This window comes from Setaria viridis, chromosome 8, assembly GCF_005286985.2.
Source record: "Setaria viridis chromosome 8, Setaria_viridis_v4.0, whole genome shotgun sequence".
NCBI classification, from domain to species: Eukaryota; Viridiplantae; Streptophyta; class Magnoliopsida; order Poales; family Poaceae; genus Setaria; species Setaria viridis.
The window spans coordinates 22,521,698-22,593,786 of NC_048270.2; the positions used below are offsets into that span (position 1 = coordinate 22,521,698).

Consider the following 72,089-nt stretch of genomic DNA (forward strand, 5'->3'; position numbering starts at 1 on the left):
CGGCAAACTTTAATTTTTTGCCGAGTGTCTGCCGTCTGACACTCGGGAAATTTGCCGTTAACCTGGACGCCGTCGCCGCCATTGTCGCCGAGTGTTTATCTTCGCCGAGTGTCTTTTTGGCCTTCGGCAAACCTTTTGCCGAGTGCGCAATGTTTGACACTCGGCAAATACCTGTTTGCCGACGCAAAATTTGCCGTGTGCTGAATGCCGAGTGTTACACTCGGCTAATACTTTGCCGAGTTTGACACTCGGCAAATACATGTTTGCCGACGCAAAATTTGCCGTGTGCTGAATGCCGAGTGTTACACTCGGCTAATACTTTGCCGAGTTTGACACTCGGCAAATACATGTTTGCCGACGCAAAATTTGCCGTGTGCTGAATGCCGAGTGTTACACTCGGCAAACACTTTGCCGAGTATTTTTGGGTCTTCGCCGAGTGCCACAGGCACTCGGCAACTTTACTGTTTCCTGTGGTGGTTATTCTCAAAACCTGGCGCAAGTTGTCAAGCTGAGACTTTGGGTTGCCATGCATACAACACCTCTGTACAGCTTGCTCTGCAGTTTTGTAGTACCACGCGGACTGCGGGACAACGACGGGGAGATTAAGACCGAGGCTGCTACAACTCCAAGCGGGCTAGTGATTGGCAATTCTACCACGGTTAGGTACTAGAGTAGCCCCGTCGCAGTGTCCCTGCAGATGCAATTGTACCGTGAATGTGGGCATCATTGAGGCAATATTGTCATGGGTGTTTTTCTACACCACATTATTGACAAATGAATGCAAAATTACTTTGGTGGTAGACTCCACTCCACCAATGGTTAGAGCCCTTTCACCTTGCACATTTTATTCAACACACACAGGCCCGTATACACCCTCATACACTATTATGAACGCAAATATACAAACACACCAAACTTCTATGAAGATGCTTACCAAAGATTGTGCTAGCAGATCTTAATTAATATTGATGAGGTCACTGCAGTCGCCTGATTATCAATAGGCATGTCACCTTTCATTGAAATAGCAACTAACCTAACTAGTTTACAAGCCCCTGTTGTTCGGCTGATATACTGCACCTTGCACTATACCACAGCACCAAAACAGCGACTTCGTTATGGTCCAGTATGAGTCATTTGCGCAACAAACTATCAATCGGTATTGAGTTGTGCCAACTCCAACTATAAGTAGGTTAAAGTGGCATCGGGATAAATTTAACGCATCAATCGTCATGTTTTTACATATCTAAAACTATTGAACAACTATTCTACTGCAACATTGTTGTTACATTTTTTTGGTTTTGACAAACTTTGTTTACTTAACTATAACATTTTTATGTTTCCACGAAACAATTTTTCATTGGCTAATGAAACAATACCACTATATTCGTTGAACTTTTTGCCATCTTGGTTTGCAACAATTATTTTATTCAACTACAATTTTATATTTCTATCAAATAAATTTTGTAACTCCTTGCATCTATATATTTTGGTTGTTGCTCACTCCGTATGTCCTACAAAAGGTGACAAAAATAATCAGAGACGTGATAATAATTACATGCGTAGTTAATGATTTAAATGAGATCATGCTTGAAAGCGAAATGAAAAGTGAAAGAGTATCTAGGCCCCTAGTGGGTTTTGGAGTGTTGAATGACAACGTGATTAAAGGTCCAATGAACTTGTTAAGTCTATGAGCAGGTGTAATTCTATCGATATATATTCTTTGTAGAAAAGATCGTTCTAAATAGCTCAGACAATGAAAACAACAAGTATGGCATATGGCGTTATTCATTCGAGCAAGCAATGATGTAAAAGAAAGATTGATTCTTGGTTGATAGCCTCACATTGCAAGATTGCTTGAGTTAAAAATGAATGTCATAAAAGGAAATATTATGTGAATCCCATGATGGTTATATGCGATATGTGACAAGCAAATTGAAGAAAAGATAGAGGCATGATGGCATTGGGATATTAGTTGATCTCTAAATAGAATGAGAAGTTTGTTATAAATAAATGGGATATGATCTCAAGTGGATTTCATTCATGATGTCAAAACATAGCTAGACTCAAATGCGGCAGCGATTGGATGAAAAAATCAAGCAAGTGATTAGCAACGAGGCACTAGGCAAAGTTTGGTCAACTAGTGACTTGGGCCATGAGCTTTGATAGGGTGAAGGAGCTAGTACTTGGATAATTTTGAGGTATCAAGTCAAGCCTTACCAAGTATAGCAATGGGATGCATCAAACGTTTATTGAGTCATATGACGAAGTGACTTGTGATCTAAAATTAGGTTTTCATTCATATGTGATTGAATATTGATCCAAGATACTAGCTCAAGGTTGAAGTGCTCAAAACAAAGAGATAAAAGTGGATGCAGCTCTTAAAAGGATATGCTTATCAAGTATGGCATGGTTGATGAGAATGAAGCTCAAGAAGATGAACATGGTTTATTTATTTTTGATCTTGAGTATAGGTGTGCCGTACTATCAAGAGTGATGCATCACATGGTCATTTGACATAGTCTCAGTGCTCAAGTATCCTATGTGAGGAAAGAGACACAAAAGCCACATGTATACACTAATGGTCTAAAAGTTTCGGAAGTTTCCGAAGAAATTTCTAGAAAATTCCGGAAGTTCCAGAGTTTTTGAAGAAAGTTCCGGAACTCAACTCCTAACGGCTAATTGGTTTGAAAACCAGAGGTTCCGATTTTAGGAAACCAGAAGTTCTGGTTTTGGTCTGACATGTCTAACAGCTAGTTTTTGGGGAGTGGAGTATTTATACCCCACGACCCCCTCAGTGGCTGGGTGCTGTTTTTGTAATTGCTGCTGTGCTTCTTGCCTGTTCTAACCTGAGCCAAAGCCAAATAGCTCTCACCAACCCCTCTTTGTGAGGTAGTGTGATCTTAGCTAAGATCTTGTGAGTTGGGTAGTAGAGAGGAGTTATTTGAGAGCACTAGAAGAGCACTCATACGCTTGAGCACTGGTTTGCCTTCTCAAGTTACAAGTGAAGTATTTGTTACTCTTGGAGGTGTTCCCCTAGACGGCTAGGCGTTGCCCAAGAGCTCCCAAGATGTGGTGAGCCACGGGACAGTTTGTGCAGGTCAAGCTTCACCTCCGAAAGGGAAGAAGCTAACTAGTGAAGTGGGAAAGGTTTGAGTGCAACCAGGCTTCCTTGGAAGCACCCAACGGATATGTAGGATTCGCCTGGTGGTGAATCTGAACTTCGGTGAAATAAATGATTGTGTCTCCTAACTGTTTTGCATACACTTGCATTGTACTTCTACTTCGTTGTGGATCTCACTATATTAGTTGATCTACTCGGCTGTTAGTGTTTATGGAGTGCAGGAACTTTATATTTCTACTAAGATACTCTATCTGAGCACATTCTCTAAATCTAGTTTGATCTTTACCTCTCTTGCATTGCATAAGGTTTAATGGGTTCTCTCTGCTCGTAGCAAAACCGGAGGTTCCAGTTTCAAAACCGGAAGTTTCGGTTTCTAGGTAGACAGATCTTCTTCCGTTGTTTAAGGCGTGTGTTTTGTGTGTTTCCTATCTTCGGAGATTTCTTCAGAGATTCCGTAAGTTCCAGAAATCTCCGGAGGTATTTTCGGAATATTCCGAAAGTTGCTGATAAATTTATTTTAAGTGGCGATGTTTTTAGGATATGCCTATTCACCCCCATGTAGGCGACATCAACATCCTTTCAAAAAGAGCAACAGATTTTTAGGTTGGTGGATTGTTATGTTCCATCTAGTAATACTATTATTCCCTAGTAATAAGATGCATATTATATTTCTTTTGGATCATTGTGACAGCCCACAATGACAGCCACATAACTAATTTAGATAAGAAATAAACTAAAATTGCAATACGGTGTGAATTAGTCTGACCTAGAATCATGGTCATGTACCCACTTACATCCCCATTACTATCCTACGACTACAAATCTACATATCGTTTTAAGTTTATCAGTGTTACACTACTAGGGAATGGACCTTTCGTCCACAGCCTTAGTACCGGTTGAAATTGGACCAGGTACTAATGTGAGCATTAGTATCGAGCCTAACGGATAATCCCTGAGGGGGCCCTTTAGTACCGGTTGGTGCCCCCAACCGGTACTACTGCGCCACCCCCTTTAGTACCAGGTGGGAGCACCAACCGGTACTAATGTGGACCCTTTAGTATTGGTTGGTGCCCCCAACCGGTACTAAATTCCCTCCTATAAATTCCCCTCCTTCTTCCTCCTGCCCGAGCCATTCACCACAGCTCGAGCTTCACCCTATCCATGACGTCATAGGGGAGGTGCTGCAAGATTTTTGACCATTTCTTGGGGATTTCATTCATTCAAGTGTTCTAAATGTTAGAAACTTCATCCTCCCATGATACATGGTTAGTATAGTAAGTTTTATGCTGTAGAGCTATAGTAATTTGTGATTTTTAGAATAAGATACAATGAAGAAAAATTTCATTTATATGAATGTATGCACCATTTTGTACAGGAAATTGTAGGAAATCATGTTAACTTAGAAAAAAATTCTTGAAGTAGCTGAATTTATATAAAATCATGTTAATTCTTAGAAATGTATAAAAATAAGTAGCTCAAGGGCAATATCACCTATGCCATCTGCCAGGGCACCCTCACCACTACTAGATAGGGATCCTAGCATGAGTCCACTACCAGACAGGGATCCAAGCATGAGTCCACCTCCACCTCCTATAAGGATGGCTACACAGTGAAAGACGCCTTTAGTTTTGCCTACTGTGGCCACGAAGAAGCAGAAAAAGCAAAAGCAGAAACAACCACCACCCAAGAACCCATGTGATATGACAGATGAGGAACTTCGCGCAGCAGTGGATGCTGCGAAAAAAGCTTTCTTCGCAAGTTGTGTGGAGCGAAGGAAACAGCCAGAGGATCCACTAGTTGATAAGGGTAAAATTCAGGCTTTCATCAAGTGTATGGAGGTGGAGCGAAGGAAACAACCAGAGAAACCAGCTCTTTCTGATTACGACAGACAAATAACAAAGGCTTCTAAGAAGAGGAACAAAAGTGGGTCAACTATTCCTCAACTCGGAGTCTAATCCAACCAATCGGTTGCCCCACTCCAGGTGCTTTCTGAGTTTTATAAGAACTTGTTGCAGTTCGCTAAACATACAAATCTGACCGCAGCGCAACTTCGAGGGGAGGATCACATCCCAAAGCACCCTGGGGCTACTAAATGCAAATATGAGTATGGGAAACCGTTTATGTGGCCGCAGTTGGTGGACCATCTCCCAACAAAGATGTACAAGTTGCACCAATGGTACCTGGAGGCTTCAGCTGAGGGTTTTGCCGTGCTCAAAGTTCGGATTGGTGATCAACATTTTTTCCGTGGGGAAGACATCATAAATGTGCTGCTTGAGGAACTGTATTTCCTGTTCAATCAAGACGCACTTGACAAGTCACTCATCAGTTGTTGGGTTCTGGAAGTCTTTAATATCCTCTAACTTCAAAATTCCCGCTCTAGTCATTATGCGATGTCTTAACTCCTATTCAATTTTGTATCATGCAGGATGAAGATTCAAACTTGTTGAGGAAATGAAACTATCATGTAGGCTTCATGAACCCCGATGTTGTAAATGAGTCAACTCTAAGAGATAAATAAAATTGGACCTTGAAGAATATATATAAGTTCCTCGACAAGCAACATTGCCAGAAGTACATACTACTACCGTACAACTTGAAGTGAACGTGTTTCCCGTCTCTTTCTTTTTTGAACTAGTAGTTAAACATAAGACTAACTAGCTTTAATTTGGCTGTACAGATTCCATTGGATACTCATTGTTGTTGTGCCTGATATGAGCTTCATACATGTCTTCAACTCTTTGAGAAAATCAAAACAAGAATACAATGACATCATAGACGCTATGAACAAAGTATGGGTTCGATTCCGTTTAAATCACGTGAGTGAATTTAAGAAGGAAATTCATTGGAAGACTGATTTCCTGGTATGTGTTGAATTTTCACATCTCGTTACACTTCCTTTAACACAACAAATATTTCATAACTTTTTTTTTCCATATATATAGTGTTGGAGACAGGAGCCGGGTAACAATTTATGCGGATACTACATATGTGAGTTCATCCACGACTTTGTAGGTCCGCAGCGTATGACCGACCACGATTTAACCGTATGTATACAAAATTCTTAACAATAAATTAGTTTTAATTGTGCAAACCTATTAATCAACTATATATATAATAACCTTTGTCAATGACACAGATGATGTACACGAAGGAAAGAGTCCTCTACACGGATTGCATCAGGGCAGTTCAAGAACAACTCTGTGGATTTCTTTTGGACGAGGTCATAATCTAGCGGGGGAGTTTCATAATGATGGATCAAATCTACATCACCGTCCGGATTCGGGTTTAGAATATTAGATATGAAATGTTGAACTTGGGAAGCTGAGGCAATGTAATATTATTTATATATGTGTATCCACAGTATGTCTATATATATAATATTATCTCAAATGTAATATTAAAGATAAATAGAACTTTATATATATTAGCGTATTAGAACTAGTATACGTAACGGAAACAAATATGAAATACGAATATAGAATAAAGAAATAGAAAAGAAAAACGAGAAAAGAAAAGAAAAAAAATTAGTACCCGTTGGAAAGACTAACAGTACTACCGGTTATTTCAACCGGTATTAAAAGACCTCCCTTTAGTGCTGAATTACCATGGGTACTAAAGGTTCCCAACCGCCTGTACTAAACGTGGATTCCCGGCAGTGTTATCATCATTCATGATTTGACGAGCGACGCGAACGCCGGATGGAAAACTTGCAGGGCGCAATGCTTTGTTTCATTCTAGCCGTCGTGGGCTCTTGGCGGATGCGGATGGGAGATGGACATCAGATGAACGACGACAGGAACATGAAAAGCTGCAGTGCTGGGCTGTCTTTTGCGGATGCAGGACCTGCTGGGCCTCGAAGTAACATATGATGGGCCCCTCCGGTACGGCCTGCGGCGTTCGCCTCTCCTGCCTAGGTCCTAAGCCGGCCCTACATGTTTGTGCGCTTGGGCTGGTTCGATGATGCATTTTCCTTCATCAAAAGTAATTCTGAACCAAATGGGGCCATCTGGTCCAGTTCGAAGATCCTATCTAACTTATGGAATTTTTTTCTTATTAAATTTCCGGTGTTTGAGTCGTGCAGATAGCATCGTCCGTCAGATGTGTCCATCTTGCTCAAACCTAGCTACAGCCTACTCAAGCTGTCGCCGCCGCCGGAGTGTCCCGTGCGACACACGCCTGCCGCTGCCCCTGCATGCACACTACTGCGATGCTGCTGCTCGTCGCCCCAACGCGACTTCCCGCGACCCCGTACACTGCTCCGCCACCGCCGCCTACGGCAGGCATGCCCCATGCGCCGCGAGGCCGCGCGTTTCCCTACAGCCGCTGCTTGCGCCCGACGTGGTGGCCTGCCCCGTGTGCTGCTGCGTCGCAGCTGCCTGCGATCGACATGTAGCCACGCTCGCGCATTGCCCTACCATTGCTCCCCGCGCCGCTGGGGCTGGTGTTTCCAAAAGCTAATAGAAATGTTGATCTCTGTTCATATAAATGTTGAATATGTTATTTTCAAATGTTGAACAAGCTATGAAAAATGTTGAATGTAGTATATTTTTATAAAATGTTGATGCATGTTTGAGAGAATGTTGAATTTACTACTTTTAGATGTTGACATAACTTTTATAAAATGTTGAATCTACTATGCTAAAATGTTGATCTAGACTTCTATTATGGGCTTTCAAGCCATAAAGCAGCTTGAGCTGGTTACTGAATGTCGGAGTCATGGAAATACGGAGCTTGCCTTCTATGCTGCTGATAGACTGCCAAAAGTTGTCGAAACTTGTGTATTACCGTTGAACATGTACATTTTGAAAGGATCAAGATTTCTAGGGTGAATTAGGCTCCTATGAATTTTTGCGGAAATTAAAACCTATCATCAAGCCTATTCACCCCATATGCCTAAAACTTTAGTGTGTCTATTCTACTCACACAAAAGGTTTGCACCCTAGTTCCAACCCTACACTAGCATGGCAAATTTAGAAAATGAAATGCGGAAAATAAATGTGGAATTTAAGTGCGGAAAGTATAGAGAGGGTTACAACGCTGATTTTTTTCCGAGGTATCAAAGAGTCGGCACTCTCCCCTAGTCCTCGTTGGAGCACCCGCGCAAGGCTATAGCTCCCCCTTGATCCACGCAAGGACCAAGTGCTCACTAGTAGTAATCCATTCTCCACTCCGAATCGGCGGGTTCCAAACCGAGCACAACACTTCTTGGAGCTTCTCAAGACACCTGAGAAGACACCTCCTTGAGAGCTCATCAAGAACATCACCATGAAGCCGTCTAGGTGATGCCGATCACCAAGAGTAACAAGCAAAGACTCTCACTTGACCTACACAAGCCAAAGAGATGGATGGATGCACACTTGCTACTCTCCAAGCACTAATAATGTCCTTAATCTTCAATTAAGAACTTCTCAAATCACTTCCAGTGCTCAACTTGCTCTGGACCTCAAATTTATCCTATCAGCTTTACTAAGTGCCAAGGGAAGTGGAATGAACCACCACAAGAGGTATTTATAGGCCAAGGAAAGAAACTAGCCATTGTTGTTCACGTGCACAGAAAACATCAGCACCAACTGATTTGGTGACAACCCAAAGGGGTCACCGTATGAATCGGTGCAAGCAGCAAGTACACTTAGCAACAGTCACTGATACACCCACCGACTCATTCGGTGCTTCACCACTGTTTTCATCGCAACAAATCGGTGCGGCCTTATTCATCATCCAAAACTATGCCAATTTTGAGCCAATCGCAAGCCAAGCCGATAACACTGACTCATTCGGTGGGGCACATTGGCACCCACTGAATCAGTCGGTGGACACAGTCGCACATAGTCAGCTTCTACGCAGGTGCTAGCCATCGACTCATTCACTAGTTGGCCACTCTTACCACCGTAACATCCTGTGCAGCCATGCAACCTCATTATACACCCAGTGGTCACTGGCTGATTCGGTGACACACCATAGAGGTCCCTGAAATCAGTCTGTGACACCCTACTTTGCATTTTAAGATGTTTAACTCATCCAATTTATCTTCTTTGAGATCCACCACTTCATCATCTTCATGGGCTTCAACTGAGCTACCTAATACCTAGTTTCACAAGTGTGCATCCACTCAACTCAAGGACTTATCTAGGTCAAGCTATTACTCTTCGCCCCCCTTTATAGTGCGGCCAAAGGATAATAAAAGATATACACTAATCCGAGTATCTCTCAACACCAAACGACACTTGGAACTAGCTTGTCCTTAGCCTTCTCGCTTATCCTTTGAACCGGTACAATTTCAATCTCATGATTATTGCACTAATTTATTTAATGCCACTGCAAAATACACGTTAGTTGCAATGATCATGTTGTCATTAATCGCCATAATTAAATCAGAGGCTAGATGCTCCTTCACATTTCCACTAAGAGGTGGCATGATGTGGCCAGAGTACGGAAGCTGATGAGACAGGAGGATCTAGGAATCCTTAGCGATCACAGCTGGATTACGACCAAAGACAAGGTCTATTTCTTCAGAGCTAATGACAAGATGCACGAACAAAGTGATAATAACCTGTATCAACTGCTAGAGACTCTGTTGGAGAAAGCTAAAACCATTGACTATGAACCTTACCAGAATGCAGAGTTGTCTGACAGTGAGGATGACGAGAAGCCTGCTGCAGGTTCCCTAAAGCACCACAGTGAGAGATTAGCTGTTGCCCTGGGGTTGCTCCAAACACCTCCAGGTGCAACAATTCGTGCCACAGAGAACATCACCATGTGCATGGACTGCCACAGTTCAATTAAGCTCTTTTCATTACTTGCAAACAAAGAGATTGTTGTCCCGGACAGTAAACGCCTTCACAAGTTCAAGGATGGCCATTGCTCTTGTGGGGACTTTGGTGCGCTATGATGAGCATAGGCACTAGTCCAGAGTACCTTATCACCACCGGGCCCCAAACCAACCATCGAACCAACAACCACGGCCCTGCTAGATCCAGCTGCCGGCAGCCACGATCCCACACTAGTAGAGAATTAGCTTTCGATACGCCCCCTTTTGTCCCGGTTTAAAGTTGGCCCGGGACAAAAGGGGGTGCGCCACGGTAGGCAAAAATGGAGGGGAGAGTTAGTCCCGGTTGGTATTTGCAATTGGGACTAAAGGCCCCCCTTTAGTCCCGGTTGCAATGGCTAGTTCTGGGGTGTCGGTGGCGGGACCCTTTTGTCCCGGTTGGAGGCTCCAACCGGGATAAAAGGGTGGACCTTTTGTCCCGGTTGAAGCCTCCACCCGGGACAAAAAGTTTAGTCCCGGTTGCAGCTTCCAACCGGGACAAAAGGGACACCCTTTTGTCCTGGTTGGAGGCTCCAACCGGGACTAAACTTTCAACTGGGACAAAAGGTGTTCCTTTTTGTCTCAGTTGGAGTTTTTAATCGGGATAAAAACTCATCCCCATTATATACCAAGACAGAGGCCTTTCTTCCTCCTTCAGCCCGAGCCAGTCCACCACATAGACAGAGAGCTGAGCTTCACCTACTCTCCGGTGGTGCCGAAGCAAGGGAGGTGCTGCCCAAAGTTTTTTCCCTCATTTTTGTGGGAATTTCACTCAGCCAACACAAGTGTTGTGAAGGTTTGCTACTTCATCCTCATGTTATGCTTTAATTTATTCTTTGGAGATGGAAAGATTAATTGCTAGAATATGATGAAGTAGAAAATGGAGAGGTATTTTGAGCTAGAATGTGAGGGACTCATTGATGTGTCATATATAGTATGTATTATTGCAGTGGTTTAAGAATGATGCTACCTTGTCTAAACGGTTTATCTTATCAAATTCAATAAGATTTTTCAAATCCATACTTGTTGACCTTGCATACCGTGTTCATCTCTGCGAGGATGTTCTCCGCCGAGCAGCAACGTATGTCAAGAAGGAGGTTCGATTCTACGAGAAAGAGTGGATACGGACATCGTGACCGTGTCCCCTTTTCTGTAGAATCGAACCTCTTTCATGACGAAGTGCGGTGCCGCCCAGTTGAGAACATGCTTGCACGATGATCACGATCTTCAAGTTCAACAACTTCTGCAGTGCTAAGGTAAGAATTTTTGTACATAGATGGCTTATGCTACTTGTTGAACTTATCAAATTCAATATGGTTTTTCAAATCCATACATGTTGAACTTGCATACCGTGTTCATCTCTGCGAAGATGTTCTCCGCCGAGCAGCAACGTATGTCAAGAAGGAGGTTCAATTCTACGAGAAAGAGTGGATACGGACATCGTGATCGTGTCCCCTTTTCCATAGCATCGAACCTCTTTCATGATGAAGTGCGGTGCTGCCCAGTTGAGGACATGCTCGCGAGATGATCACAGTCCCCAAGTTCAACAACTTCTGCAGTGCTAAGGTAAGAATTTTTGTACATAGATGGCTTCTGCTACGGGAGGAAGTAGCGATGGTGGGGGCGATCGTGGTTCCTCTTTCGGAAGGGGAAAATCATAGTTGGCCCTCAGCATAAGCCGAAGAAAATGAGTGTGTTGGAAAAAGCAATGCTTCGTTATTTGCAGAAACGTCATGAAGAAGCTGTTGCCGCGGGTTAGGAACCTCCTTTTGGTAGTCGTTATGCTCCACCCTCAGTCCCGGGTGTTTCACGTCCACTTAGTACTACCATTTCAGGTGACACAAATAAACCATAGGATGAGGCTGGGTCAGCGGAACCTTCGTCTTCACCGCCCAAGGATGCTTAAAGTCCTCCTAGATAATAACCAGTGGATGGCTTGTTGTATTGTATCATGTTGTTTGGATCTTTAATTTAAATATGTGTATTTGTATCTATATCTAAACTTTCAGCATTATTTGCACTACAACGTTTGACATGCGCTCAAATTGTCACGCGTAATCCATTTTCAAGTGTAATCAATTTTCACGCGTAATCTATTTTCAAGTGTAATCAATTTTCACGCGTAATCCATTGTCAAGTGTAATCCATTTTCATGCGTAATATGATGCAGATGGACCGGCAATGGATGTATAATGCAGACATGAGGAGCAAGGTGTTTATTGATGGCTTGCATTATTTTCTCGAAGTGGCTAAAGCGAACAAGCCACAGAATGGATTCGTATGTTGTCCATGCTTTCAATGCAATAACAAGAAGGATTATTCAAAGGATTCCTGGGGGACTATTCACAGCCACTTGTTTAAATACGGTTTCATGCCTAACTATTTGGTTTGGACCAAGCACGGTGAACGAGGGGTTGTAATGGAAGATGGCGAGGAGGAGGAGGAAGATGACAGCATTCCGGATTGGGTTGCAGGCCAAGCTTTTGCAGATACTACAATGGGCGAGGCTAATGAAGATGAGTTTGCAGAAAATAGGCCTACTGATGACCTTGGTCAGGTGCTACGAGATGCACACAAAGATTGCAAAACTGAGAAGGAAGCAGCAAAGTTGCAGTGAATGATAGATGATCACCAAAAATTGTTGTACCCAGATTGCCAGTAGGGCCATAAAAAACTAGGTACGACACTAGAATTTATGCAATGGAAGGCAAAAAATGGTGTGTCCGATAAGGCATTTCAGGGAATGTTGAACATTGTCAAGAAGATTCTTTCCGAGAATAATGAATTACTGTCCACAACATATGAAGCTAAACAGATTATTTGCCCTCTCGGATTGGATGTTTAGAAGATACACGCATGCCCTAATGACTGTATCCTCTATCGTGGTGATGAGTACGAGAAATTGGATGCTTGTCCCATCTGCGAGGCGCTGCGGTATAAGATCAGGCGAGATGATCCTGGTGATGTCGAGGGGCAGTATCCTAAGAAGAGAGTTCCCGCGAAGGTGATGTGGTATTTCCCTATAATACCACGCTTGAAGCGCTTGTTCAGGAACAAGGCGAATGCTAAGTTGATGCGATGGCACAAAGAAGAACGTATGGAAGATGAGATGCTGAGACACCCCGCAGATGGGGCCCAGTGGAGATCAATTAATAGAGCATTCCCGAACTTTGAAAGCGAAGCAAGGAACATAAGATTTGGTTTAAGTACTGATGGATTCAATCCATTCGGTGAGTTGAGTAGTGGCCATAGTACTTGGCCTGTGACCCTATGTATGTTCAACCTTCCTCCTTGGCTGTGCTTGAAGCGGACGTTCATTATGATGCCAGCGCTTATCCAAGGCCGAAAACAACCCGGCAACGACATTGACGTGTACCTAAGACCGTTGGTTGATGACCTTTTACAGCTCTGGAAGAAAGAAGGTGTACGTGTGTGGGATGAGGATAGACAAGAGATCTTTAATCTACGAGCATTGTTGTTCGTAACCATCAATGATTGGCCTGCACTGAGTAACCTTTTAGGACAGACAAATAAGGGATATCGAGCATGCACCCACTGTTTAGACGACACAGACAGCATACATTTGAAGCACTGTAAGAAGGTCATCTATATGGGTCATCATCGATTTCTCCCTGCTCACCACCAGCTGAGAAAGAATGGGATGCATTTCAAAGGGGCGCCAGACCATTGTAAAAAACCTGCACACCATAATGGAAAGCGTGTCTTCGAGATGATGAAGGATGTAAATGTAGTCTTTGGAAAGGGTCATGGTAGCCAACCTGTTCCGAATGACGATAATGGACATGCACCCATGTGGAAGAAAAATTCAATATTTTGGGAGCTACCTTATTGGGAAATCCTAGAGGTTCGCAACGCAATGGACGTGATGCACCTAACGAAGAATCTTTGTGTGAACATGCTAGGCTTCATGGGTGTTTATGGGACCTCGAAAGATACATTGGTAGCACGACAGGACCTGAAAGCCATGGGGCAACGAGATGACCTACATTCGGAAAAGAGAGATAATGGACAACACTACTTACGTCCTGCCAGTTACACTCTCAGCAAGGAAGAGAAGGATAGCATATTTGAATGCTTGAATAGTATGAAGGTCCCGTCTGGGTACTCCTCGAATATAAAAGGAATAATAAATATGAAACAAAAGAAGTGTACAAATCTCAAGGCCCATGACTGCCACATGTTGATGACCTAGTTGCTTCCAGTTGCACTGAGGGGTGTTCTACCAGAAAATGTCCGGTTGCCGCTCGTAAAGCTATGCGCGTTTCTCAATGCGATTTCGCAGAAGGCAATCGATCCATCCAAGCTATCAAAGCTACAGAACGATGTGGTGCAATGTCTTGTCAGTTTTGAGTTGTTATTTCCACCATCTTTCTTCAATATTATGACGCACTTACTGGTTCACCTAGTAAAAGAGATTGGTATTCTCGGACTTGTATACCTGCACAATATGTGGCCTTTCGAGAGGTTCATGGCAATCCTAAAAAACTATGTTCTTGATCGTGCCCGTCCAGGAGGAAGCATCGCCAAGGGATATGGAACGGAGGAGGTGATCGAGTTTTGTGTTGATTTTATTGATTCAATTGACTCGATTGGGGTTCCAACTTCACGCCACGAGGGGAGACTCCGGGGAATGGGCACCCTTGGAAGGAAATCAAGTTTCAGCAATGATACTGATTTGTTCAACAAGGCACACTACACTATTCTACAACTGTCATCCTTTGTGTCTCCGTATATCGAGCAGCACAGGCAGATGGTAGTTTCCAAAAACCCGACCAAATCCGATGCTTGGCTTACACGTCATCACATGGAAACTTTTCCCTCCTGGTTGCGCCAACAACTTATGGGTAACTCTAAGATTCACCCACAGCTCGCTTGGTTAGCTAGGGGACCTGCTAGCACAATCGTGAAATTCCAAGGCTATGAGATAAATGGTTATACATTTTACACGAGAGCTCAGGACCAAAAAAGCACGAACCAGAATAGTGGTGTCCGCATAGATGCCATAGATAGAAATAATAGCAAGGAGTCGTATTATGGTTTCATACAGGAGATATGGGAACTCGAATACGGACCGCTGTACATCCCTCTATTTCTTTGCAATTGGGTGAAGCTAACTGCCGTAACCAAAGATTAGTACGGAATGACAATAGTAGATCTGAGCAAGACTGGATACAGTGATGACCCATTCGTACTTGCCAATGATGTGCATCAGGTGTTCTATGTGAAGGACATGTGTAGCAAACCCAAGAGAAATCCAGAAGAGACATGGGAGCCAAAGTGCCACATAGTTCTTCCAGGTAAAAGAAAAATCGTGGGAGTCGAGGATAAAACAGACCAATCAGATGATTATGATCAGTTTGATGGCATGCCTCCATTCGCAGTTGAAGTTGATCCAAGCATCCTGCTATCCGAAGAAGAGGCTCCGTACTTACGCTGCGATCATGATCAAGGAACGTTGTATTGTAATGCGCTAAATTTACATGACCTTTGTGTAGTACTTGATACAATTTTTAATTTACCCTATTTATGATTTCATGTGTTCTTAAATTTGTTAGGTGAAGATTTTATTAGATAAACATGAACAATGTTAACCACATACATACATGGATTTTTTTGCGCGTTGAAATTATTTAATTGAATAATTTCTTGATCACAGCGATGCAGTAAAATAATTATTTTAGAGGCTAAACGAACTGGTATAGAATTAATGACTATATCACACTTATTGTCAATATACTCGCTAATTAAATATATTTTTGCATGTTCAAATATGTGAAGTTTTTTGTTTTTGCATCCTGAAATGCAGTGAAAACATAAATAAAATCCTTTTCCAAAAAATAGGTGGGAGAAACACCTTTTATCCCGGGTTCCAATTGAAACCGGGACAAAAGACCCCCTTTTATCCCGGTTGACAACTGCAACCGGGATAAAACGGTAGTTTTCGATTCCCGTCGGGGACGTACCCTTTTATCCCGGTTACAGTTAGCAACCGGGATAAAAGGGCGGGACCTTTTGTCCCGGTTGGTGTTTGCACCTGGGATAAAAGGGTAGGTTTCCAGTCCCGCTGGGTGGATGTACCCTTTTGTCCCGAGTCCCATCACCAACTGGGATAAAAGGGGGGGGCCTTTTATCCCAGTTGGTAATGGGACCCGGAACAAAAGGGCCTTTAGTCCTAGGTGCTATTACGAACCGGGATAAAAGGGGGGGGATAAAAGGTACCGTAGCCTCTTCTACTCCCACGCCAGTTACACTTAGCCAAAATTTCGCCAAGATCACGCGCTCCTACTCCGTTGCCGCCCGTCCGCCTCCCTCGCCGGTCGCCATAGTCTTCGTTCCCCATTGCCCCGGCCATCGTCGTCCCGCCGCCCGACCGCCTCGCCCGCGCCCAGACCGCCTCCTCCTCCATCGTCCCGGCACGCCTCGATCCTCCTCCGTCGCGCCCCCTCGACCTCGTCGCCGCCAGCCGCCTCCATCGCGGGGCCTCGTCATCGCCGCCTTCGTCAACGCCACCTCCTCTGTCTCCGTCGTCCGTCGCGGGACCTCCTCGTCGCCGCCTCTGTCACGCGCGCTGCCTCGTCGCCCCTCATCGCCGGCCGCCTCCGCTTGGCATTTGCTTTGCTCCATCCTCGCCTCCGCTGTCCCGCCGCCCCGGCCGCCGCCGTCCCGCCACCCCAGCCACCGCCGTCCCACCACCCCGGCCACCTCATCGGCCCGGCCACCGTCGATCGCGCGAGGTCCGTCGGCACTAGCGCCGGGAACGTACCGCTCTTGCTGACGCAAGCCTTTTTGTATTTTTTAGTTGGAAAATAAATAGAAATTAGTAGTAATTAGTTAGAAAATCAATAGATATTTGTATATTAGTTAGAAAATCAATAGATATTTGTATATTAGTTAGAAAATGAAATTAGTGGAAATTTTTACTAATTAGTAGTAATTAGTTAGTCCGAGTTACGAAGGGTTCCGCCTAGGTTAGAAATTAGTTGTTGCCGCGGCCACCTTGCTCCATCCCCGCCTCCGCCGTCCTGCCACCCCAACCGCCGCCGTCTGGCCGCCCCGACCACCTCGTCGCCCAACCTAGGCACCGTCGACCGCGCGAGGTCCGCCGGCACTGGCGTCGGGAACGAATTAGTTAGAAAATCAATAGATATTTGTATATTAGTTAGAAAATCAAATTAGTAGGAATTAGTAGTATTTAGTAGTAATTTGCTAGAAATTCCAATAAATATGTATAAATTAGTAGAAATTTGGTAGAAATTCGTACAAAGTACTACTAATTTGTTGAAATTTGTATAAACATTCCGGACTTTGTGGGATTCATGTTCTTGTAAAATTAGTAGGAATTATTAGTAATTTGCTAGAAATTCCAATAAATATGTATAAATTTGTTGAAATTCGTATAAACATTCTGGACTTTGTGGGATTCATGTTATTTTATGATTTCATGTATATACCCTTATGTATATATAACTAAGGCGATTTCTATGACTATCATGTGTGATTCCATGTATGTTTCAATCAATAGTTGAAATGGCAGACGACGAGACCGCAAGGTATCTCATGGAGAAGATAATCGCTGGTGATGGTAGTGGCGACAACCTTCCAATATCGTACACCGATGAAGAGGGCACCCAGGCGGACATGTTCCTCAACATGTCCGCCGATGAGAATGAAGAGTATGAGCCCCAGCAACACCTTGCCGTGGCGGAAGGTTCATGCGAGGTATATATAAATTGTATTATTTCACGCCACCGTTACTACTACGTACTAATTAACGATCTTGAACTGTTAGCCCTCTGGATCGATGCAAGGGCAGAAGACCCAAGGTCGTACAAAGGTGATGGAAGGGAGGCTTGTCACCACGGAAGTGACAGAAGGGGGCAGGCCGGTTGCTCTCGAGAAAGTAGCAAAGAAGTACGTGAGTCAGATCAGGGCAATCGTCCGGGACAACGTGCCTATAAGCATCAGAGAATGGAAGGGCAGAAGCACTAATCCGTACGCGCTCCCGGAGACAGAAAAGAATATGCTGTGGGAAGATGTCAAGAGACATTTCACATTCCCGGAAGGATATATTGAAAAGGATGTGAAAGTGTGGACGCTGAAGAAGATGGCTACACAATTCCAGACATTCAAGAAGATGCTGGATGCCAACTATATTAAGAAGGGCCAAACTCCAGACTTCAATGTGTGGCCAAAGCTGAGGGACCACTGGGAGGCATTTGTTGAATATAAGAGGAGTGAAGACGGTGTGAAAAAGATCCTGACCAACACTACAAATGCTGGTCAGAAGGGCTACCATCATCATCTAGGGCGAGGTGGTTATGGCACAGCAATTCCCAAATGGAGGAAGGTGGAACAAGATCTGATCGAACTGGGAATCGTACCTGCAACTATTGAATGGCCCGAACGATCAAAAAATTGGTATTACGCTCATGGAGGCTCCCTGATCCAAGAAGGTGGGACGTTGATTTTCAATGACACAATACGTGAGAAGGCCGAACGTCTTATGAAGAACATTGAAGATTCTAAGGCTGGGAGGTTGAAGGTGGACCGAGAGAATGATGAGCTCACATTGGCCCTCGGTAATCCTGAGCACCCAGGACGTTGCCGAGGGTTCGGGGTCATTCTGTCGAAGTTTGCTTTCCGAGGCGACAGCGCATCGTACAGAAGTCGCAAGCGAAGAAAGGAACAGATCAAGGAGAGCTGGCGGCAGATGCTAGAATCCAAAGTGCAGGCACAAGAAGAAAGAATGTTGGAGGAAATCAATCGTCGAGTGGCCCACGCAGTTGCGGAGTTGGCCCAATCTGGAGCATTGACGAATCCAAACTACGCCAACCCTTCTCAACACCTCTTGAGCAGTTGTGCTTCTACAGGGGTCCCCGATGCGCAGACGCCCAGGTTACCCGTGGAGGAGCAACGGTTCCCCGTGGATGCCATCACGCAATGCACCACATGTGAGCTGCATGCACTGGTCGGCAACCTCACTATTAAGGTATACTTATACATAATATTTATGCAACTTGTCAATTGATCCACGCCTCGTGATCGGAGTTTAATAACTTGTTTACTTCTGCTATATGTACAGGTAGCGTACGAGAGTGCGTTAGCAACCCTGGCGGGGCAGAGCAGTCTTGGCATGGAGATTCCACCTGGCTACGCCAGCGTCCGCGTAGAGCAAATTGTTGATAGCCAATATGAAGGCCTAGAGCTCGACCTCCCAGGAGGCGACGGGGAAAGGACACTGGCAGATGCACTTCATGGGATCATTCTATGGGAAAAACGCTACATCATCATTCCCGGCACGGAGTCATCTCCTCAGAGCTCAAGACCGCTCCCCGTAGATCCCCAGCAGCGACCTTCTCCTTATAGCTCGAGACCGTCATCTCCTGCACAACCTACTCCAGGACCGTCACTTCCTGCTATATGAAGGTCTCCATCTCCACCACATCCTGGTGGTGGGAGCGACGACGACAATAATAACACCCCTCCCCGATCACCGTCGCCGGGACCAAGAGCATCCCCCATGAAGGAACCTGCAGCACCACTAAAGAAGTCACGAGCATCACCTCCCAAGCAAAGACAGAGACAGAAGAAAACAAAGGAGCCTGAAGTGACTTGTAAGGAACGCTGGGAGGCAATGACTCATGCGGAACAGTGGACAAAAATCCAACGAGAGGCTAGTGAGTGGTTCAAGAAACAAGCCGAAGAAAAAAAAGCAAGGGAGATGGAGCCATCGCTAGTAAATCGAAGAGATTTAAACTTTTTTATCAGGATGGAAGAAGGAGCCAAGATAAGGATACCACTCTTATCAAACTATGAACGGGCTTTAGTAAAGGCTGATGAAAAGGACAAAAGGAAAGGAAAGTCATCTTCTAGTGGTGCTATCCCCGACCTTGGGCATTTATCAAAAAAAGACGCTCAAAGGGTAGCAGCAATGCTCTTGGATCAACAAGCAGAAGTATTGAAATTCATGCAAGAAACAGGTCTGGGACTTGATGAATGTTTAGGGCAAGTTGAGACGCCAACTGCACCGCCCCCTGAGCCGAGATGGCCTTATGAGCTAGGCAAACCTCTTATAAGGCCTTCGTTGGTACGGAAGCTATCAACAAAGATGTACGAATTCCATCAATGGTACATGATGGCATCCGCCGACTCGAGGGAGATGTTCAGCCTTAAGGTAAAACTGATAGATTTTTACGGTGAAGGCGAGAAAGTGCTGTGGCTAGACTTCAAGGATATATACGAAGTGTACCATCATGATGCCCTGGACGTCTCTCTGATCAGCGCTTGGGTTCTGTAAGTGTCTGTTTATCTCTACATGTATTTTTTGGCGTGTGTCACCGTACTAACTTCGTCTTCCATTTCATGTAGGATGCTAATTCAGACGTGCCAACGAGAGGCGTACCTACATATAGGATTCATGGATCCATCTGTAGTTAACCAACAACAGATACAATTAACGCTAGAAAAAACCTTGGTGGAAGTATACAATTTCCTAGACAAACAAACATTCAAGGATTTCATACTACTTCCATACAACTTCAAGTAAGTGTGTGTATACCGTCTACTTTCGATGTCTTTTTCCTTATCTCTACATGTTAGTTAGCTCTAATATGCATGAACATTTTATGTACGCAGCTTCCACTGGATCCTTATTATAATTGAGCCTGAAAGAAGCCACGTCATTGTCTTCGATTCGTTGAGGAAAGATCCGGTGGAGTACCAAGACATGCAAGACATGCTAGGCTTGTAATAATTCTGGACCTTTATCTCTATGCAAAAGTTTGTTTTCTAAATTTTATCCCTATTACACTATATCATTCATTATTCTAATCCGCAGCGCATGGAAACAATTCATAAGGACACACAAAGGTCCATTCAAAGAAAAACTTACATGGAACACAGACTTCCCGGTATGTATGAAGTCTGCACATTTATTGCATTGTATAACACGAATATTTCATAACTTATTTTTTCCGCACTGAAGTGCTTAAGATAGGAACCCGGGAATAATCTATGTGGCTACTACATCTGTGAGCACATGCACAGTTTTATGGGACCCAAAGGACTAAAGATGACGCCGCACAACTTTAAAGTACGTAAAATAAAACTATTACTAGTTAATTATTTTCTAGCTCCTTATATGTATTTGTTCGTGTAACATTCACAAATTTCCAAATTATAGATGTTAAATATTCAACAAGGACTCTTGAAGGAAGAAAGAGTAGCGGCAATATGTGAAGGTCTCATTGAATTCCTAATGGATGAGGTGATAAATCCAAAAGGAGAATTTTATTACGATGGACGACAATTAGACGCTCTGAGCAGCAACACCTCAACGGGAAGATTATAGATATATAGTTTGATTTATTTGTATATATAATACGCGCTAATTATCATCGATTTGTACTAGTTGAATTGTGTATATGAATTGTGTATATATATAATAATTGTATAATTACAAATTTCATTCGTTTAAATACTAGTTGATTTCATTCTAAAAAAAATCTCAACTACTAAAGGTTAACAAAAGGGTCGCGGTACTACGTACGTGATGCATGAAAATTTCAGGCGCCACGCAGGGTGCCATGCAGGGCGCCATTTAGTCCCGGTTGGGAAATCCAACCGGGACTAATGGGTAACCCTTTACTCCCGGTTGGGAAACCCAATCGGGACTAAAGGGGCACCCTTTACTCCCGGTTGCTTTTACCAACCGGGAGTAAAGGGCCTGTCCCGCACCTGGCATGGCAGGCCCTTTAGTCCCGGTTGGTGACACCAACCGGGACTAAAGGATGACCTTTACTCCTGGTTGAAAGACCCGGGACTAAAGACCCCCCTTTTATTCCGGTTGGTTTATCTGTCACACCCTGAAATTTTCGAATTTCAGGATGTGAATAAAAAGAATAAATAAATAATAATTTTCTCATAATTTTAAAATTTTCCAACATTTATTTTTCTTTACAGGAAATTTTGTATAGGAAACTAATTGTTTGCTTTTCTAAATTAAATAATGTTGTTCTATGTTTGTGCATTCATGTCACTGCATCTTGGTGTTTCTTGAGTGTAAAAGTTTGAAAAATGCGTTTAGACGTTGCCCAGACCCTTGTGAGGATTTTCCATCTTTTTCTGGAATTTATTCTCTTTTTCCTAGAGCTAAATCTAATTTTTGGAAGGCTCTAGAATCCTTTTCACGAGCTTCAAGTATTTTATTTGGATTCTTTGTATCCCAATCCATCTCTGAGATTTATCTCAGATTTTTCGAAATTTTCTAGGTATTTTTCTCGCTTTAGAAAACGAGTCATTTCTGGAATTGTTTTCGCGCAGATAAATAAAATCAGAAATTCCGAAAATAAAAAGTGAACTCGAAAATATCTTTTTCCGAGTGTGGCCTATATATATATCACCGCGTTCGTCTCGACGCGAGAATTTCAGATCTACAAACCTTTTCACGAGTTACCTCTCCTAACTCCGTAGATCTGAAGTCAAAGTTCGGTCTTCGTCAAACTCCGGCGAGCTTTTCCGGCGAAGCCGTGGACTTCCGGCGAAAACCGACACCACCATGGAGTTCCTCTCTTCGAGCTCTACGTCGTGGTGTGGTGGATTGCATGAATCCGATGTCGGCTCCGTCGTCTTCCCCAACTCTGGCGAGCTTTTCCACCGCCATTGTTCATCTCTTGCCGAAGGTGAGCACACCATCTTGTTCGTCTCGTCGATATCGTTCCATTTTGCCATTCATGTGCGAGATCGGGCTTCGTTTCCGGCGATCCCCTCTTTCTCTCTCTTCCATCCTGTTTCTGTGTTTCTGTACGCAACTTGGGCCAGCACGTCTGGTCCGTTCGTCCTGCTCGCCCAGCACCTCCGGCTCGCTTGTGCCATTGCCTGCATGCGCACCGTCGCCTCCTTGCCCTGCGCATCGCGCTGCACCACCCGCCCGGACCTCCGCCGCGCCGGAACGCTGGGAGGCCGCCGGCCAGGAGCTGCGCCATGCTCCTGGCGTGAGGAAGAAGATGAAGCGCTGCTTTTCGATCTAGCCCCTGGAGAATCTGTTAATTTTTGTTCATATTTCTTGTGTCTTTCAAACCTTGTAGAAAACCCCCTGTAACTTTCAGTTCCTTGCAATCTGATCCAAGCCATCCTCTTTTGCAGATCTAACCCCGAAGATCCATCTATTCGCAGTGACTATTCTCTGAGTCTTGGTAATCTTTTTAGCTAACCCTCCAAGTCTACGGTTAATTATGTTTAGGCCCCTACAACCTTGTTTAACCCATAGATTCTACGTTTTAATTCCGTTTTTGTCCGTTCAAGTTGCGTTAGATTAATAATGATGTAAATTACACGTTAGTGGTAATGTTTTCCTTCACACATGTTTTTGAAAATAAAATTTATATTAAAATTGATTAATGCCTGACAAACGAGTTCTTCTCTAAATAAAATCTATTTAGTGTTAAACATCGTTTTTCATAATAATTGTTAATTTGATTAATACCTACTTCATACCCTCTTCTAAATAAAAGCCAATTAGGTTATATATCGGTTTTTCATAAACTAAAGTTAATTTGGTTAATACCTATCTAAATAATTCCTCCAAGTAAAAGCCACTAAGAGTTATACCTCGGTGTTTCATAAATTAAATTCAATTTGATTAATATTTATTCCATTTGTTTTCTAAATAAAATCTATATAGGTTATATCTCGAGTTTTCATAATTAAATGTTAATTTGGCTAATATGAATATAAATGTGTTTTTAATTTAATCTACTTAGTTGAACTCGAGATGTAAAGCTATACGCTTAGATGTCTACATGTATCTTATTTTTAAATTAAATGTTTAATTTGCATAAATTGTACTCAAATATTTATAAATAAAATTGGACTAAGCTTTACACCGTCTTTTCTTATGAAAATATAAATATGACTTGATTAATTCTAACTAAGGATATTTCTGTGAAATATCTTTACATTGCTTTTCTCAACTAAAATAAACGAAGCTTGTAACTCTTATCTTCCATTGGTAACTCAAAACTCTCGATAGCTTTATCTTTTCAACCATAGTTCCGTTGTAAGCGTTCCTGCATCCGCGTAATCCTAGAATCGAGCCATGTTCTTTTATTGCGCTCTTTTAAAGCCTGCCTTTTGTTTTGGTGTACTACTCTTAGTTGTATTTGTTTGTTTGCTTGTATGATTGTGCCGGTGATTGCTTCGAGTAGAAGGATCGCTGTTCGAAAGCTTTGAAGATTAAGAGTTTCAAGAGAGCAAGAGCCGAAGAGCAGTAAGAAGTAACTTGTCGCTGGAGAAAGGCAAGTGTGTCCTTGTGCTTTTATCCCAATAACTTTGTTTAATCACTATTGCATATGCTTGCATTAAATTTGATGGGTCCTATTAAGGTTTGCCTAGTTTTTATGATTATTCCTTGCCAACCTGGGTTTACCTTTGTGTTGGGTAGCTATGCTTAGCTGCTATACTTGGGTTATGGTGGTTCTAACGAACGACATGGTGAACTTATTCTATTTATGATATACCTTTTGTTATACAAGATTACAATATTTAATTGGAACATGGAGCGACCACCCAGGAAAACAGTGCTACCACAAGACTAAATAGCTCTGGTCTTGGCTGAATAATTAGAAACTCTAGTTTGGGGTAACCTTACCGAAAGGGCAAGAGGGGAGGCGTTGATGGGATATAGCACTCGCTCTCTTGGTAAGTGGGCTTGGCTAAGACACTATACCCTCTAGGGGACTGCTATGTTTCGCTTCGACCTGAAACCTTAGCGGGTTACCACATTGCTAGCGAATCTTTGTAAAGGCCTCGTAGCGTCCCTATGCAATCACACCTCGGAAGTGTGGTATTGTGCCTGATCAGCACAAGCGTGGTTGGGTCTAAAGTTCTTTTGAGCTTTTACGCGACTTGTGGGTAAAGATGTGCAACCTCTGCAGAGTGTAAAACTGATCGATCAGCCGTGCTCACGGTTAAGAGCGGCCTGGACCCTCACATGATTAATATACTTGAAGATGGACTTAAATCGTGCTTATGGCTTATGGTTATGTTTCTGCCATGTGCTTATGGCTTATGGTTATGTTTCTATTAATTGTGGGTTGGTATATACTTATACCTTAGTAATCAGGTGCTAATAAAATTTGACCAACTAAAAATGCTTAATGCAGTCAACCAGTCAGCCTTTCCTTGTTTAAGCCTTGCATTCATATTCTCCTCACACTTGCTGAGTACGACAAGTGCTCACCCTTGCTATAACCAACATTGCTCAGAAGAAGAAGCTGCTATGAAGTTGAGAAGATGCTGAGTTCTAGGCGTACGCAGCCCCCAGTTGATTGCCTGTGAAGTTTGGAGCCTCCGTTTCCATAATTAAGCTGTATATCTCTGATGGTTTGTAAGTCTTTATTTGTATCTTTTTACGTGATACTGTTGCTGTTATTCACTTATGATGTCACTATATGTATGAAACTTGATCCTGGCATACATATAGGTAGCATTCGGTTTTACCTTTAAAACCGGGTGTGACATTATCCCGGATGGATTTTCAGGAGATATGCACCCTACCAACCGGGACTAAAGGCCAATTCTCTACTAGTGCCACTGGATCCTGCCAGCTGGCCGCCGCCCGCTACAAAACTGGAGTGAGAGTGAGAGAGACTCACCAGGCACCAAGCCGCCGCTGCACCTCCTACGCATGCCGCCACGCCCTCCAAACCACCACGCCCGCTGCCGGATCTTGACCGACGCGCCTTACCCCACGCCGCTCCCTACCGGCCGCTGCTGTGCCTTGCCCTCAAGCCGTTCGCTGCCACCACCTCTTGCCCCACCGCTGCTCCTCACTGCCGCGAGTGAGGGGCAAGCCAAGGGGGGAGGGGAATGGCTGCTGATGGAGCTCGCGAGCAAGGAGAGTGAGGGAGAGGGAGGGACCAGTGAGGAATGGGAGGGACGGCGCGGCGATGGGGAGGGAGAGGGAGGGTCAGGCGGAGAGAGAGAGAGAGGGAGGGGACAGAGTTGAGGGAGGTAGGGGTGAGGCGACCGAATAAGGGGCACGGGGGTGGGGGTCGGGAGAGGGGGGTGGAGGTGAGGCGGTCGTGAGGTCAAAATTGAAGTTCATAATAATTTCGGATCCATGAACCGCATCACCGCTGGTATCTATTATCACCGCCAGCTCATAATACAAATCGACGGTGATAGGATATTATCACTGCAGATTTTAGTTATCACCTCCGAATCATGTAAAAAACCGGCGGTGATAACTTATCACTGCTGGCTCGTCGAAAACCAGGGGCGAAAACCGGCGGTGATGGGCCGATGGTGATGTCATTTTTTCTAGTAGTGAGGAACCTAGAAATTTTCAGCAATATCCTACTCCCAAGGCCCAAAAAATTTATCCAGAATAGGTCACAGATTGCATGGAATTTGGTTTGATGCAAGGTAGTCGGAGCTCATCAGTCTGAAGTTAGTGTTGTAGGTTTTGGTCTAATAGTAAGTTTCGTTCAGTTAGCATCTGTAACATAGGGCGGCGACCTCAACAGTGCCACCACAAAACCAAATCCTCCCTCTCCTCGCCGCCACTTGAGCGGGCTGCTGGAAGCCTGCGCGGCTGCGAGGACGGCAGCGGTGGGACCTCTTTGACCGGGGACCAGCTGGTGGAGCGCCCTCCCTCCTCTTCTTGTGCTTGTGGCCACCAGCCTAATCTTCACTGCAGGAGGGGCAGATCCGAGCTGCTAGCATACGGATCTAGTAGTCCAGGCCCTTGCGGCATCGCTAGCAGCTGGGTGCCACCGGTGGGGGTATGTTGGCCTGTGGGGGTGGTCCCCCGGTGGTGGCTCGTACCGGCAGCGGATGTGGCGCCCAGGCGGAGGCCGGTGCCCTGCGGGTGGCCGCCCGGCCACGATCCGTGGCGGCTACAGGCGAGCGTTGCTCGGCTCCATGGCGGCAGCGGTGGACGGAGGGAAGCAACGGCGGGCGGCCGGTTTTTTGGGTGCCGGATGCGACTCTGCTCGGCCGATTCCGGTGCCCCATGGGTGGATCCGCCCGGCTATGGTCCATGGCAGCTACTAGCGGATCTTGCTCGCCTCCATGGAGACGGCGGCAGCTGCCACGACCGCATGGGGACCCGAGGTGGACCAGCTATGGCAGTAGCAAGCGATGTTTAGTGGTCGTCAGGGTGTCAGGTTCTCAGGCAAAAGCCATGACCGGTCTTGACCGGTGCTGACGACGATGGTGCCATGTTGCATCGTTCTCCTTGTTGATGGTGTTGTGGTGAGGACTTCGACTTCCAGGGATTTTTTCAGGTGAAAACCAAAGAACCAAATCGCAGGTTCGGGCGGCGGCGGCGTGTTTGGCGTTGCTTTCCTCTCAAGGTGCCATTTTGGATCCTTGGGATGGAGGTACTAGATCAGCTTGAAAGGATGGTGGTGCACGGGTGTTTCAGTGCACTTGATTGGGTTGCTAAAGTGTATGGTAGAGATTGACTAAGTGCAGTTTCTACACGACAAGAGAGCAACATGAAGTAGGCGGTTCTATAGTTTCTAAGAAAATAGCAGATGTGAGGGATTAGGTGCTAGACAAGGCCCATTGCAAGGTTGAAGCAAGAGCATAGAAAAAGTTTGAAGTTTAGTTTTGTAGCTTTGTTTCGTAGTTGCTTGCTTTCTTATTTTCTTTGTTCCTCATTATGAGGCATTGAGTCCAAGTACTCATGTATATGGCTGGATTGACCGGATTTATTTCTTTGTGGTCGTAAACATTCACTTGTGAATTATCAAGACCAGATAAATTTTCGTAATCTAAAAAAGCATCTGTAACATATGACCAGAAGACTCGGATTAGATTTTTCGAATATGCACACATGGCTAGCAATATATGAGGGTGGATATCTTTGTAACTATTGTAATGCTGGCCCGAAATAGGATCAGATTTTCATTTTTGAATTCACAGTTTTGAGATTAGCTGCACCATCCTTTGGCATCTATTTTAAATGGAAACTCCATGTTCCATTTAGACAGCTATTCTATGACACAGTTTTTCTAAGAAGAAATAACAATACCATTAGTTGCAGTTAGATTATCATTTATCAGAGCTGATGAAGGGGGTGTTTGGAGAGGGGGTGCTAAACTTTAGCACCCCACTTTTTAGCACCTTTTAGCACTTGGGCTCCCAAACAAGAGTGCTAAAAGGAGTGTGCTAAAGTTTAGCACCACCATTTTCTTTAGCACACCCAAGGGGTGCTAAAAGGTGCTAATGAGTGCTAAAAGTGGTCCCAAGCCCATTTTTTCCCCTGCTGCCCCCCTCTCTCTCCTCTCCACTTTTTCCCAAGCCAGTCATAAATGAGGGCAATGTAGTCATTTCTCACCAATGTGCTAAACTTTAGCACTGTATCCAAACAACCCCAAGTGCTAAACTTTAGCACCCTCAAATGGAGTGCTAAAGTTTAGCACTGTGCTAAAGTTTAGCATTGTGTATCCAAACGGGGCCGAAATACAAGAAACTTTTAATGTCTACTAAATTGGCTTGAGACCGGCTGCATGACTGAGCAATTACAATATTTGCGTATGGCTTGCTTTGTACCTTCATTTTTGCTAATGAGAGGTTTAAATTGGGGGCAACAATTTTTTTTCCATGGGAGTTCTATATATAATATAACTAAGCATCTGATAGTGTGATATCAATTGAGGTCACTAGTGCATCGATGGATGGTGCCAACCGAATCCCGAAGCTGCAACAGGCAGTAGCTGCTCCTGAACAGCTGAAATGTGAAACCAGAGAGGCAAGCTAGTACCTCCAGATTAAATGAAGCTTTTGAAAATTGGTTTTCACATGCAAGCATCACTTTATTTTTTTTAGAAGGAACATTTCGAATAGAGTAGATGGATAGCAAATGGTTAGTCGATTGAAGATGAGTAAAATTCCTAAGGCCTTGCTCGGTTGGCAGGGATTAAATCGCTAAATGGAACTTATCCACACAGGGATTTAGTAAATCCCTTCCATCTCACTCAAACCCTACGGGGGATTGCACCCTAATTCCCCTGTTTGTTTTTGAGAAAATTCTCTGTATGCCATTAAAAATTTAGCTCATCCATTATATGCCATCCAAATTTAGCTCATCCTTCACCATTGGGAATTTAACTCCATCCCTTCTATGCCATTGCTGTCACACTCAAGTCATATAGCTGTTAGATTGATGTAGGAAAGACAATGTTACCCTTTGAAGAGAAGAGAGAATTTTTTCACACAGTTCGTTAGTATAGATTAGCATGTGATGTACGTCGGGCAGCTCGCGTTTGGCTTGTGCAAACACTCCTAGAACTAAGGAGGCGTTTGGTTGGGGCTCAGGTACGCAAAGGGAAACATAATCAGGTCATAGCTGGTTTTGTAGCGTAATCACTGATTACGTCCTTTGATTTGATGTGGTAATGGTAATGGATAACGTTACAGCTGTTTAGTTTACCGCTTAGGTATCACAAGGTAGTTTTCAAATTTAAATACTCCTCATGGTAAGTGATGCATTGTCAACAACCAATACTATATTGAAACATTACAAGAACAACATAGCAGTAACTGGAGTACCATGCTCTCTTGACTACACCAATAAGATCTCAATGCCAATACCAGTACTTTCTTTAGCAACTAAACAAGAATGTTGACTATTTTGAAATAATTAACTTAGGACATAAGATAAGGGTAATTCAAACATAGGTATATCCCAAAAAAAGTATTCAACATAGACTGAATCCTAGCCAACGAGAACTCAGGTAATCTGAAGATAAAATGAGAACTCAGGCTCTCCATATTCAGCATAGACTATTCATCACTTCATAATAACCATATCATAGACGCCAGAGATGCATCGGCAGCACGACAAGCTCTGCAACATGTGAAATTCAGCTCAACTCCAGAGATGCAAACATCTTATCTTGTTCCACCACCTATCATCGTCCTTCTCTCTTCCTCTACAAAAAAAATAATACATAACTAGTAATGAGCTATCATATTTTTCAACAAAGAATGGTTATCATTCAGCAAGCATGTTCATCTAGAGGCTACTCATATTAGCAATAATAGACTGAAATTTGTGCTCAAGATCAGCAATCTTAACCATTATAAGCATACAACAAGATAGGTTGATATTACTGCAAACATACAACAAGATAGGTTGATATTGCTTTCTTGTGATAAAAACAAGCATCCGAATTATGGCAGTAAATAAATGAACAGCTAAAACAGCATAGCAAAGTGTCACATACCAAGCATGTTTAGGATAAATTCTCTCCTCAGTGTCTCGTCCAGCGTTAACAACATGCTCATTTGGTCTAGAATTTTCACAAAAACACTAGCAGCTTTGAGTTGTTCGCTCCCTGTGAACCCAAGCTTGCACAGCTCTGTTGTGGCCTTCTCTCTTAACTTCTGCTGATGATCCTATTTGGAATTTTTCTCTTGAACAGTAACCTCACGTTCCATCACTGCTGCCATTTTTCCCATATTCGTAGCCACACCCTTTAGATCACCTTGGACTTCATGTAACATGTCCAAAATAGGGTCATTTGATGTTGCAGATACATGATCCTTTCCCTTCCTGTCTGTCTTCTGCCTCTTCAAGCTTGATGAAGTTGAGTCAGTAGAGCGTCTAGGGGTTTCTCTAGACATCATATCCTCCTCCTCCTCCTCCTGATGGTTATCACCTTCAACTACAAGTTCTTTTTCTATGTTCCCAACTGCTTCGCTAAGTCCTTCTGCGCCTTCACCAGTAGCTATGTCACTCCCATATATGGCAGCCAATGAACCATAATAAGGGAAAGCAACATCATATAGGCCCTTCGCTTCAAGATGATACTGCAAAGGAATGCACTAATGTTTCTCAACCTTGGCAATTGACACAAAATGTTGCATTGCAAGTTGAAATGAAATAACTACATTGAAGTAAAGTTTAGACATACCTTACAATGTGCTTCATACTGTGTTTTTTCACACTAAAACATCTTTCTATTCTCATCCCAGTTGAAGCCACTTTTGTTAAGCATTACCTCCAGTGCCCCAAACTTTGTTCTAAAGTACCTTACTGTGGCGGAACCACCTCGGATTAACTTAACTAAAGCACGGTTAAGTCGCTTCACATGCGACACTCATGCCTCAATCAAGTTAACTCGATGTGCCGTCGGATTTCATCCGATTTAACCACTCAACAGGACCAAATTAGCATAGCTCACACAAAAGTGAGTGGTTCCAGAGAATACAACAGATCCACAATTTGATTAACAAGTTGTTACACACAGGTTAAAATCAGAGTTTTACAAGTTCTGAAGAAAACAACCGAAGTTAAACACCTCGCGAAAGCTACTCGTCGGGGTCGGACGTCCCTGGTGAGGCCAGCTAGGACATCAATGATCCCATTCCCCGCCGTCCGAGGAAGGATCCCACTCGACCGTCCAACCCGGAGGGAGCTAGGGCGGCCAAGTGCCAGCAGCAAGCTCAGAAGCTGCAACTTCACCTGAAAAGAGAGCCACAAACAAGGCTGAGCTACTAAGCTCAACAAGACTTAACCGTCCGGTGGGAAGAACTACTCCACCACGTCTAGACATGCAAGGCTCTTTGGCTGAGGGGTTTTGTTTGCCAAAAGCACTATGTCAGGTCCTTGCTTTCAAATTTTAGCTTAGATTCTAAGTTCATTTACCAGTCTATGTTGGCAACTTACACTAAGCAAACATAGATCCAACTTTATGTATATAAGCTCATCATCAAGACCATGTCACCATTAGACTCCTTACTCAGTGTAGCATTATGATCAAGCAGTCTCAAACTGTGAGAGGTAGACAAATCGATTCAAGTTCTTTAACCATGCATGGTGAACCTAACCTCACGACATCCGCGCACCACCAAGGGTCGCTTCCTGTGTCGGCCTTCCCCATCAATTCTCTAACCCGTGTTGGGTCCACTTCCTTTGGTGCAAGGTTCCACAGACCCGGCCTCTGCCGTTCTGTGACCACACTTGCCACCACGTGCGGCCGCAGGGGAACTTCGTTCCAAGGACAGTGGAGTGACCGCTCACGTCCAGGTTCAATCAGGTACTAGGCTTCCCCATCCCATACTGGGTATGAGATTAGTACTTTCAAATACTTGATCACGAACACCACCACTGTCGGGCCTTAGCAGGTTCAATAAACAGACGGGACGATCAGCCGACCACCAAAAGAGTTAACTATAACCCTACCCCATCCATTGTCCTTATAGTTGTAACAGAAGGAAACAACCAACTCCTATAACTCGCGAGTGACAGAAAATCACTCGGCTTTTACCGATTCCTATTTAAGCATTGCACTACTCGACCCAACAGACTAGTGTACATTTCAAAGGAACTATGGCATGCATCTATGGTTGGAAACAACTCCTATACGTAAATGCACAATCATGAGAAGGAAGGCATGCACAAGTTTGGAAAGATGGGTTCATGCTAAGGGGCTCGCCTTCAAGCGGAGGGGAGGGAAACTGGTCCTCAGCTGGGGCTGCTTCGCCTTCTGGGATTGGCAGCTCTGCTACAGCTCTGTCTTCAGGCGTCGGGTGTAGCTCGTAGACGCCGTCAGCGAGATGTAACTCTACACGAATGCAAATGCAGGAGTTAGCATTTAGACGGTTATTTCAACAACACTTGCAAGTTAAAGCTCGGACACTTGTAGCAAGGCTACAGAAAAAGGTGGGGAGTCCAGCTTTAGTTGGTGGAGAACAGGATAAAAAGGTCGGATGGGGATAAACTTGTGATCTGACCCTTAAACTTGAGGAATAACTGTGTTGGGGGTCCTCAGATTTAACACCGGGGAGTCCCCGATAATTTGCACAGATACCCTCGGGTCAAGGAAAAGGATACAGCCGAGTCCTCGAGCGAGGTGAATAAGGGTCAGCGAAACAGACAGGGTCGGGCGAGGCGGAAAAGGGGTCGGCAGCTTACCTTCAGGTTTACTGGTGAAGCTTGGGGTCGGGAAGGAACAGACTTGGGCGGAATATGAAAGCACTAAGGCTTGGGCGGCGGCAAGGTTGGACAATGCTCCGGCGGCGGCGGAGATTCTTGTGGGCAACAAGGAAGCTCTAGCACAGCACGGAGGAGCAGACCGCTGGGTGGATTGGGGAGAAGCGGACTTGAGCGGAGAGGGGAACTTCTCAAGAGTTTCAGTGGGATTGCTCAAGTGCGCTCAGAGTAGGGGCGGTGAAACAACAATGGCGAAGTAACACCGGTGGGACTCTGGCATTCCCTTTTATAGCGGCGCGGAAGAGAGAGCTTTCGAGCAGCACGAAGACCGGGAAGAAAGGATGGAGTGCGCTTCCATGGCGGCGATTGAGCGGCGATGGGCGGCGGAACAGGACCTTGGAGATAGAGTCTTCGGCTATTGGGCACTTGAGACAAGGCGGCGCAGGCGCGGTTTTGCCAGGGTTTAGATTTGGCAGAGGCGAGCGTGGTCTGGTCACGTCGAGCAGCGGATTTGAGTGGCATGACAGGGAGAAAGGCGCTACAAGCGAGGTTGCAATAGGCGAAGTGACAGGGCGAGCGGCGGCGTGGGGGAGCACGAAACAGCGGCATTGCCGGGGCACATCACTGGCAAGGTGAGAAAAGGAGCAGTCGCTGCCGGAGTCGGGGTTGGCGAGGACGGAATCGTCATGGAGTGAGTCCGTGGGCGGCGCGACTGTGGAGAGGCGGAAAAGCCGAAAGGCATCGGCTCTTGCAGCCGGTGTTCCGGCGAGATGATGGGCGTGGGTCGCGAGGCGGTCTGACGCAGCAGCGGCAAAACTCTGCCACGGCGGCGACGGGGCACCTTGGCGCGGCCGGTGAGGGCGCGAGCGAGATGAGGCGAGGCAGAAAGAGTTGCAGAGGGGCTTCCGCTGGGATTAGGGAGGAGGGCGCGTGGATCCATCCTGTCGCGGCCGACGACTGGGCGAAGCGGCGAGCGTCGAAGAGATCAAGCCATGCGGTGGGGAAGCTCTGAAGCGGGTGCATGCTGCTCGGGCGTGTCTGCCTCGGGAGATCCGGAAAAGATTTCAGGTCCACCAGTCAGTCTCGGTTGTTCCACAGCTCCAAGATTGAAAGGAACACTACCTTCGGATTGAGAAAGAACCGGCGGTTTTTGGTTGGGTTTTCAGGGGTCGGGACTGAGAATCGGATTTGGAGCACCTAAGCTCAGGAGAGCTGAGTCAGTGGAATTTGGGACTTGGATTAAGATTAACTTGGCTGATTTAACCAAGGTCGTTACATCCTACCCCCCTTAAAAAGAATCTCATCCCGAGATTCGGGTGTAAGGGCGACCAGTGGGGGTGTGTAGTTCTTACCTCCTTGGTTGGAAAGAAAATCTCAGAAGTGTTTGTTCAGATACTCCTCTGTTTCCCAGGTCGCTTCTTCCTCGGTGTGGTTGTTCCATAGTATCTTGTACATTTTTACAGTCTGTTGTCGGGTATGTCTATCTTTTCGGTCGAGGACCTTGGCTGGATACTCGGTGTAGGTCAGGTCCGACTCGATTTGAAGTTGCTCATGTTCCAAGACCTCAGTTGGAACTTGGACACACTTCTTCAGTTTGGATACATGGAAAACATCATGTATGGCCGAAAGCTGTTCTGGGAGTTGGATCCGGTAAGCAACGGGTCCACAGATTTCCACAATCTCATAAGGACCAATGTAATGGGGAGCCAATTTTCCCTTTATTCCAAACCGTTGCACTCCTTTGGTCGGGGAGACTCGAAGATATACGTGATCACCAATGTCAAACTGCAGGAGTCTCCTTCTCCTGTCGGAGTAACTCTTCTGTTGAGATTGGGCGGCCTTGAGGTTTGCTTGAATTACCTTCACTTGCTCTTCTACTTCCGCTACTAAATCAGGGCCATAGGTCTGCCTTTCGTCAACTTGTGACCAATTCAACAGCGTCTGACATTTCCGACCATATAGGGCTTCAAACGGTGCCATCTTCAAGCTAGTCTGGTAGCTGTTGTTATAGGAAAACTCTGCTAAGGGTAAGCACTGATCCCAATTCTTGTCATAATGGATGACACAAGCTCTTAACATATCTTTAAGGATTTGATTTACTCTTTCTGTCTGACCATCGGTTTGAGGATGGTAGGTAGAGCTACGAATGAGTTTGGTGCCAAGTGATGCTTGTAGCTGTTCCCAAAAACGCGCTACAAACTGAACACCTCGATCAGATATGATCGTCCTAGGCACACCGTGCAGGGAAACGGTGCGGTCAAGATACAACTCCGCATATTTCTTGGTCAGGTAGGTGGTGTGAACAGGAAGAAAGTGGGCAGTCTTGGTAAGACGATCCACAATAACCCAAATGGAATCATGTTGCTGCGATGTAAGGGGCAGTCCAACAATGAAATCCATGCTGATGTTTTCCCATTTCCAAAAGGAAATAGATAGTGGCTGCAGGGTACCTGCTATCTTTAAATGGCTAGCTTTGACACATTGGCAAGTGTCACATTCCGAAACATAGCGTGCAATCTCTGGCTTCATTCCACTCCACCAGAAAATTTGACGGTTATGATACATCTTATTGCTACCAGGATGGATTGAAAACTTGGTAGATGAGCTTCATCTAGGATTTGCTTCCGCAGATTGGGGTCGGATGGTACAACAAGTCGATTCCCATAGTACACTCTTTCATTCTCATCCTGTCAGAATTGCTTGTACCCTTCATCCGTCCACGAAATCTTCCTTTTTATTCGCCTTACTTCCTCATCATCTAACTGTGCTGACCCAATTTGGTCCTCTATAACAGACTCAAGGGATATATGACCGAGGGTTCCATGGGAAACAATTTCCAAACTGAGCTTTCCCATTTCCTAGCACAGGGTTTCTGTGAAGTTGGTTGCCATCAAGCAATTGCAATGAGTCTTGTGGCTAAGAGCATCTGCCACCACGTTGGCCTTGTCGGGGTGATAGTGCACTTCCAAATCATAATCCTTTATCAACTCCAACCATCTTCTCTGGCGCATATTAAGGTCGGCCTGAGTGAAAATGTACTTGAGGCTCTTGTGATCGGTGTAGACGTTGCAGTGGGTGCCCATCAGATAGTGTCTCCATATCTTTAAGGCATGAATCACTGCTGCCAACTCAAGATCATGGGTCGGATAGTTCAGCTCATGAGGTCGTAACGCCCGCGAGGCATAGGCAATGACTCGGTGGTCTTGCATAAGAACACACCCAAGTCCAGTGCCAAAAGCGTCGCAGTATACGTCAAACGGCCTAGAAGGGTCGGGCTGAGCTAAAACTGGGGCTGAGGTCAGCAAGTGTTTCAAGGTGTTGAAGGCTTTTTCACACTTGTTGCTCCACACAAATTTGACTTCCTTCTTCAGCAGATCAGTCATTGGCTTAGCTATCTTGGAAAAATCCGGAATGAAGCGCCGATAGTAGCCTGCTAGTCTAAGAAAACTTCGGATCTGGTGGACGGAAGTGGGTGGCTTCCAGTCCATGACTTCCTGTACTTTGCTAGGGTCAACTGCTATGCCATCCCGAGAAATGGTGTGTCCCAAGAACTTGACACTCTCTAACAAAAATTCACACTTGGAGAATTTGGCATAAAGCTGATGATCTTTCAATCGTTGAAGAACCACATGAAGATGTTCGGCGTGTTCTTCTTCACTCTTAGAGTACACCAGAATATCATCAATGAACACCACCATGAACTTGTCCAGTTCGGGCATGAAAACCGAATTCATGAGATACATGAAATAGGCGGGTGCATTGGTGAGTCCAAAAGACATAACCAGGTACTCGTAGAGTCCATATCTTGTGGAGAAAGCAGTTTTGGGAATGTCACAGGGTCTGATCTTGATTTGGTGATAACCGGAACGAAGATCAATCTTGGAGATCACTCTGGATCCAGCTAATTGATCAAACAGGACATCAATGCGGGGAAGTGGATACTTGTTCTTGACAGTCACTGCATTGAGAGGTCGGTAGTCCACACACAGGCGTAGACTTTCATCCTTCTTCTTCACAAACAAGGCTGGGCAACCCCAGGGTGAAGTATTGGGTCGGATGAAGCCTTTCTCCAACAGATCATGTAGTTGGGTTTTTAACTCGGCCAGCTCGGCGGGTGGCATCCGATAGGGTCTCTTGGATATCGGAGCGGTGCCAGGCTGCAGTTCAATGGCAAACTCGATATCTCTGTCTGGCGGCATGATGGGCAAGTCATCTAGAAACACATCCGGGTATCGTGGACAACAGGAAGGTTTTCTACTCGGGCTTCTGATATAGGATACGCACAAGGAGTTGTGTACTCAGGGCGGGTCAAGGATAGGGTAGACCTGCCATGAGAGGGCGAGTTGATGTGGAGAGCTCGGGCAGCTACATCTAGGACCACTTGGTGTCAGGTCATCCAATTCATCACAATGATGATATCTATTCCTTCTAGGTCAAGGATGATGAGATTCTCCCTAAAAAGAGTTTGGCCTAGCTGGATAGGCACAAGGGTAACTATCTTGTCCGAAGCTATCTTCCTTCCCGGGGTGGAGATCAAGTATGACCCTTTAGTATGACCAACACTCAGCTTACATCTCTCACTAGTTTTATTCCCAATGAAGCTATGGGAGGCTCCCGAATCAAACAAAACAACAACAGTTTGATTATGGACAAGGAAGGTACCCGTCATTACTGGCGCACCTTCGTGGAGCTCGGTCAAGCTGGTGTAGTTGAGCCGTCCTTGGCGAACCTGCACCTTGGGCCTTCTTCCTCTGTTGGCCGTGGGGTTTTGGCCAGTTTGCTGATTCTTGTTTCTGGGGCAGTCCTTGGCAAAGTGCCCTTCATTTCCGCAGGTGAAACATCGGTTGCTATTCACAGGGCGCGGTGGCGGTAAGGTCGGCTAGGGCGCCTGCGGTTGGAAACCTGGGAAACGAGGTGTCGCTGGTGGTGGAGGGCGAGCAATCCATCGTCCCAATTGCGGTGGCCTGTGGGGCACCTGAGGGGGAACCATCCTAAACCGTCGAGCGGGCGGGCTCGGTAATGCCACCGAGGCCTTCCGCTTGTGGTCAGCTTTGAGAGCCTGCATGCAGTCCTCTTAAGAGATGGCCAGATTCACCAACTCATTGTAGGTATCCACCTTGATGGGATTGAACCTCTCTTTAAGCTCCAGGCTTAAGCCTCTGCGGAACCTATCCCTTTTCTTCTCGTCGGTATCGGCGTGATAGCCGGTGTAGCAGCACAGGTCGTTGAAGGCTTGTGCATAGCATAGGACGTCACGGCTTCCTTGGGTAAGGGTCAATAACTCATTGAGTTTGTGCTCCAGGAGACCTTCTGGAATGTGATGCCCTCTGAAAGCGGTCTTGAACTCGTTCCAGCTGACAGCATGGTCAGCCGGCAGCATGGCATGGTAGTGATCCCACCAAAGCCGGGCGGAACCACGCAGCTGTTGAGCCGCGAACCGGGCTTTGTTCTGGTCAGGGCACGGGGCGGTGAGGAGTTTGAACTTGGATTCGATCGTACGAACCCATGCATCTGCATCGAGTGGGTCTTCAGTCTTGTGGAAGGTCGGGGGCTGCGTGCTCAAGAAGTCCTCATAACGAGCAACTTGCGGTTGTTGATGAGCTCTCCCTCCATGGGGCTGCTGTTGCTGCCCTTGTACAATGTGCCTTAGCAGCTCAGTCTGAGCCGATAGTGCAACACAACAACATTTCTCATTAAGGGGATACACACTTCTTCTTGCCATCTCAGTTAGCAACTATCTTAGTTCTGCACACAACCTCGGGCGAGTCAAACCGTATCCCATGGGTTCCACTATATCCGACCTTAGGCACTTGGGTCGGGCGAAGCGAAACCGGGCAACAAGGGGTCGGGCGAGGCGGAGACCTGCCTCGAGGGGTCGAGCGCATCCGACCTTGCGACTCGGGGTCGACCAAGCTTTGGTCAGACCCACAGGAAACTTGTGTGTGGTCACAGCACAAAACTTACACAACTTGGCATCCAAGGCGTGTCGCAAGGGGTCAAAAGTCAAGTCAAGATCTGATTTCACTAAGATCATTTCATTGCTGTTCTTCCAAACATATGAGGAACACTCAACTCAAGGCTAACCTATTACATCACTATCCAAAACTTAGGTTGCCGAGGAGTACAACAAAAGATTAGATTCCTACAACTCTCAACCTATGAGGGAACACTATGAGTCGGAGAAGGGGCGTCGCCATCTTCAATGTCCATGCTGGACGCTCCTACGACCTCCTCAGGATCCTCTTGTTCGTCCAGCTGCATCTCCAGGGCATGGATAGCATCGAGCTCGGCGTGGTGCTTGTCCAAATGAGCATTAGCAACTGTGAGCTCCATCTCAACTTCCATCTTCTCTTCGGCAAGCTAGATCATGCCATGCTCCATGTCTGTCACTTCTTCCTCGAGCTTGGAAATTCTGGCTTGCATGTCATGGATCTGGATGCCTCTCTGGATGAGCTGATATGACCGCTCCACCAAGCCTCTCTTGGCGGCATGGAAATGCCCTTGTGTGTCTACGGCTATCCGAGCCAAGACAGCCATAGCTCGGCCTTGAAGCTCAATCAGCCGGTATAGTGCTGACATGCACCGGGTGATGGTAGAGATGGTGACCAATGAATGGGAGGTTGCCAACACCTCCATGTTGTTGACGCGGTCAAGCCAGGCTGGGTCCAGCCGATCCCTGGTGGGAAACAAGCCGATTGGGTCTAAGGTGACCTCAAGCGGGTGTAGCCGGTAGAACTGGGTGAGGGCCTGCAGGGTAGCCGACTCCCAGGTATCCTCCAGAGCATGACCATAGGTCCAGACCTCGAGCGGGGGCCACTCAGGCTGTACAGGGGGTGGAGGTACAACCACTTGCACGTTGCATCTCTACACACCATGCTCTTGGTACTCACGTCCCACGTACAGTGGCGGGGACTGGTACCCAAACCACCTTAAGGTATCCCACAGAATAGCAGGAAAACCTTCAAAGTGTAGGCACGTAGAGTGGGAAACGCCGTCAGCGGCGTAAAACACGTGTCCGGGGGCAGCCATCTGGAACAAAGAACCAAAACAACGTGAGATAGAGACTCTAAGAAGAAGGACAGGTCCGGTAGGAAAAGCACTCGGAATTCAAACCAGAGCGTAAGCTGGAAAGGAAGCTAGAAATTCTTAAAGCGAAGAAGAGCTTTTCCAAGGCAAGGTTGTTTCAGGGAGGTGGCTTCATAGATTTTAGTTTATGACGCATGCACGACCTACTACATCCTCTTAACCAAAACAACTGCCAAAACTTTGGTCTTACGCAGTCAGTGCCGGTGGCAAGGCAACCAGTACGTCTCTCCCTATAGTAGCTAGTCTGGTTCTAGTAGCGTGTCCTAAGTGAACGCGGTTAGTGCCAGCACCCACGAAAGCGTCCCCAAGCATTACCGTTCACTATAGAAATGGCACCCATGCGTTTAATGCTGCATGGACAGCACAACAACCGCGGAAATAGGTCCCTTTTGAATGGAACCGTATAACCCTTCGCACACTCGAGATGCGGAATCTGCGCACGTATAATAGACGTGGGCGAACAACCGTGATGATAGGCTCGTTGGAATCGAACCATACCACCCTTCGTATGAATCAACACACGGAACCTGCGCACGTATGATAGACGTGGGCGAAACAACCGCGATGATAGGGTCCTTTGAATAGAACTCCCTATCAACCCTCGCATACTCATGATGCGGAACTCGGCACACGTATGATACACGTGGCGAAGTGCTGGGGGTTAGCAAGATAACCAATAAGTAATAGCCACCTAAAACAAACCAAAAAATCCCCTAGGGCCTCTCGTGCTAAAGTCATCCTTAACGATCATACGAGATTTTTCAACAGTTTTCTTGCAAATTTTTATTCAAAAAGATCATGTGTTCGGACCCATCATTTTCTCTGTCCTGCTAAACCAGCTCTGGTACCAGCTGTGTCGGAGCCACCTCGGATTAACTTAACTAAAGCACGGTTAAGTCGCTTCACACGCGACACTCATGCCTTAATAAAGTTAACTCGATGTGCCATCAGATTTCATCCGATTTAACCACTCAACAGGACCAAATTAGCATAGCTCACACGAAGGTGAGTGGTTCCAGAGAATACAACAGATCCACAATTTGATTAACAAGTTGTTACACACTGGTTAAAATCAGAGTTTTACAAGTTCTGAAGAAAACAACCGAAGGTAAACACCTCGTCGAAGCTACTCGTCGGGGTCGGACGTCCCTGGTGAGGCCAGCCAGGACATCAATGATCCCATTCCCCGCCGTCCGAGGAAGGATCCCACTCGACCGTCCAACCCGGAGGGAGCTGGGGCGGCCAAGTGCCAGCAGCAAGCTCAGAAGCTGCAACTTCACCTGAAAAGAGAGCCACAAACAAGACTGAGCTACTAAGCTCAACAAGACTTAACCGTCCGGTGGGAAGAACTACTCCACCACGTCTAGACATGCAAGGCTCTTTGGCTGAGGGGTTTTGTTTGCCAAAAGCACTATGTTAGGTCCTTGCTTTCTAATTTGAGCTCAGATTCTAAGTTCATTTACCAGTCTATGTTGGCAACTTACACTAGGCAAACATAGATCCAACTTTATGTATATAAGCTCATCATCAAGACCATGTCACCATTAGACTCCTTCATTACTCAGTGTAGCATTATGATCAAGCAGTCTCAAACTGTGAGAGGTAGACAAATCGATTTGAGTTCTTTAACCATGCATGGTGAACCTAACCTCATGACATCTGCGCACCAACGAGGGTCACTTCCTGTGTCAGCCTTCCCCATCAATTCCCTAACCCGTGTCGAGTCCACTTCCTTTGGTGCAAGGTTCCACAGACCCGGCCTCTGCCGTTCTATGACCACACTTGCCACCACGTGCGGTCGCAGGGGAACTTTGTTCCAAGGACAATGGAGCGACCGCTCACGTCCAGGTTCAATCAGGTACTAGGCTTCCCCATCCCATACTAGGTATGAGATTAGTACTTTCAAATACTTGATCACGAACACCACCACTGTCGGGCCTTAGCAGGTTCAATAAACAGACGGGACGATCAGCCGACCACCAAAAGAGTTAACTATAACCCTGCCCCGTCCATTGTCCTTATAGTTGTAATAGAAGGAAAACAACCAACTCCTATAACTCGCGAGTGACAGAAAATCATTCGGCTTTTACCGATTCCTATTTAAGCATTGCACTACTCGACCCAACAGACTAGTGTCCATTTCAAAGGAACTATGGCATGCATCTATGGTTGCAAACAACTCCTATACGTAAATGCACAATCATGAGAAGGAAGGCATGCACAAGTTTGGAAAGATGGGTTCATGCTCCGGGGCTCGCCTTCAAGCGGAGGGGAGGGAAACTGGTCTTCAGCTGGGGCTGCTTCGGCTTCTGGGATTGGCAGCTCTACTACAGCTTTGTCTTCAGGCGTCGGGTGTAGCTCGTAGATGCCGTCAGCGAGATGTAACTCTACACGAATGCAAATGCAGGAGTTAGCATTTAGACGGTTATTTCAACAACACTTGCAAGTTAAAGCTCGGACACTTGTAGCAAGGCTATAGATAAAGGTGGGGAGTCCAGCTTTGGTTGGTGGAGAACAGGATAAAAAGGTCGGATGGGGATAAACTTGTGATCTGACCCTTAAACTTGAGGAATAACTATGTTGGGGTCCTCAGATTTAACACCGGGGAGCCCCCGATAATTTGCACAGATACCCTCGGGTCAAGGAAAAGGATACAACCGAGTCCTCGAGCGAGGTGAATAAGGGTCAGCGAAACAGATAGGGTCGGGCGAGGCGGAAAAGGGGTCGGCAGCTTACCTTCAGGTTTACTAGTGAAGCTTGGGGTCGGGAAAGAATAGACTTGGGCGGAAGATGAAAGCACTAAGGCTTGGGCGGCGGCGAGGTTGGACAATGCTCCGGCGGCGGCGGAGCTTCTTGTGGGCAACAAGGAAGCTCTAGCACAGCACGGAGGAGGAGACCGCTGGGTGGATTGGGGAGAAGCGGACTTGAGCGGAGAGGGGAACTTCTCAAGAGTTTCAGTGGGATTGCTCAAGTGCGCTCAGAGTAGGGGCGGTGAAACAGCAATGGCGAAGGAACTCCGGTGGGAATCTGGCATTCCCTTTTATAGCGGCATGGAAGAGAGAGATTTCGAGCAGCATGAAGACCGGGAAGAAAGGATGGAGTGCGCTGCCATGGCAGTGATTGAGCGGCGATGGGCGGCGGAACAGGACCTTGGAGATAGAGTCTTCGGCTATTGGGCATTGGAGACAAGGCGGCGCAGGCGCAATTTTGCCGGGGTTTAGATTTGGCGGAGGCGAGCGTGGTCTGGTCACGTCGAGCAGCGGATTTGACTGGCATGACAGGGAGAAAGGCGCTACAAGTGAGGTTGCAACAGGCGAAGTGACAGGGCGAGCAGCGGCGCGGGCGAGCGTGAAACAGCGGCATTGCCGGGGCACATCACTGGCGAGGCGAGAAAAGGAGCTGTCGCTGCTAGAGTCGGGGTTGGCGAGGACGGAATCGTCATGGAGTGAGTCCGTGGGCGGCACGACTGTGGAGAGGCGGAAAAGCCGGAAGGCATCGGATCTTGCAGCCGGGGATCCGACGAGATGATGGGCGCAGGTCGCGAGGCGGTCTGACGCAGCAGCGGCAAAACTCTGCCATGGCGGCGACGGGGCACCTTGGCGCGGCCGGCGAGGGCGCGAGCGAGATGAGGCGAGGCAGAAAGAGTTGCAGAGGGGCTTTCGCTGGGATTGGGGAGGAGGGCGCGTGGATCCATCCTGTCGCGGCCGGCGACTAGGCGAAGCGGCGGGCGTCGGAGAGATCAAGCCACGTGGCGGGGAAGCTCTGAAGTGGGCGCATGCTGCTCGGGCGTGTTTGCCTCGGGAGATCCGGGAAAGATTTCGGGTCCACCAGTCAGTCTCGGTTGTTCCACAGCTCCAAGATTGAAAGGAATATTGCCTTCGGATTGAGAAAGAACCGGCGGTTTTGGGTTGGGTTTTCAGGGGTCGGGACTGAGAACCGGATTTGGAGTGCCTAAGCTCAGGAGAGCTGAGTCATTGGAATTTGGGACTCGGATTAAGATTAACTCGGCTGATTTAACCAAGGTCGTTACACTTACTCTTGACTCAATATGTGGAATAACAGATATTCCACCAGTAGGTAACTTTTCAGCTAGATGAATCTCAAGCACTAAACAATATCCATTCTAAAGGCCTCCCTCGCCCTTGCACCTTGGGTCCAAAGATATCTCATACAAGGCTTTAACCAATTCATCATCCTTGGCAACAGTCCACTTCCTTTTTTTCTTTCCCCTACCACGGATTGTTGTTGTTGAGCTCTCAGATAAATCCATAGCTGCACAAAATGATAACATGTTAGAAGGGATTGTAAAACAAATCTACAAGTATTATACATGAACTTTAAACTCAGTACACAGAAAAAAAAAGTAAACCTCAATAAGAAACAAAAGCTCTAAAATTATTATACAGCCCTTGAGCGAGAATATCTCGAAAATTAGTCCACTCATTAGATGTTGACACACACATGATAAATTCCGGTTCACTCATTTCCCCCTCTGTAATTTCCCCTGATGATTCCCCTGATGAGTCATCCTCCTCCATTTCCATTGGATCAATAGACATTCTTTGCAAAATTAAATTGTGCAAAAGGGCACAAGCCATTATTATTCGGCATTGAGTCTTTATAGGAAAATATGATGGTGACCTCAAAATTCCCCACCGACCCTTAAGCCTTCCAAAACACCTCTCAATGATATTTCTTGCTCTAGCATGCCTCATATTAAAATATTCCTCCACACTGTGTGACGGATTTTGTGCAGTCCAACCACCCAAGTGATACCTTTGACCTCGGTATGGAGCTAGAAATCCATTTGCATTTGCATAACTAGCATCAACAAGGTAGTAACACCCTTGAAGAACACACAACCCATTTGGCCTTGAAATAGTATCTCGAAGCACACACCCATCATGTGCTGAGCCCTCCCATCCAGGTAATATATATATATGAATTGCATGTCAGGAGCACAAACACCGAGAATATTCATTACAATGTCTCCTTTTCTTGACCTATATCTTCCTTTCAGCCTAGTTGGAACTGTTACCTTGATATGAGTTCCATCTAAAGCACCCAAACAATTTTAGAAACAAAAGACACAACAAATAAAAGAATGTCACAAAACTACTTCTTTAATTAGGATTTTTTTTAAAAGAAAAACTGTTTGATAAGTCATTTACCTTAAAATATTTCCATTTACCATCCGTGCTATTCTTTGGTATAGGTTCAGGGGCCTTAAGTAGCAAATGGTGCAACTTTAAATCAGCTACAAGACATAAGTTGAACTATTTAATAACTGTCTCGCCACTTCAAATGATGGGATAGTGTGTATAGGAATTGAGCCACTATCTCCTCTAGAGACATATTCCGTGTTGCTTTCAACCCGCCAACATCACTAAGCATTTCACACAAAGTGTAGAATATTTTCCTGTCCATCCGAAGCTGGCTGATACAAGCAGCATCACTATTGCGAATAAGGTTGCTCAACCGCACATTCCTTTGTTCTATGTTTTTTATTCTTTGTTCAATTTTTAAACATCCCCTTTTATATGCCATTGCAAGGAGTGACCACATATAGTAGTAAATGACAATGATGAAAGTCATCATATTTCTAAGGGCCATGTTCCTTCTTCGAATTTTTGTGGATAAAGGAAGGTGAGCCATATTGCTGTACACGACAAAAAATGCAAGTAAACAAACAGGTAGGCTAACATTAGAAATAAATCTAAAAGTGTTAATTTAATAAAGGTTTGCTCTCAGATTTCCTAACTTAGTTCACATTACAAGCAATAATAATCTCTATGAAACATGCTCCGAATGTTCACCAACATGTTCAGCTTTGACAAGTAGAAACACAGCTTAAGTGAAAATGACTAATAGGTTATTCCCTAGTAAAATCCAGAGCACACAAGTGTAGATATTCAATACATATCTACTTGCATCTCAAATTTAGCTTCCATTGAAATTTAGAGCACATGTGCCATAGTGAATTTCTTAGCACAAGTCACATATATGCACTCAGTCTCATTGCTTTGAAGAATACCTAGAATCTTGATTACCATGAACTTATTTATCACTGATGCAATGGTGTTAACACTTTAATATGTAGAAAAACAGTTAAAGGGCTCCCAATTGTGTTTCTAGTGATGAAAAAAAAGCAAAAGAATAGTCACCAACTCAACATTACTGTAAGGCCATGCAGACTACTGAAACAGATCAAACCAGGAGCTGATTTGGGGTGTTGAATAAATGGAGGACCCAACCACGGCCTGATCTCACTCCATCTTAACCACTGCGGCACCTTAGGACCCAACTACCACCCATCATTTCACCCAAGTCTTCCAACACGGAAACTACAGAGGTGGATCCAACGAGAAGTTAATTAATGGCTCTACCGAATCTCGATCACTTCACATCTCAGATCAAGAAAGCTAATGGCTCAACCGGATCAAGAAAGCGTGAGATAGATCGAGGAGGATCTATGTCAAGGAGAGGCGCGCGAGGAGGACCTGTTGTTTTGCCACCCTTCTCTTCCTTTTCCCATGCAGATCCTTCTCTCCCCCTTGCAGTTCCTTCTCTTCCCCCCGAAAATCCTTCGATTTTTCTTGTTTTCCTCCGCTGCCTTGCAAAAGAACCGATCTAGGGTAAGCAGAGAAGAGGATTTGAGAGAAGGATAGGAAAGGGAGGAAAATATCGACGCCTTCGTACCGGCAACGAGGGGAGCAGCTGCCGGTGACGTTCGGGAGGTGGAGGGACAGGCCAACAATAGCTTCTCCCCTGTGTGAGATGGGGGCGATGGGGAACACTCGACAGGATGTCGTGGGAGACAGGATGTGAGAAGTCTTGGGGGGGGGGGGGGTGCAGTATCGATGGGATACCGGAGATCGATGGGATACCGGAGAGGAAGGCTCATAATCGGATGGAAACTGCCCGATATCCAATTGCATGTAAGGTCTTGTGCAAACAGCTCTTCGTGGCTGCAGCGTCGTGGATCGAATTAGAACAAGGCACAATAAAACAGAAGGCAGAGACTAGAAGAAAGCTCTCGACGTCGAGATCCCTTCAATCCCTCGGGTCAGCTATGCCGCTCCGGCCGCCTCGCTTCCAAACACGCGGCCACGCCCCACGCTCCGCCTCCCTCGCGCTTCTTCCTGCGCCGGATGCCGAGATCCGCCCAACGCGAGGCGGCGGCCGTGCTCCGACCCCCGCGGCTCGTCCAAACGCGAATCGGCGACGAATCCCCAAACTCCGGATCCCGCGGCTCGCCCGAGCACAAATCGACATCGAAACCCAAGCTCCGGCGGCGGGATTTCGCGGGCGGACGGGGGAGGAAGGTCGCCGAGACCATCACGAAGATGAGCGGCGGCGGCGGCGGCGGCGGCGCTCTCAGTCCTGCCCAGGTCCCGCCCGGGCGCACGCTGCTCCGCCCCACCGCATCTGGCCTCGCCAGCGTCTGTGCTCCGCCCTATCCACTGCTCTACCCTCGCTCACCGGCGACGGCGCCCGCCCGCCCTTGGTCCCGGTCGCTAACCCGCCCATGGTGGCGAGACTCGCATACATCGAGCCAAAGAGAGAGGATGGGTTAAATTTGGATGAGCTAAATTTGGATGGCAATGTAAGGGATGGGTTAAATTTTTCAATGGCATATGTACAGGGAATTTTCTCTTTGTTTTTCAGTAATCGATTTAGTTGGAAACTTGTCCGTGCAGTTTTTCTGTGTCCTTACAGCAGTAGAAACTAATGACAGCATCTAGCAGCACCCAGTGCACAAAGATATCTACATCATGACAACAAATATTCCATGGCTCAATGGCGAATACAATGCTTGCACTTGTACAAAATCAGGAGATAGGATCACGATGTGCAGCAGATGACCAAGTGAGATCTGAAGCACAAGTGAGTAACTGTCACCGAACCAAGTCCATAAACAGATTATTTCTGTATCTTCGATTTTTAAGGAAGAAAGGTCGACAATTAAATTACGATACTGATTTACGGCTATACACTTGTGTCCTCTCACAGGATTAGATAGATCATTGGGCAAATTTTTTAACTTCCCAGGCTAATTGGTAATTAACTATGAACATATATGACCAAGACAGTTTCTTTCTCCTCAAATTCTCATTTATAGCTGTTGTCGTTGTTGGAGCCTTCTCTCTAACACAGTGCCTGCTTGTTGGCCAACATGTTGCACCAACCAGTGCTTGTAGTCTCTTTTCAACACATGTGGTTCTAGTCTCTCTGACGTTTCATGTGACGGAGAGCAGCTCGTGTACGGTAGCATCCACAAAATATCTACACTTACAAAATTTGCAGAATCGATTTGAAACCGACCAACCTTGAAATCCACCAAGAATCAATTGAAAAATAGACACTGATGGAGTTTCTCTTTCAGAGGGTTGTTTTCAGTTTTGAACATGATCGATCGTTACTTTAAGCACGTACACTCCCAATTGTAAGGTCGACCAAGACCTGCTCTTGCATGATGTAGCTGCAATCAACAACGAGAGGGGGCTCTGTTCACAAGGGAGGATACGTGGCAACTATGGTTGTTGTGTCCCTGTCTTGTCGTTGCCATGCATGTTTCCAACTGGTTGCCTCCCAGACGTGACAACTACTAGAGCACAAGGAGGGTGGGGTGAGAAATATGGGCATGTGGTGCTTCGATGTTTTTTAATGCCTCATGCTTTCATAGTTGACAGATTTTAATACACTAGTAATAATGCACAATACAAGAGAGTGACCCTTAACTACTACCAACTCCAATGAATATGCAGTGATATTTGGCGCCAAACAGATCAATTTAAGTCGCAACCTCATCCATACACCATTAATAGGATTGCAATGAGGTCATGAACCATTTTTGTTAGATGTTTGCTTTCCCTTTTTTTTCTTGTTTTTCTTTTGATGCAAAAGGGAGTGGTTTTGGCCCCTATAATATATTTGGTTAAGAAACAGTACATCATTATAAGATAGAACACAAGAGATCATATGGAGTGCATGAACACGGTGAGCATGGTCCTGGTTTGCAAGGATGCAATTAAGATGCAAGGATCAATGCCAAATTGCCAATTGCAAGTGGTTTTAATTTAAAAACAGGCATTTAAAGTATCAGGTTCAAATTTGTTCTCGGTTGGAACCATGAATGAACTGCTGATAAGCTTCATGACCTTATTTTTGCTGTTCAAGTGGCGTCGTACATGCAGCGTCAGTGATATATGGCATGTCTATGACAGCATCTCCCGTTGAAATAGCCTGTACCACAATTTTGGTTGTTAGCCGACACACACACCCCTACACTACAACACAACTTCACATGTAGATACACTATTTTTGTCTTCTAAAGACATTTTTAACCTCTATATATACTCATAGAATCATTTTCCAATATGTCATAAAGGTGCCACTACAGACAATGTCTCTTTCTAAAGTGACACAAAAAGTGTCTTTATAATATATTATGACATATTTATAAGTACAAAAGTGTCTCTACATGAGATTTTTATTGTAGTGGACATGACTTGGTTGGCGACTTGTTTGTTATTGCATTTTTATTGTACTCCTCTATTAATATATATAGGCTGGCAGTTAATATGCCGGCTTGCATTAAAAAAAAAGAAAAAATGGAAGTGCGTACACAAGGTGCCATTCGGAATACGTGTGGCCATATATGAACCGCTCATCGGTCATAAGAACCCATTCCCCTCTCGTGCTCCACGTCTCCACAACAGAGCGAGGCTACCTAAGCCCATAGCTAATAGATGCTCAACACAAGTTATCGTCCAGCGCTATAAAAGTCCTCGCTGGGCACCCAAAACATTCTAAGTAGCACATAAAAACACATCAAGGTATTGTTAATTAGGCATAGAGATGGCGTCCCAGGCTCACCCAGAGATAGCTCCCACGGACACCGAGCTGCTGCAGGCGCAGGCCGACCTATGGCGCCACAGCCTCTGCTACCTCACGTCCATGGCACTCAAGTGCGCAGTCGAGCTCGGCATCCCAACAGCCATCTACCGCCTCGGCGGCACCACCTCGCTGCCCAGCCTGACGACCGAGCTATCCATCCCTCAATCTAAGTTGCCATACCTTGGCCGCCTCATGCGGTTTCTTGCCTCATCTTGGGTCTTCACCGCCAACACTTCCACCGGGCAAGCCACCTACGGCCTCAACCTGCAGTCTAAACTCCTTGTGGACGGCATAGCCCTTGACGGAGATGCACACCAAAAGGCAATTGTGCTCACCACGACCTCAAGGTACTACGTAGATGCAGTGCTGGGATTGGCAAGTCGGTTCAAGGACACGCCGCCGCCTCTCAAGTCGTCGTTTGAGGATCTCCATGGCGCAACACTCTTTGAAGATAGCGTGCCTGGATCCGGAATCTCACAAGCTATTAAGTGATGGATTTGTAGGGGCGCCCTGCTTTTTATAGGGGCTGGCGAAATTGCCACCCGCACCTATAAAACAGGGTCGTTACAGTAGCATACGGCCCGTCCCTAAAGAACCATTTGTAGGGGTGGGCCACAGGACGACCCGCCCCTATAAATGGGGTGATTTCTAGGGACGAGCGATGGGTGACCCGCCTTTGGAAATCACAATTTGCAGGGGCGGGTAACCCCATCACCCGCCCCTAGAAATAGCCCCCATTTCCAAGGGCGGGTGACGGCATCACCTGCTCCCGAAAATTATTTCTAGGGACGGGTGATGACATGGTCCGCCCCTAGAAATGGGTACAATCCTTGATGCAAGGCACCATATCCTCAGTAGAACACTTGGCATAGTGCCTCACTACCTTCCTGAATGTGACTATGGTAGGAAACTAAGCTCACAAAAATATAAACCGTAGCTCACAAAAATAAGTGTCCTATATAAACCAATGGATAAGTCATGTCACAACTCAGCATAACGACAACAAAATGATAGATCCCACACAACAGATAAGACATGTCACATTACATATGAAGTTCATAGATCACAATTGAACATAACCAAATGACAAATTCCAAACAGAACCAAGATTCATTGACAAATACCACTACTACACTACTATTTCTTCACTTAGCATTAGCTACTCCTCAAGCAAAGATCCCAAGCATGACACCTACAATCAAGATCACAACAGCAGTAATGGCAGCCATGTTGCATCGACCCCTAGCAGCCTTGTTTTTCTTGGTCACAACAACCTTGTTTTTCTACCCCAAAAGATGCTTCAATTCTCCCACTTCCAACTTCAGTTCATTAACATGCCCTTTCATTTCTCCACACTGGATCTTCAATTCATACATCTCCATCTTCATATCACAATTTGCCAGCTTTATCTGACTTATCTCATTAAACAAACCAGTGCTTGCTGACGGCTGAGGCTGAAATCCAACACTTGACTGAGCTACTGCTATTCCTGGAGCAGTACCTGCCAATTAATAGTTTGGAGGTACCAACTGGGGAAAATTTTCCTTCAAATGGTTCAAGTACTAAGGCTTAAATCCGTATTGGTCCATATATAGGGTGGCATTAGTAGGGATAGGTGACGCCATTACCTGCCCATGGAAATTCTTTCTCCATTTTTGTTTTTCTTTTAAAATGTATTTTGGAGCTATGATCTCAAATGATATGAACCCGCTAGGGTTGATTCCCGATCTTTCGATGAGAGGCGTGGGATAACTCGATTGGTCGATGGAGACGACATTCACGGCCTGACTACAGCCTTCCAAGCTGCGCCTTAGCAATTGATACACTACCTACAATGGCTGCCGTGATCTTGTGGAGCGCGTCACCCGGCCACTAGGGCACTCGTCCTGCAAGCAATCGAAGAACAAGCAAGAACAAGTAGAACAAGCAACTCAATTGCAAATATGGAGAACAAAACTAATCTGAACTCATAAAGTTGGGGTTCTGAATCAAGTAGAACGGATGGTCTAGTCGACACACGCGTCTACAAGGAAGTAGCAATGGCTACACTTTCAACAAAACAAAACCCAATTTGTTTGTGATGGCTCTAATCCTTATTAATACCTAGGAGGATGACCAGGGGGGTGTTGGGGTCGTGCTCCAACCCTAGGACATGTCCCTAATGGACCCAACTTGATACACGGCCCATTGGGCCAAAATAAGGTGACGTAGCACCAGAAAACCTCTCAGGAGTAAATTGGTCATTTCGACCGCCTCAGATAAGATATGGACTTAAGTCCAGATCCATATGAAAATAGGCTTCATAAGGATTCCAAACAGTACTTGAACGCCCAAAACAGAGTCTGGATGAGGTCGTGGCGGCCGTTGCAAGTTGGGGTAGAGCTGCAGTCCAAATCCAGCGCCAAAATGTGTTGGATTGGATCTCTTTCTTTCCTTGGGCTAAAAGTAACGTTGTGGCCTGGTGGAGGATGTTGGGAATACTTAGACTTGGCCCCCAATCTACTTCTCTAGTCCTTCATACCTTCCATGTGTGTTTAACACTATTTTTGATCCATGTATGTATTTCTGAAATTGACAACGAACACACATCATGGTGCAACATCAATTCATCAAATGTATCAAATACAATCATGGTAAAGAATTGTTTCACCTGCGAATCAAAAGTTACTAATGTGGTTGTATCTGAGCAGGTGACGTCCTCATCATCAAATACAAAAGTTGTCAACTGCAAAGTTTAATGTCTCATTGAGCTCTACAATTTTGATATAAAGTTTGTATTCATCTGAGATGAAATGAAAAAGTTTGTATTCAAAAAATGCATCCACTAAACACATTCACATGTACTCACACATATGCTCATACATTCACATATACTTATACATTAACATTTAGTCATGCATATGCTCATTTATTTATATGTAATTATATACATTTAAACCTCGTAGAGTGTTACAACATTCCTATCGTGATTCTCTATAACCAAAGTCCTTCGAAAAATTTAAAAATAGTACATTTCGAAACTATAGAATTTATAATAACATTTTCGAGTATTAAACAATCTCAAATGAAATACTTGCCATCTCTAAAAGTGTTAGGGCTCATCGGACTCTACAATTATAAGTTCTCTAGTTTTGAAGACCTAACACTTTTGAATTTGGCATGTTTTTCATTTGAGATTGTTTAATACTCGAAAATGTTATTATAAGTTCTCTAGTTTTGAAATGTACAGTTTTTAATTTTTTCAAAGGACATCGGTTATAGAGAATCACTATAGGAATGTTGTAGCACTCAACGGGGTTTAAATGTATATAACTACATATAAATTAATGAGCATATGGGTGACTAAATAATATTGTTAAGTATATGCGAATGTATGAGTATATGTGTGACTACATGTGAATGTGTTTAGTGAATGCAGTTTTTGAATACAAACTTTTTCATTTCATCTCGGATGAATACAAACTTTATATCAAAATTGTAGAGCTTAACGAGACATTAAACTTTGCAGTTGACAACTTTTGCATTTGAGGTCATTTAATAGCTCCAAAATACATTTTAGAAGAAAAATAAAAATGGAAAAAGGATTTCTATGTGCAGGCAATGGTGTCACCCACCACTGGAAACATTTTCCAGGGGTGGGTGACGCCATCACCCACACCTGGAAATCGTTTCCAGGGGTGGGTGATGGCATCACCCGCCCCTACTAAATGGCAGCCTATATATGGTGGCGCCTGCGGGGACGCCGTTAGGCTTCAAAAATTTCCCCGGCCATTCCTCGCCCGCTCTGGCGCCACTCCCCTCACCCACCAGCTATGCCGCCGCAGCGCCTCCACTGCCAGGCTGCTGCGCCACGCCTCCTCCCATCCTCCCACAGTGCCTTCTTTCGCAGGCCGCCGCCGCGGCGCCCTCTCCCCGCGCTGGCCGCCTCCCGTAGCAGCGTGTTCCCTTCCGCCGACTGCTGCCACAGCACCTTCCCTCCCCGTGCCGGGCGCTCCCGTCCCCTTCCGTGGGCCGCCGCCGTGGCGCCTCCCATCCCCTTCCGTAGGCTGCCGCCGTGGAGCCTCCCCTCCCCACGCGGCGCCTCTCGTCGCGGCGCCACCACCACTTGGGCCGGGCCCTCCTCTCTGCGTGCGCCGCCTCCATCTAGTACACCATCACTTTTCTTTAATTTTCTTTTCTTTCCATTTTTTCATTTTGTACTTAGTGGACCTGTGAATTGTGAAATTGTGAAATTGGTAAATTTTGAAATTGCAATTATTGAATTTTTAAATTGTGAAATTGTACTTAGTGAATTGTGAAAATGTACTTAGTGCATTGTGAAATTGATAAATTGTTAAATAGTGAGTTTTTCCTTTGAATTTAATTTTTCCATTTTGAATTGTGAAATTGTGAATGTCAATTCAATTTCATATTGGGAAATGTAAATTCTCAATAGGGATGCATGCATGTGAATTGTGTGGAAAATTGTGAAATGGTAAATTGTATATTGCATGAGAAATAGTAGATACAAACTCTATATTGAATTCTTTATATATTTATCACCTTTTAATTTATACACAAAAGGAATGCATCAAACGAGGTGATGTGTCCCAAAATGAAATGGACCAAATTGCATCCCAGATGCCGTCATGGGAGGACAAAGCAAACATTGGTGTAGAATCTGGGGACGGAGATAATGACGGACTGAAGATAGGAGCAGGGGCATGAGTAGAAGTTGTGTGGTAAGATCCTCTAGATCCACACCCTTTGCCTTCAAGAAAAGGCTGTTCAATGGTGGATTTTGATCCGGATTACAATCCGAATCCAAGTGAGGTAATGCCGAATATAATTGCCGCGCAATATTTAGTGCAGATTTTCATGTACTTAGTGCAACGACTTTGATTTCCTTAACCTTATGATTCATGTAGATGGCTCCCACCAGAAGGAGTAAATGCCGCCGCCGCCCCCCCTAGCCCCCAAAAGAATTTGGAGATAGTGGCAGCTCAGCTCCCGAAGTTGAAACTACAACCTCTGGGACTCAAAGTAAAAAATGACAAGGTGAGCGAGGAAGAAGCCAATACACTGAAGGCAAATGGAGAGTCGATGTTGTCAGCCCAGTAGGAGAGCCTATAGAGCCTCTGATGGTGCATTCAAAGTTTCATAACGCAATAGGAGCAATAAATTAGAACAAAGGAGGTTTTGGATCCCTCGATCTCTAATTGGCTATTGGTTCCTGAGGAGAGGAAAGAAGCAATGTGGAAGCCTTTGAAACAAACATTTATTTTGCCTAGATCTGAAGAACTCAGGAAGCAAGTAAAGCATTATGCCAGGAAGCAGCTCGGTGAAGTTTTTCGCCGGTGGAGGGGTGAGCTGAATGACAAGTATGTCAGAAAGGGCCTACCCCCTTTAATGAATACGGGAGCATCACACCAGCCCAATGGGATGAGTTCATAAGGCAAAAGATCTCTCCATAATCTTTAGCCCTAAGCTAAAGGAATAGAGAACTTGCGCTGAGCAACATACATAACGTTCACCTTGGGCCGGGTGGGTACCGAGGGAAGATTGACAAGTGGCGGCAGGATAGGGAGGCAGCAATAGCCGAATGGCAACCTGACCCTTTTGAAGGCTTCGATGGGCGTGGCTAGTAGTGGCTTGCAGCAAGGAAGAATACAATAGTAGATGGTAAATCTACGTTTTCAACACCCAAAACCAATCAGGTGGCAGAAAAGATATACGATCTTTCCCAGAGTTAGAGGAAAGGAGAGTTCATACCAAATAGGGATAAAGATATGCTCAGTTCGGCCCTTGGGACGAAAGAGCATGGAGGCCGCATTGGAGGGGTTTCCTCAAAGTTGAGCATTAAGGATGGGTTTGAGAGGGATAGGGCTAGCTACAAGAGCCACTCTCGTTATAAGAGGATCTAAGAGAGCCGGCAGAGAAAGCACTAGAAACTAGGCTTAAGAACTTTTTGCTGGCAACACTTGCGGAGTAGCAACAAAGCAGTGAGGCCAATATACAGATGTCGATGGTCATGATGTCACATCTGCTATTGGGCCAAGCAAATACACCAGTGTATGCTCCGAGCAGCGTTGGCTCTACGATAGCACAACCATATCCAATAGATTCTATATGCATTAGTACTCCTTGCTCATTGCACGTTCCAGTTGGTAGAGCTGGCAAGACAAATAAGGTTGCCAAGGGCCTTGCGATTCCAGTTGGCAGTTGTTTAAGGGAAAACCTACCCCCCGCTATTATGAATGTGTAACAGTACTTGAAATTAATTCAAACTATGATGATCACGAGATAGACATTCCCACTGCGGAAGGTATCCATTGCCTTGGACAATGCGTTGATAATACCATACTGTGGCATAAATGAGATATCATATTGTCTTTAGTTCCTTCTGAGCATGCACTAGTGGAGTCGACACTGCTGGGTCCAACATCACTGGTTGCAGCATTAGAAGAAATATGGGTGGCCACACCAACAGCTATAGCATCAGAAGAACAACGGGTGGCCGCACCAACGGCTGCAGCATCAGAAGAAGAATGGGTGGCCACACCACCAGTTGCAGCATCAAAGCCACTGGACTGGTCGGAAGACCATCCACCACCTCCTCAAGCATCACCACAACAACAACAATAGGTGGACCTGCTAAAGGAGCCACAACGACAACAATTGGACCTACTAGAGGAGCCACAACAAAAATTGATGGACCTTCTAGAGGAGCCACAACAACAACAGGTGGACCCGCAATTAGTGCCTCGAGATATATGGTCTTATGAGAAGGAAGGATCAGACATTGCAGCAAGATGGCATGCGAGCAACTAAGTAGCCAAGATGGCAGACAAGACAACAGCCAAGATGGCATATAAGACGCAAGACATCCAACGACCGGGATATTCGAAGGCCCGCATTGACACGGAGTACAATTTGGTCATTGGAGTCAATGACATACCAGATTTACCAAATTGTCCTAAAAATTTTGAGTATGGAAAACCGTTACTACCCGACTGGACAATCGCCAGGATTCCAGGTGAAATGCAAAGGATGCACAGTTGGTACGCGAGGGCATGTAGACTTGGGCTCAGAACCATATGGGCACGGTACTCGCCGGATGTGTTCAGATATCCATTCAATGAGGATTCCAACAAAATCTTCTTCGATTTTCAAGACATCCATGATGCGTTCCACCTCCCAGAGCTAGAGTTACAGCTCATCAGATTGTGGTGCATGTAAGTGCTTCATCGATGCTAATATCTTGTATATATGCTATGGTCTACACATGTACTATGCATAACTAATTAATTGCGATACACTGTATAGGATGCAAGAAAATGACGTGCATGTTGTAAAGGAGAAGGCCGGATATCTTGATCCTTATGCTATTTGTGAAGTTAGGTACAACTTCCCGAGCCAGTGGGGAGACAACCATGACAAGCTAGCTAAGTACAAGACAAAGAAGGACAAAAGGGCGAAACAAGTACGACAACATAAAAAAGCTACGAGGAGGGTTTCAGCCTACATAGCGTATATGATGCTTAAGTGGCAAGATAGGCATTACATATGGGCGTCCTACAACTTCTAGTGAGTCTAAATTTCTACCATTTGTTATAATATATACACTTGCTCCTTCATGCTTGAAAAACCTTATATAATATTTTTGATATTTTTGCAAGGGTCACTAGATTGCTTTTATGATACAGCCAAAGAACGAAGTTGTGACCGTATTTGACTCATTAGATTATGACCTGAGCACCTACAAAGAATTCATATTCATCCTGCAAACGTTAGTGAATTTCTTATTGTGTGTACTTACATTATGCAAATTGTCCCCCTCAAAGATTACATGTAAACTAACTTCTTATTTTTTCCAAAATAGGGCTTACTAGCACTACGTTACCAATGTAGAGATTCATAACCCCAAGGGGCCGAAGGAAATGGTTGTACACACAAACTTTCCATGCCACGAGCAATTACATGTAAACTAACTTCTTATTTTTTCCAAAATAGGGCTTACCAGCACTACATTACCAATGGAGAGATTCATAACCCCGAGGGACCGAAGGAAATGGTTGTACGCACAAACTTTCCATGCCATGAGCAACCATCTGGTTCTTTATACTGTGGGTATTACATGTGCGAGCACATCAAGATACTCGGGAGATACACAACTGATCCCAAATGTGTAGGGTGCTACCTTTCATATATAGGGATGTATATATATGTACATTGTATTTTTTTTCGCCTATCTAATACTTGCTTAATTTTTTCGTGGATTTTAACTACAGATTAGGCCTCGACTATACAATTTGCGTGTCCATGGCCAACAACTTCTAAATATAGGCGTTGATTTGTATCGTTTCATTTTGCGTGAAGTGGTAAACCTGATGGGTCCCTATTATCACCCAGAACACGAATTAGCACAAGAAGATAGATACGTTAACAGTGGGAGAATCAAGAGTACTACCAAGGCTAGCCTTCATGAGTGGCAGAAAAACATGTTGTCAATGTGCACTCTAATGATGTATATATATGGTTCTATTTTCTTATTATTATTTCGTATGCTTAAATTGAATTTATGTAACATACATTCTATGTTGATCACTATAGCTTATTTGATTTGGTCACACACTAGATTGTTAGAGTGAAATTAGTGGGAACAAAAAGTTTTAAAAACTGGGGGAAACACTTTCGGCAAATTCAAATTTCAATCGTTGAATTTTTTGGCGGGAAAGACGTCACCCGCCCCTGCCAAATAGTTTCCACGGGTAGGTGATGGCATCATCCACCCCTGAAGACACCATTACCAGGGGCGGGTGATGGCGTCACCCTCATCACCCCTGGAAATGGCTTTACAGGGGTGGGTCTTTTACCCGCTCCTACAAACAGCTATTTGTAGCTGCAAAAGTTAGCAGCGGGTGGCGCATCCACCCCTGCAAATGCCATTTCAACCACCCCTAGAAACTGTTTTTTATAGTGTGAGGCTCTAGCTGCCCACGACATTTTGGCACTAGTAGAAAACTGAGTATTAGTCCCGGTTGGAAGGGTGCAAATCTCTCGAAAAACTATCCGGGATAAAGCAATCGGGACGAAAGCGGGGTGTCTTTTATCCCGGGTCCCTCAACCGGGACTAAAGACACCCTTTAGTCCCGGTGGGTATTACCAACCGGGACTAAATGGGCTGCCACGTTACCAACTGGGATAAATGGTTTTGCAAAAAAATTTAAAAAATAAAAAAAATCCCGAGGGGTCCCGCGGTTCGTGGGATTCGAACCCACGACCTCAAGCCTCGCGCGTACCTTCCTTGCCATCCCACCTACACACCACATCTGACTATATAGGGGATCTAATCCTTTTATACTAACTCGTGGGGGACCCTTTTATCCCGATTGGAAACACCAACCGGGATAAAAGACCCCCTTTCATCCCAGTTGGTATTACAAACTGGGATAAAAGGGTCTGAAGGATTTAGTTTTATCCCAGCCACACGTGGGGGACCCTTTTATCCCGGTTGGAAACACCAACCGGGATAAAAGACCCCCTTTTATCCTGGTTGGTACTACAAACAGGGATAAAAGGGTCCGAGGGCTATAGTTCTTTTCCAACCACTCGTGAGGGACCCTTTTATCCTGGTTGGAGTTTCCAACCGGGATAAAAGGTCCCATTTTATCCCGGTTGGTGTCGTGAGTTTTAGTCCCGAGTGGTAACACCAACCGGGATTAAAAGGGTGACCTTTAGTCCTGGTTATTCTTACCACCCGAGACAAAAGGGTCTCCCACGGGTAGCTGATTTTTTCACCCGGGACTAAAGGGTCCTCCATAGATGGCTGATTTTTGAACCGGGACAAAAGGTAATTTTTAGTTCCGGTTGCAAATACCAACCGGGAGTAATGCTCCGTGCACCCCCTTTTATAATGAGCCTACTTTAAACCGGGATTAAAAGGGGCGCATCGAAAATCAGTTCTCTACTAGTGTGGGGATCAGTGCGGTACTGCAGCATTGCCCTGACCTGTTCAAGGGGATCAAGTCGCTGACAGACTGCTGCGGTGGCGATGGCACCACGGCGAAGGCCATTGTCAAGGCCGTCCCACATATCAAGTGTACGGTGCTGGACCTTCCGCCCGTGATCAGCAGAGTCTCAGCTGATGCTACCAGTACCATTGATTATGTTGCAGGTGACATGTTTAAGTCTATCCCGCCGGCACAGGCTGTGCTGCTCAAGGTATGATGTAGGATGTTTCTGCCATAATTTGTTTTTGTGTAATCCGCAACTGTAAATCATGATACATTACTGTTGTTTTTTCTGTGGTAGCTTGTTCTGCACTTCTGGAATAATGAGGATTGCGTGAAGATCCTGACCCTATGCAAGAAGGCTATTCCTCCGCGGGAGGAAGGAGGTAAGGTGATTATCATAGATATATTGGTTGGATCATCCTCCAAGGAAATGTTGGAAACTGAGCTCCTGATGGACACATATGGTTATGTTGGCGGTGACTAACGGTCAACAACGGGATGAAAATGAATGGCGCGAGATCTTTACGAAAGCAGGATTCAGTGACTACAAGATTGTGAAGAAACTGGGACCTCGAGGTATATCCGTAGGGGCTACTTCCGTGCACTCCAAGAAATGCATGCCATGGTTTATGAATAGCAGTGTTCTGCTATATATGATGAGTATAAATAACAAATGTGCACCCATAGGGGCTTCTTCCATATATATGGTTTGTGATGTACTCCCTCCTTCGCAAATTACTATTTATTTTATCTTTTCTAGGTACATAACATTTGCTACGGATCAAGACATACCGGTATATCTAGGTGCATTGTAAAAGCTATGTACTAAAAAAGCCAAAACAAATAGTAATTTGGACGGAAGGAGTATATATGATATAAAAATGATAAATAAAACGCATGTGCCATATTCTCTATTAATGCATCACACATTGTAAGCTGCTAAGGATCTATGTTCCATTACGAGATGTTAGGTTTGTAAAACTTTACTTGTGGACTAATGATGAAGTACTCATCAGTGACCTTTTAAGATGCTTGTTGTGGATTCTATTTAGTGTGTTGGAATTATATATGGCTTGGCCCAAGTAATAATTATATAAATTTCAAATAAATCTCGAAGGATCATGTATGGCATCAGGATGGAGCTATGGAACCTTTAGCCCCACCATACTAAGTAGAAGTTGTAACATCCCACATTTTCGCGTCATGTAATTGTAATGAAAAAATTGGGATTGCAAAATTGTTTGCATGAATTGTTGTGGTCTTGTGGAGCATGATTAAGTTGGATTTGTTCAGATTTATTCAGGATTCTTTGAGTGAGGTTTGCAACTAATTACAAACCTAAACCTTTGTCTATTGTGGGCTCCTATGTACCCTTCTGCTAGATATTTAGCATCTTCATCTTTAAAATCCAATAACACCCCATCGAATAGGCCCACGGTCCATGATTACTTTAGTGTAAACAAAAGGCAGTGCAGCGCATGGTTGACCCGTGCAAGTAGCAAGTCTCACGCGTTTCAGCTTTTGAGCAAAACAAATGTTTGAAGAAAAGAAATCTGTAGTTTTCAAACTAATTGTCAAAATCAAATTTCAATTGAACCGTGATGTTTCTTACCACGATATCAACAAAAACAAGACCACACTTGGCTATATTTTGAATCAAATTATTTTTGAACATTTTTGGAATACACCAACATTTTATTGATGTTGACCAAAATTTTTCCTTTTGAGCATTTTTTCTTTAATTTTTTTTACAGGTGGCAACATTTTTCTAACATCTTATTTTGACACCCACCAACATTTCTTGACATTCATCACCATTTTTTTTAAAAGCGAGCTTAATTGTCACCAATATTTCTTGACGTTGGTCAATGTTTTTTATATGCACCAATATTTTTCAACTTTTTTACATTCACCAACATTATGGCTCAATATTTTTTTTACTCACACCAGCATTTTTTTAAAAACTAGTTCAATATTTTTTAAAAATGTTGAAATAGTGTAATACAAATATTGAAACGGTTTATCAAAAATGTTGAAGTAGCATAATAAAATGTTCAAAAACAAAAGTAAAAATTAAAACATACCATATTCGATCTCAAGTTCTAGCATTAATTTCAGCAAATAGTATGATTTAAACAGTTTTTAAATTGGATGTATGTTTTAACACAATGTCATTTGAAATTCGAAATATGTTTACTCTGCTACAGATGCCCTGGGGAAAAGATTCCACTCGATGTCATGCGCAAAACCGCGTGAACATGTCGCTTTCATATTGGTGGCCTCTCACCTGAGTGAAAAATTGGACAGTGTAGGAATCCTACACGAACCGTATACATCGGAAGATATATAGAGTTTTCTTCTGGAAGGTGGATAGGATTAGCGAAATCGTATTCTGGACCTAAACCCTTCGGCTAACCCAGCCCACCTAAATCCTCGTCCTGCCCCCCTGCACTAATCGGCCTACTATAGCCAACCGGTCCAAACTAACTAACCCCAGCCTGCCAAAACCTGAGCTAGCTAGCCCAACCAACCCAACCACTCGTCGGTTATATGTTGCAGACAGTTTGATTTTGATTAACATTCGTTCTTTTGTATTCCTCTCACAAACGCACAAGCACGTTTTTTTTGAAAGCATAGCTACACGACTGGAAGCAAAATCAAATGATACGATGGAGCACATCATGCTAGAAATAAATTAGAACGTGAACCTTGGAGACAATAAAGTTAAATCATATGCTGTTTCGATGTTTTTCTAAAAGGACGTGACCCTATCATAGTTGATTGAAAAAGAGTTAAACATGATATTTGTATTGAAGCTTGTGTATACATGGAATTTGAGACTGTTCAAGCATAAAAACGAAAATGTATTAAAAATGAAATGATTTGAGGAAATAGAGAGCGATAAAACATGATATATCAGGAACGACAGTAAATAAAAACCCCGTCGGTTTCTATATTAGCAAGGTTTGATACTTTAACCGTGATGCATTACTAAAATAAAGTTTTTTTGACCGGTTGAAAACACATTTGCACGAGTAGACTCGAAGCATGTTCCTTTTCGCACCTAGAAGTAGTGTGTTTGTACGAGAAAGTCTCGAGCCATCACAGCAAATGCCTTTTCAGGAGCGGACGAGGCCATGACCCGCCCCAGCCTCATACTGATCGCAATGGGGCCTCCCTTGTTGGGGGTCGCCACTTGTGCTGGGGCTAGGGTCATTGACGCACGCCATCGTCGACCCTCCGTGTTGCCCTACGCCGAGCTGCCTCCTCATGCCGGTCTTCTGCCCGAGCCTCTCCTACCTCATGCTTGTCATGTCGGGGCCACATGCTGCCTAGCTCAGGGCTACCCACACCTTCGTCAACCGCTCGTGCAGCCACCCCTAGTTTCGAGGATGGGGCTGCCACCATATAGCTCTAGCACGCCTACATGAAGGCCTCACGCCGCCAGAGGCATACAGTGGCGCTGGTGAGAGAGAGAGAGGGGAAGGGAAGGAGATGAGAGGATAAGGGGGAGAGTGAAAAGAGAAATGATAGGATAATGGAGAAAGAGATGAGATAAGAAAGGAAGGGGGGAAAGACCAGGAGAGAAGAGAGATAGACTCCATCAGCATGCTGTTTGTTTTATACTACACGCTTCCCGATCCAAAATTTTTACGACAATTTGTAGGGGTAGATGACCCTAGGGTCCACCCTAGAAATGAATTTCTACGGTCGGATCCTGGGGCTAGTCGCCACTAGAATATATTTTCACAATGATTTGTAGGGGCCAACTCCATGATCCGACTCTAGAAATTCATCAGTACGAGAAATCTTCCAACTTATGACGAACTAAAAAGTATCATAAATGCGTTTTTTGCATCATAAACCATGATTTATGATGCGGGAGTGACGAAAACCCTTCGTCACTAGTCAAGAGTCACTAAGATAATGACGAATGAAAATTATTTCGGTGTGTCACTAAGATAATGACGAATGAAAATTCGTCCCACATGTCGTCATAAAATTGTTTCGGAGGTTGCGTCACGTTGGACATGAATCCAATATGGCTTTGATGTGGCAGGGGTGTTATGACGATTTTGGTTCGTCACAAATTGAAGCCCGATCCATGTAAGAGCCTTTATGAGCCCAACTTTGTTGGGCCATTTTTAGCCCATTTTAGGTTTCCACGCTATTTGTTGGGTCGAAAAATGTTTGTTGCACGTCATATTGGGCCTTTTTTTAGGCCTTAGCTCATTATTGCATTTCACAATAATATATTCAATTTTGGCTGCTGATCACCATCACAATCACAAACATAAAACCAACTCAGTTCCAACTTCCATATTGTTCACATCACAATCAATGAATAGTTCACTAACAACAATAATGCAACATACAACAAGTTAAGCATCAACAATGCAACATGCAATAAAAGTTCATCAGCAACAAACAACAACTTCACCAGCAACACAATTCAGTTGAGGGGAGGATTCACCTGGCTCTAACTGGTGCTGAAGTTTATCAGGCTAGAAATCAGAGAGTGCAACTGCTTTGTGGTGTTCTTCAAAGCTTCGAGCTCTTCTGTCTAAGACTTCATGTTGTTTCTTGTGTTTCAGCCCTCAATCTCAGTGCACCCATCTTAAACTCCTATTTAGCAATATTTTGCTAAAGTTGTGCCCCCCCTTGTTTCTCACTCTCAAGATTAGCTTGTATTTCTTCTACCTGCAGTGTAGTACCAACCCTAGTCCTTTTCTTCAAGGGTGGGTGAATGCCAGCAACCTCCCGAAATGTCTTAGATTGGACAACTTCAGCCACTGCTTTAGTAGCAGTCTTTGGTTGGTCGTCTCTAGGTTGGGTGACAATTTGTTCCATCCGAGCCTAATAAAAGATAGAAAATGAAAGGTCTCACAAAAGTACTCACAAATGTTTCTAGTGTTGTTGTTGCAAAGAAAAATGCAAAGTAAACAAGTACTTACAATGGTTGCCTGCCTGTACTGGAGCAGTGTAGCCATTTTTGCTACAATGGAAGTTCTTGAAAAGATCTATTGGAGTTGGGTCTTTTTTAGCATGCCTCTCCCTCTAATATGGTGTGAAAACATGCACAAACTGTTAGCTTGTAATGAGGAGCATGAGCAGTTTCATCAAATAAAGTACACATCAAAAACATGTGCCTGTGCAACATAGCTTCTAGATCCTATGCGCTGGGGATACCTGACCGCTCCATGATTACCGATGTTTGTAGTACACCTCTCCTTTACAGTAAAGAACACTCGTGTAAAATACATGAATAAGAGGAATAGATATACATGCAAATGTGTTAGTGGCAAGTTGAAGTTCTATCATACCCTGTGAGGTGGGCTAGACCACATTGTAACTAGAGCTCTCCACTAGTCACCACACAGATTGGTCACAGGAGCTTTGGTTGGGACTTCATTTGCTGGAACAACATTGAAGAACTTTTCCTTGAGCCGGTAATTCCCTTGTTTCTATTGCGACTTGAGCATGCAGTGCATGCCTCTATGACAGGTTGACTAGTGGTGTCAATGTCAAATTGTCCCTATATTAAGCACAACACAAGAGTAGTTAGAAAAGGATGAAAAGAAACGATGCAAAAAACTATGGTAGTAGATGATCCGCGATATACACATAGCTAGATTGCCAATGTAGTTGTTGAGATGTTTTTCATTATCAGTCTTGTAGTCCTTCCAGCGAGTAAGGATCGATATATGCCCACGTAGCATGATCCCACTGTCTGACGCAAGCTTTGAAGCTTGCATTGGTACCTCTGGCCGTTTGATCCCTTCTCAAACATGGATCGGAAGTTTGGTGTGTAACCCTCTGCTTATCCTGTCCAGATCTCTGCCCAACCTTCTTGAATCCTATGGCACTTGTGCTCTTCTAGAAGGGCGTCCATCACCTAACAATTTTGTTACGGTCATACAGGTGGTGTGTGTTAATAATGATTTGGTTATTAATGAAGATGTTCCATATTTTTAGCTTTGGGAAAAAGAGATAAAATAACTTGCCTTCTCCGGTCATCATGTTGATGATGTCCTCAGTGTGGGTGGCTGTTACTTGGCCTTCGGTTGGCAATTCTTGTGCATTAGGAGTCATCCCATCCGAAATTCCTGTCTGAGCTAAAGCTAATGCCTTTGCCTTGGTCCTAGTCACTCTCGGAGGCATAATGTCAGCGACATCAGGTGCCCAAATGATGAGGACATCCCAACCATACGTAACCCAAATGCCTTGGTTACACCGGATGCATCATTGTTTACGCCAAGTCAATCAAGTGCAAGACCGGTTACGTGAGAATAAGCGTCGAATACACAAGCTCATGTGTATAAAGGACCGGTTACGTGCAACCGGGCTAAGAAACTCCAACAAGAGGTGCATGCTTTCCTCTCCGAGTTACATTGCAATATTCATGAGAATCATATAATACCTAAGTCTTGTACTCTACTCCTACCCAGGTTTATACAAGAGGCTTTGCCACTGGGTTACATGGAGGATGCAGAAGGTTACATGGAGGACACCGAGACTGCTGTCCAAACTGAGATGGCTTATGCACACAAGACTGAAGGTTGTGGAATACGAAGAGCCCGGCCATGCCCACATGGTGTAGCGATCGGTGTACTATGTTAGCAAGGTCCTCTATTACTCCAAGATCCGCCACACTCAAGTTCAAAAATTGCTCTATGCAATTCTGATCTCGTCAAGAAAGCTGCACCATTACTTCCAAGTGCACAAGATCCGAGTGGTATCCTCTTTCCCCATTAGCGAAATCCTCCACAATAGGGATGTCAACGGCCAAGTTGTCAAGTGGTCCGTGGAGCTTGGCGAGTTCGACCTTGATTTCATCCCATGTCATGCGATCAAGTCACAAATCCTGGCTGACTTAATGGCCAAGTGGACAGAGATACAAAAGCCTCCCTCCCTAGAGAGGCCAAAACACTGGACTATGTACTTTGACGGCACCTTCAACCTCGAAGGTTGAGCAAGTCAATAAGAACTGGGACTGCACCAAGGAGTCCATGAATGCTTACTGCGAGGAAATCCACAAACTTGAGGCCCACTTTGTCCAAAGGTGCAAAGGGTGTCAATTCTTCTCCAAGCAGTAGCATTTACCGGCCCAAGCCCTACGCACGATCCTACCATCCTGGCCCTTCGCATGCTGGGAGCTGGACATGGTCGGACCTTTCAAGACCACTTCGTGGCGGTTGACAAATTCACCAAGTAGATTGAGGTCAAGGCCGTCACTAGCATCGAGTTGGCTAAAGCCGCTCAGTTCATGGAGGAAATCACACATTGCTTTAGAAAGCCAAACAAGATCATCACCGACCTTGGCAAGCAGTTCATAGGCTCCGAGTTCTGGGACTTCTACCAGGACAACATCATCGTTGTGTACTACTCCTCAGTAGCGCACCCACGTTGCAACGGTTAGGTCGAACGTGCGAATGGGATGGTCCTCCAGTCCCTTAAGTCTCGCATCTTCCACGACGCGTCCAAGTATGCCACCAAGTGGCTACATGAGCTACCCCATATCATCTGGGGCCTACAAGCCTAGAAGAGCCGGGCTATCGGCTACACCCCTTTCTTCATGGTGTACGGCTTAGATGCCATCCTACCATCTGATGTGGCTTTTGGCACCCCACGCATCTAGTACTATGAGGAAGGCGAGGCAGAAACAAGTCGGCTCAAGGAGCACTGAGTGGCGGCTCTCATCCAACATGCATGCCACAAGCAGCTCCTTCAACGTTAGTGATTTGGTGCTTCACTGGATCTAGTCTACCAACTACTAGCACAAGCTGGCCATCCCTGGGAAGGCCCCTTCATCATCAAAGAAGTCATCTAGCCAGGCACCTATTGACTCCAATTAGCGGATAGCTCAGGCGTCCCCAATCCATGGAACATCGAGCATCTACGGTGCTTCTACCCTTAGATCTAAAAGCTATGTACTCTATTTTCCCCTTATATTGAATAAATAAAACCTCTTTGGTTCTTGGCGTACCTACTGCCATACTGTTCCTTTGTCTGAGTTGTTCCTGACACTCGAGGGGCTATCCAACCTATTCAACAGACCACTCACTCTCAAGCTCGGGGGTTTCCCCCAGGTGCTGACCTCTGGGTCTCGCATTCTTCTCCTCGCCCTCTCAAGGCAATATGACTAACTCGTGTGGTCGGCGTTCTAGCTCGTGAAACCTAGACAACCTTGCGTTCACCTCTCCTACAAGCTTGAGATCCGCTCTCAGCAGGACGCTGGTCTGGCAAGGCTAGGCGCTTAGCAGCTACGGGCCTCTGCTACACATTGTCCTATCGTACACACCAAGGGAGGGAGGGAGCCTCTTTTTCTCTCCGCATACGATTAAGTCCATTACATCACTTGCCCTTATAGTTTAATACACCACAGAGGTTTTATCTTACACGTCCAAGTCATTGATAATGTTCTCCGCTACATCGTGATACTGGTCGGCCAGCTCTGGAAGCCAATCAGCATTGAAGTCAAGTTGCAGCACGCTGCAAGGGAAGTCACAGGAAGGGTGTCGCCAATAGTGCAAAGATATTCTTGATGCTCTCCACCACAGTGTCCTTCAGTAGCACCTTCAGCCAACAAGGTGCGGCCTTGAGGTGATCGAGCAGCGGTGTTGGCGTGGTTGGGTCGGCCTCTAGTTGGACCATATCCATCACATAGCCGGCCGCCTTGTGAAGATCCTCCAGCTCCACTTCCAGCCCTGCAATCACATGTTGGTCATGTTGAAGAATACGTACAACAGCCTCTAAGCAGCGCTCAGTTTCCATGCGCGCATTGGTTTCATAAGTCAGCTTCTACGATACGGCATACTCACGATGAATTGCCACATCATGCTCATGCTGAAGGCGCCCATTGGAATGCTTGCACTCCTTGAGGTGCTGCTTGAGCCTTTGCTCATTCAAACAAGTATATGTCCGCACCAAGACTTCAAGGACAAAATCGATTCTATAGGTTAGTACAACGTACCGTTCAAGTGCACAGTAAGAACATCTTTTTTCAAGGCGTGGTCTAGGTCTTTCTTTAGGAGTTGGTAAGCGTGCTTTGTGGCATCCTCTCTAGCCTTCTTGAGGTCTGCCTCGAGCTGCCCCGCCTTCAGGTGATAGTGCTCGGCTTGGTGGATCGCATCCGCCCTCCTCTGTGCATGCTCGGCCAGACCCTGCATACATTTTAACAGTCAAAGCTCAGCAAAGAAACTGGATTTCAGATACAAGACCTTTGGGTTGGTCGGTACACTTACAATTAACAGCTTTGAAATTTCTAACGATGACTGCCTTAGCTTTGCTAGATCTTTCTTGTCCTGCGCTGCGTCCCTAGCCAGGTCAGACCCGGGGAGGTTTAAGGTGTCCAGATCTTCTCCACCTTGCGCGCTGACATCACCGTCCTCGGTGGACCTCTCTGGTGGCAGTTCATCATTGGGAGACTCCTCCTAGTGAGGCTTAGCTCTGGCCCCCTCATCAACCACCTCCTTGACCCTAGAGTCCACCACAGTAGCATCCGCAGCCCCGAAGCTGACTTCACCTCGTTGCGGCGCTGGAGTTGGCACAGCTTCTCCGGCATGACCTTCTTTATCAACTCCGGTCTTCGGAGGCGGCAGCTAGTCCACGGTGCAGCCGCTCGTCCCCTCGGTTTGGGTTGAGTATCCAGTCAGCTGCGCACCAGATTGGTCATCCAGTACGACAGTCCAACATTGTCGATGCAAGTTATCATTCAAGCAAGACAGGCGGCAACAATAACCACAAGTCAAACAGTATAAGCAGACCACACTTACATGGTGCTCTTCTTCTTCACCCGAAACTTTGGGCGCAAGAGCGCTGGCAGTGCTGACGTATCTCCGTGGTCATCTCAAGGAGCTCGGACTTGCTCTTCTTTGTGGGAGGGCTAAGTGTGTCGGACTCCTCGTCTATCCTGCTGACCGACGTAGTAGTGGAGGTTGCGCTCGGAGCAGCCTTCTCCTTCTCCTTCCCCTTCTTGCCGGCCATCTTCTTTCTCTTACCGCTCGGCTATTGAGTATGGGAGGCTGGCAGCTTCTTCACAACTTGTCATCTCTGGCGTCCCACTGGCTCGGACCCCTGGGCCTGGCCAACATCTTCCGGCATGCTCTCGTCCGACCCGATGGAGGAGTTAGACTCCCACACAAGGACGGCTGGTGACTCGTTGGCCTCATCGGTCGGGAGGACCTTGGGCCGCTACTACTCGGCCCCTCCAGGAAGCGACGCTGGGCAAAAGAATGCAAATTCCTCATCCTGGTCAATCCACAAGAACATTCAGAAACAACTCACAAGCACATACAGTACACCAAATCAGTGTCGTTAAAAATCATACTGGGTTGGATGGTGGCCTCTTCAATGAATAAGTCTTGGGGCAGCTCTTATCTGATAACACCCCCAAAGAACTCGGACACTCGGTTGACAATTTCCTCCTTCGGCACCTTACGCTGGACCTCCCAGGTTGGGTCCGGCGGCACTGTGTACTCATACGTTGGGTGCACTCGGTGCTTGATTGGCTACTGTGAACCATTCCTTGTGCCAACCTTTGTTTGATTCCTTCAACTAGAAGTTGAAGTACTCCTAGACTTTCTTCACTCGTAGAGAAAACCCACAACCACCAATCACTCGTGGCTGCTTCCCCTTGGTTGACACAGGATTCAACTGATACAAGTACCGCCAGAGATCGAAGTGCGGGGGGATGCCCAGGTATGCCTTGCACAGATGGATGAATGCAACAATATAAAGAATGGAGTTGTGATTCATATGTACCAACTCAAGCTTGTAGTAGTGCAGAAGACCTCGGAAGAAATCTCCACACGGAATGGTTCTTCTTTTTTTTCAAAATGATTTTTTTGCGAATTCAACTCAAAATTACTGACTAGATTGACGCGCCGCAGCAGGAAGCACCAGATTTGTGCTGTCGTAGGACTGAGCTGCCGTGGGGAGGTATAGATTTCCACCGGAGTGCTCTCTGTTCTTCTTTTTTCCCTATCGCTGGAGCGTCATAGTGGGTAAACTATTTTTTAGCTGCAGCACGAACTTTCCTAGCACCAAATACCGCACTCACCTGAAACTTACCTTACATGTGGGACCCATTCGCAGTAAAGACTTCCTATTTGATCGGTAACAGGTTTGACCCACGGGAGGAGCACGTTTTCCATTTTATTTGACCATCCTATTTATCAACTTAAACTTACATGTGGAACCCTTGCTGGTTTATGACGTTTTCGTGAAGCTTATATCGTCACAAAACCACCGAGTGATGAATTCTTTTTTGCTACAATGGAAACTTTTATGATGTTTCATAACTTTATCACTAAATTTGGTCAGATGTGAAACTTTATGATATTTTCAGCTAGAAATGTCATAGATCAATGACGAGAACAAATGTGTCATAAAATTAACATCATAGATCAACACATTTCTTGTAGTGCAACTTCACGTGCGAGCCGGATTTTAAAGTAACCAACAGTTTTTTTCGGAGCAGGAGAATCTCTCACCCGCCCCTAAAAAAGTGAGGCGGGCCTAAAAATTATTTCTTGTAGTAGGTGATGGTTTTGCTACCCACTGCTACACAAATACACACTTAAAATTTAGAGCAAAGCATATGTTGGAGTGGGGTCCTATATCTTTTGGATATTGGTTATGTTGAAATGAACTATATTATGGTGTTAAAGACTTTCCTACCAGTTGGCACTCTTATCTGTGCGATTTCAAAAAGAATGTGGTATGTATGTGCGATGTCTTTTACTACAAATTATGTTTGTTGCACCACCCCACCTAAAATTTAGGGTGAGCTCCGTAGATTAGCTATTGAACTGGGGTTGCACCAAACACCTCTAGCACAACAATTCGAGTCACAAAGAACATTACCATGTGAAGGGACTGCCATAGCTCAATTAAATTCTTGTTGTCCAGGACAGTGAATGACTTCACAAGTTCAAGGATGGCCAGTGCACTTGTGGGGATTTTAATGCACTATTGTGAGCATAGGAACCTGGAAATTTGAGCAATATCCTAGTCTCAGGTCTAAATTTTTTTTAATCCTTGGAATAGGTTACAACTTGAGTGGAATTTTGTTTGATGCAAGGTACTCTTAGCTGATCACTCTGCAGTGAGTTTTGTAGATTTTTGTCTGAAAGTAAGTTCTGTTCAGTTAATATCTGTAAAATATGACCGAAAAACTCAGTGATGGAAACTAGGTTGCCCAATCTTCTG

General features: G+C 45.2%; 1 protein-coding gene and 2 pseudogenes across 1 annotated transcript; 2 read left to right on the forward strand and 1 right to left on the reverse strand.

Annotated features, from left to right (window-relative positions):
• Positions 1 to 9,647: 9,647 nt before the first annotated feature.
• LOC117834381 (pentatricopeptide repeat-containing protein DWY1, chloroplastic) lies at positions 9,648 to 10,010 on the forward strand. Its single transcript, XM_034713976.1, has one exon. The coding sequence runs from the start codon at positions 9,648 to 9,650 to the stop codon at positions 10,008 to 10,010; it is 363 nt and encodes a 120-aa protein (XP_034569867.1).
• Positions 10,011 to 30,292: 20,282 nt separating this feature from the next.
• Positions 30,293 to 44,251, reverse strand: LOC117834382 (uncharacterized; annotated as a pseudogene).
• Positions 44,252 to 49,809: 5,558 nt separating this feature from the next.
• Positions 49,810 to 66,477, forward strand: LOC117834384 (probable O-methyltransferase 2; annotated as a pseudogene).
• Positions 66,478 to 72,089: the final 5,612 nt, after the last annotated feature.

What these genes read in the sequence shown, in the direction of transcription:
- LOC117834381 (XM_034713976.1), top strand. Translation starts at nt 9,648, where the DNA reads ATGCACGAACAAAGTGATAATAACCTGTATCAACTGCTAGAGACTCTG.